Source organism: Hordeum vulgare, chromosome 2H (assembly GCF_904849725.1).
Source record: "Hordeum vulgare subsp. vulgare chromosome 2H, MorexV3_pseudomolecules_assembly, whole genome shotgun sequence".
In the NCBI taxonomy this organism is placed as follows: domain Eukaryota; kingdom Viridiplantae; phylum Streptophyta; class Magnoliopsida; order Poales; family Poaceae; genus Hordeum; species Hordeum vulgare.
In genome coordinates, this window is record NC_058519.1 from 45828137 (window position 1) to 45900225 (window position 72089).

Consider the following 72089-nt stretch of genomic DNA (forward strand, 5'->3'; position numbering starts at 1 on the left):
TGCATCCAACTTGCTTGCTCACGAAGACCTAAGGCAATTTTGAGGAAGCCTATCATTGGAATATACAAGCCAAGTTATAATGAAAATTTCCCACTAGCTATATGGTGGTGACAAAACAAGAGACTCTCAATCATGAAGATCATGGTGCTTAATATGCACAAATGTGGAAAGGTGGTAGCATTATCCCTTCTCTCTTTTTCTCTCTTTTTTTGGTGAGCTCTTTGGCCTCTTTTTTTTGGTGGGCATCTTTGGCCTCTTTTTTTTTCCTCATATGGGACAATGCTCCATCAATGATGATCGTCACACTTACAACTCAAAACTTAGAGCAATGATGACTCTATATGGAATGCCTTCGGTAGTGTACTATGACAATGATCTAGCATGGCATAGACATCTATGGAAACATCATGCTAGCTATCTTATGATCATGCAATGGCAATGTGGAAGTGGTCGCACATGTCATGGTGGTAGTTGCATGGCAATATATCTCGGAATGGCTTTGAAAAAGCCATAGTAGGTAGGTATGGTGGCTGTTTTGAGGGAGGCTAATGGTGGGTTTTGTGCACCGGCGAAAGTTGCACTGCACTAAAGAAGATCGTGATGGTGGGAGGTGAAAGTGCATCTAAACCATGGACTCAACATTAGTCATGAAGAACTCATATACTTGTTTCAAAAGTTTTAGTAGTAATCGAAACAAAGCATTCAACGCATACTCCTAGGGGAAGGATTGGTAGGTATAAACCATCGCGTGATCCCGACCGCCACACAAAGGATGACAATCAATATACTAATCATGCTCAGACTTCATCACATAGCGGTTCACCATACGTGCATGCTACGGAAATCACTAACTTCAACACAAGTATTTCTAGATCCACAACACCTTACTAATATAAGTTCAATATTACCACAACCACAACTCAAAACTAATTGAGATGAATCAAACTTCTCTAACTATTCAATGTACATGAAGGTGGAAGTTTTCATATCCCTTTGGATAACTACCCCTTTTGAGACTACTATCGTAGCATAGATCAACTACCAAGCCACGCGCTTCCGTGCTTTAAAAGATATAAGTGAAGCAAATAGATCAAAAGCAACTAGCTCAAAAGATATAAGTGGAGCACATGTGAGCTAAATTGTCTAACCAAAGGATATAAGTGAAGCTCGACAAAATCAGGGTGACACAACAAAAATAAAAGACTCCTACGATACAAGACGCTCCAAGCAAAACACACAACATGTGGTGAATAAAAATATAGCTCCAAGTAATGTTACCGATGGATTGAAGACGAAAGAGGGGATGCCTTCCCGGGGCATCCCCAAGCTTAGGCTTTTACGGCATCCTTGAATCAGCTTGGGGTGCCTTGGGCATCCCCAAGCTTGAGCTCTTGCCACTCTTTATCTCTTTGTCCATAAGAACTTCACCCAAAACTTGAAAACTTCACAACACGAAACTTAAAAAGAAACTCATGATAACATTAGTATAAGAAAGCAAACCACCACTTCCTTAGGTACTGTAGCAAACTTAAATTCTACTTGTGTTGATGTTGGGTTACTGTTTTTTCAATATTCCATGGCTAATACCCCCCGATAATAACCATAGTTTCATTAAAATAAGCAACCAACTCAACAAAAACAGATTCTGTTAACAGCAGACCAGTCTGTAGCAATCTGTATAATTCGTATACTTCTGATACTTCAAAAATTCTGAAAACTTACGAAAGTCTGAATAATTTGCGTATCAATCATCAGCAAAAAGAATCAACTCAAAAGCTCTTACAGAAAAAAAATAAAAATTCTTTTCGTGAGCAGAAAGTTTCTGTCTTTTCCAGCATGACCAAACGATCATCCCCAAGACTAATCATAACAGTTTTGCTTGGCACAAACGCAAAAAGAAACACAAAAAACATAATCATAACAGAATTATGAAAGTGTGGAAAACACAAAACAGAAAGAAAAATGATAGATTCTTTGGGTTGCCTCCCAACAAGCACTATTGTTTAACACCCTTAGCTAGGCAAAAGGTGATGGAATCACGTATAGTCATCTTTGGTGCTCAAACTATAAGTAGCCCTTATTATAGATTCATAAGGCAATCTTATTTTATTGCTAGGAAAATGTTCCATGCCCTTATTTAGGGGAAATTGAAATCTAATATTCCCTTCCTTCATATCGATGATAACACCGATAGTCCTTAGGAAAGGTCTACCAAGAATAATAGGACATGAAGGATTGCAATCTATGTCAAGTACAATGAAATTCACGGGTACATAGTTCTTATTTGCAACAATAAGAACATCATTGATCCTTCCCATGGGTTTCTTGACAGTAGAATCCGCAAGATGCAAATTAAGAGAACACTCTTCAATCTCATGAAAACCAAGAATATCACATAAAGACTTTGGAATCGCGGAAACAATAGGACCCAAATCACACAAAGCATTGCATTCATAGTTTTTGATTTTGATTTTGATAGTAGGTTCCCACTCATCATGAAGTTTTCTAGGTATAGAGACTTCTAATTCGAGCTTCTCTTCAAGAGATTTCATCATAGCATCTATGATACGTGTGGTAACGAAAACTGTCTAGCGATTTTTTTTCTAGGAATTGACCGCGAGAGGACGTGGGGGTCGTGCGATTAGCGCTAACGAAAACTGTCTAGTTTCTTTAACGAAGTATCCAGGCCATTAATTAAGTTTTTGGAGAATCTAGATATAGAGATGGATCTACCCTCTCGTGCTTTTAGTAGTAGAGATATGTGGCCAGCAACTGCGAATGTAAATGAACATCTTTGAGTCCTTCCATTGCTGCTATCATCTAACAATATAAAATCGACCTGGCCATAACACGCTTCTCCATGTGAGGCTGCTATCATTCTAAATCATATCACATGCGAAGTTCTTGCATCAGTATTTGTGAAATTAGGAAGACAATTGACCACATCTAAAGTTCCAGGATGACATACATATTTACCAACAATATATTAACAAAATTCCACATTCCTCTGACAAGTTACAATTCTTATGTATCAACAACATAAATATGGAAAGCTCATAAGAAGAAATACCATAATATGAAGCAGAATTAACATTACCTGGTCTGACAAGATTGACTGTACTGCAACATCAGCATCTCACACTGTCTGCACTACGGGTGTACATCAACAAAGTTCGGCAACCACCACATATAAACCGAGCCATTTCCACTACTCCATTAGAAAATTTGTAACTTACGTAAGCATTTTTGTTTCAGATTAAATCTAATATGCGGAGCAAATTGAAACAAAGGGAGTACAAGATAACGAATGGAAGATTGCATGAAGTGAAAAGGACCTAGAAAACACAATTTTGTGAATGTATAGAAGGAGGTCCAACTTGGGGTTCCACTGTAGTTTCAGTTCTACAAGCATAGAGTTATCAACAGAGTACTTATAATCCGAACACTGCATAAAACTAACCACTATCCCAGTGCAAATAGTTGCATGCATAGATCCAAGAAAAATACCACAACCACTTTAATTAAGAGCCCGTAGTTAATTAGCACCACCACCACTTTATTAATGAGAAAATACCACCCAGTGGATATGTATGCTCTTGTAATTCTATCTGAGCACATCATCTTACCATGCACTCCAAACACGCACAAATAGACTCTGAATTCAAGTAACATTTGTTAGCGTGAAAAGCGCCATGCCAGAGGAGGGCCGTCTACATCGGCGTTCAAGAGGGGCCCGTTGGTGAGTTGTGCAGCACAGCGGGTGGGAGGTCTGCGCTGCAGAGAAGTTGGACTCAGCAGCCTACAAAGCAAAGGAGGAGGCTAGCATTCAGAGCATGGGACTCTCAGTAGAATGAAATGGATTTGCGCCTGGTTGGTTAGTCTTATGCGATGAAATGATGAACTGGATTGTTAGAAATTATCTTAAAGTGCACACGCCTCAATTCCTATCAAAAATCCCAAGGTTGTTGAAAATGCATAAGACCCAATATTAAACATCAATTTAACATGACAAGAAATAAATACATAGTTGATCACAGGGACATTAGAATAACCACATACAGAATCCAGTTTCAGAATCGCAATATATGACCTGAACATGAATTGTTGGCAATCATTAATAAGTAAAAGCAACTCTTATTAAGTATGACAACATCAAGGCAACTAAAAAGAGCTAACGGCAAAGCATCTCATTTACCTCTTGAGCTAGAGCATAAGGCTTATTGGGCAATCAAAGAGCTCAACTTTGATTTCAAACTTGTTGGTGAGAAGAGGTTATTTGATATTAGCTCACTTGATGAGTGGAGAACTCACGCATATGAGAATGCCAAGTTCTTCAAACAAAAGGTTAAGAGGTGGCATGATAAAAGGATACAGAAACGTGAGTTCAATGTAGGTTATTATGTCTTGCTATATAATTCTCGTTTAAGATTTTTTGCAGGCAAGCTTCTCTCTAAATGGGAAGGTCCTTACATTGTTAAGGAAGTATATCGTTCCGGTGCTATCAAGATCAACAACACGGAAGGTAATATTTGAGAGTGGTAAATGGGCAGAGAATCAAGCATTATATCTCAGGTACTCACATAAATGTTGAAAGCAATATTATCAATACCATAACTCTGAAAGAGTACCTAAGGGATATTTATCAGCCTATTTCAGACTCCGAAAACGAAGAGGTATGTGATTCGGTAAGTAAACAGACTCCAAAACTTTTCCAGTAGGAATTTTTCTCCGTTTTGGAATTTTTGAAAAAATATAAAAATTTGAAGTAGTCTGGAAAGCGCACGAGGAGGCGACAGGCCTGCCAGGCGCGGGCCACCCCCCTGGCCATGCCTGGGGGCCTTGTGGCCACCTCCCGTGCCTCTCGGACTCCGTTTTCTTGTGGAGTACTCCTTCTGGTCGGAAAAAAATCATTATATATTCTCCTGTAAGGAATCTGTGGGGGAGAACGATCTCCCTCGAGTCTATGGAGAAGTAAATGCTGATCTGAAACGAATGGATGTCATGGAGGCCAAGGAAAGGCTACCTAAAGAAACCAAGGGCAAAACTAAGGAGGAGAATCAATCGTGGGACGAAGGCCAATCTGTGTTCAACAAGGAAGAAGTTGAAGAAGTGGATTTCCTTCAACCCTACCTCCACCTATTGTCCCCATCCCTGGTTGAGCTCTTAAGGTTTTGTGAAACAACTCGTGCTCGCAATACTTTTCTCACTCGTGAAGTTGTTTTGCTGGAGAAACATATCACAGAGCTCCAAGGTATAAATCAAAGATTGATGGCCCTCTTGGAATCAAAGGACAAAACAACTCCACCACCATCACCTCCAAAGGAAGACAACTAAGCATGGGTATGGGCAATCCCCTTGGCTTGTGCCAAGCTTGGGGGAGTTGTCCCGGTATCGTTTCACCATCATATCTTTTGCCTTTACCTTTTCTTAGTTCGTTCCTTTTCGGTTTTATTTTTCTCTAGTAGATTAAAGTCCTTAGTGTTTTAGGCTTGAGTTTTGCTTTGTGTCACCCCCGATGTATTCGAGCTCGCGAGCCATATAATAAAGATTGTCTTAGTTAAGGGCCTTGCCTCATGCCATGATCAAGAGAATGAGAAAAGAACAAAAGCATGAAAGATCATGTAATGATCTTATGGAAAGTGATGGCTTCACATATAAAAAGAATGTTGATTGAAACTTGTTGAGGGTAGACAAACGTAGACCTTGGTCATTGTTGCAATTAATAGGAAGTGATAAATAAGGAGAGGTTCACATATAAATATATCATCTTTGACACCATCTATGATTGTGAACACTCACTAAACTATTACATGCTTAGAAGTAGATGTTGGACAAGGAAGACAACATGATGAATTGTGTTTGCTTGGCTCCGAACAATGTTATATGACTAGAGATCCCTTAGCATGTGACGATTGCTTCCACCTCATATTAGTCAAAACTCCCGCACCAAGTAGAGATACTACTTGTGCATCCATAAACCTTCAACCCAGTTGTGCCATGAGAGTCCACCATACCAACATATAGATTGAATAAGATCCCTCAAGTAAGTTGTCATCGGTGCAAGCAATAAAAATTGCTCCCTAAATATGTATGATCTATTAGTGTGTGAAAAATAAGCTTTGTACAAACCTGTGATGAGGAAGACATAAAAGCGACAGACTGCATAATAAAGTTCTTTATCACAGGAGGCAATATAAAGTGACATTCCTTCACACTAAGTGGACACACATCCAAACCTCAAAAGCGCATGACAACCTCTGCTTCCCTCTACGAAGGGCCTATCTTGTACCTTTACTTTTTTCCCTTGAAAGAGTCATGGTGATCTTCACGAATTCCTTATTTCGCCTTTATCTTGGCTAACGTTATATGCTAGGAAAAGATCTATATTCATATGTCAACTTGGAAGTAAGTATTCATGAATTATTATTGTTGACATTACCCTTGAGGTAAATGGTTAGGAGGCGAAATTATAAGCCCCTATCTTTCTCTGTGTCCGACTGCAACTTTGATCTCATGAGTACCACGTGAGTTGTAGCAATTGTAGAAGACAAAAGGATGATTGAGTATGTGGATTTGCTTTACAAGCTCTTGTTTGACTCTTTCCGATGTTATGATAAATTGCAATTGCTTCAATGACTAAAGGCTATCGGTTGTTAATTCTCAGTAAGGTTCTTGATCCATACTTTACTTTGTGAAGGAATTATCACTTTAGCATGAGAGATTACATGATGGTATTGATGTTCTGAATAAGATCATGATGTCTGCATGTCCATATCTTGTTTTGTCGACACCTCTCTCCCTAGACATTTGGGCAAGAAATGAAGTTGCACATCTTAGTGGTATGAGTTAGTTTTGGAGTGGAGGTGTCATTAGTGAAAAATGCACGTCCACGGGTTAGACGAAAAGTTGCACATCGACTACTAGGCAGTTGGCCGAGCAACACATGAAGTTGCACATCGTCTGCTAGGCTGGTGGATGGAACAAGAGATGAAATTGTTCTGCTGGTGAAGTTAGTTCATGTAGAACTAAAATTCCATCCATGCAAAATTATAGTTGGTTGTGGTATCATGAAAGTTGATTTTAAAAAAGTTGCATCCCATGTTATAAAAGTTGCACCATGTAGTACAACCAGTTGGCAATGAAAAAAATCATCGAAACATATATAAATGGGGTGTAGTTTTAAAGATCTCATCGCGAGGGTTCCAATGGTGAAAATGGATCTTAATTTCGACATGTGGTTTGAAAGTTATAGCTTTTTAAATTTTTTGAAATGAGTTAATTACCTTTTTTCTTTACTAAAGGAGAGCACATGGAAAAGAAGTGAGGCTAGCGTGAACGAGAGAAAGGAAGTTGTGTGTGATAGGTGGTGCTTTTTATTTTTGGAAAACACTTTCTATCAGGAGTCTGATAGAAGTTTTCCATCAGAGCGCTCCAATGTCGTTGATATTTCTAAGCAAATCTCCTATCCCGTCAATTAAGTCCACGATTTGCTCCATCCCATGTAAATCTTTCTAAAACTTCATCCCAACCACCACACCACGTCACCTCTCCAGGGCGAGTAAATCTCTCCTGCCCGACTTACCACCGCCATCCCGGCCATGTCGCATCCCATGGACAAGCAAATCTCGGAGATCACTCACGGCGACGGCTACATCCGCCACCACCTTCGACGGCGACGGCTACCTTCGCCACCACCTTCGACGCCCTGGTCCACGGCCAGATGTTGCCCCGTCACCGCCCCTCCCACCATGCCAGTGCGCTTATTCGGCTCGGCCAAGAAGTTGATCGCCATGGTGGCGACGACTCTGACGAAGACGACCCGTGGAGTGCACGTCCTCGACATCCACGGCTTCAGCAGCGTGAGGAAAAACAATGTGACACAGATGGCTTTCTGTACTCGCCGACCTTCACCGTCGGCGGCCTCGACTGGGCCGTCCGCTACAACCCCGACGGCGAGCCGACCTTCACCGTCGGCGGCCTCGACTGGGACGTCCGCTACTGCCCCAACGACGATATATACCCACGATGCTGACGGCAACTCGGAGCGGTCGGACCACGTGGCCGCCTTCGTCAAGCTAGTGACCGAGGGCGTCGCGGCTTGGGCGCACGTCGGGTTCGGGCTGGTCGACTAGACCACCGACGAGACGGTGCCGTTGTTCTGCGAGAAGGACCCGATCCTGTTTGACGCCAGCAGCGAGGACACGTGCACCTGGGGCACCGGCGAGGTCGCGAGGAGGAGCCACCTCCATGCTGGTTCGCGCTACGTCCTCGGCGACCGCCTCAAGATCGAGTGCGCCATCGACGTTTGCGGCGACTTCCTCATCTTCGACGACCCGCCACCGACGCCGTCCTCCGGCCTGTCGCTCTTCTAGCGAGTCGGCTACGGCAAGGGGGAGCCGGACGTGATCACCCAAGTCGAAGGAGGGACGATTGGCGGGTACTACTGCATCCTCGATGCTCATTGTACATAGAAGCAAATTCTGACATCATAAGAAGCAAATACTATTTCCGTTGGAAGCATTGTTTCATTGGATAAGAAATTTATGTTTTTCATGCTCCTTCCATTATATACTCTCATGTTTCCTAACAAAATTAAGCTGGACATGTTTTCCAAGCCATCTGCTAGTTGATGTAATTCTATGCTACCATGCTACTTCACAATTTCTTTTAAAATGCCAGTTTTTTTTTGCTTTGACCATACATATGTTTTCTATATTGTTTCACCAAACATACGTATGCGTCTATGCTACCAACCAAACCTGTTATTGCCTTCATACATAATCTTGTTTATGCTTCAAGCCGATTGCTCGTAATTTGGTTGTTGTTTTGGTGAACTTATGTGTGCAAATTTCTGGTGTAGATGGTGACTTCTTGTTGTATTCCCAGTGGAGCCTATGCATTGGCGGTATGCATCAGTTGAAGCCCAGTTCACGAAGGCGTTTGTGAGATATCCTAGGAATCTACAGTAAAGGGGAGTGAAGGCAGCCAAAAAGAAGTTGGGCAAGATGTTGCTTGAACTCGATAAGGCGCACTCTGAATTGTAATTTCCATTACCTTGGAAACATATGTAATAATCAAATGGAAAAGTAGCATTTTTATGTTTAACCGAAAAAATATATGGGCTATTTGGATTCCAGTAGACTTGAATCAATTTTTGCATCATTGTAAAAAAATTAGCTTGACACTGGATGCAATTTTTTGTTGGATAGAAACAAATATCATTTTGGGTGGAAGCAATTCTGTTATAAGACAAAATTACATTGGAAGCAAATACACCGGATGCATTTTTTTGTTAGATAGTAGAAACAAATCACGTTTTGGGTGGAAGCAAAATTTGTATTTGACCGAAACACATTGGAAGCAAATATATTGGATGCAATTTTTGTTAGACAGAAACAAATCTTATTTTTGGTGGAAGCAAAAAAATTGTTCGGGCAGAAACATATTCGAATCAAATATTATTCTTGACATAAACTCAATAGTAGTACTATGAAAGCATAGTTTATTTTTCAATGGGGAAGCAATGTGTGATGAAAGGACAATTTTATTTTCCAAGATATTAGTTGGAGGAAGCAATAAAATAACATGAGAAGGATGTACATGGATGGAGGACGACGTGTATGGTGGATCACACGTAATTGATGGGAGCAATTATAGGAAGCAACAATTAAGGAGATCCATGCATCATGCATGTAAGGTAACAAGCCAGGCCGATGGATGCCGGAAGAATTATGATGGAGCAATCAATTAACAAAGCGAATTAACTTACCGGGAGTCAACTACTACATCGGACGTTCATCACGCATTTGATCGGACAGCCTACCACTAGTCTGATAAAAGCAAAAAATCTGTAGTCTGATGGCTAGTGGTGCCCTTTTTGTCTCATGTGGGAACCAGATGGGAGACACGGAATGTGGACTTTCCTAATGAGGACATGGGACATTAATTTTCCTAATACGTACGGCTGCCGAGAAGCGCTAGCGAGCACACGGCCGCTCGCTAGACGCGTCCATAAATATAACCATCCATAATAGTACATCTATGTTACTGCCCACTATGATGATACTAATACAGATTAAACTAGTCGTAATGAGAGTATCATAGGTAGTATGATGCATGCTAATTGTTATAGTTAATTAACATGTGTTAATTATGGGGAATCTCCCCTTGTCTAACCGCAACAGTTTCGTGCTTGGCAGCCATCGCGTCGGTAGTCTCCTCCCCGAACAGGCACCTATCAAGCAGTCACGTATGTTCCATCTATATAAATATATTGATCACCCAATGAAAGGATAAGGTTTTGGCTTTAATATTCATTCATCTCTCGTTTCTCTCTTGTTCGACCTCTCAATCTATTGGGTGATCAATATTTATTTATGTCCATTTATGATGTTGTAATAATAAAATAAGTTTTGTTGTCATCATATATTGTATATCATAATATATTGTATCAGCACTTTCATACAAATACATTCGTGTGTATTTTATATATCTAAGTGATTTCCATATTGAGCATCTTCATGTCTATATATAGATTTCTACGGGAGTCAATCCGATAAAAGATGATATGTGCCTTGTGGACATATGCACCACAAACTCTATACACAGGGAAGTCCAATGTTTCCACTCTCGTTGAGAGAAAGGAGATACTTTAAAATCTCTAGACGCGATGAGGTATTTGTTGGCTCAACTCGAGTCATATTTACTATCCCCGTGGGTATTCGAGTAATGTTAGGATGATATATTGCTTCCCGGTTTAACTCGTACCCTGCTAAACTATAGAGTTATCCGTCAAAATAGTTTCCATAGCGAAACTTATGATGACAACAAAGAGAAATAACTTCTCTTTACCATATGCAATGGATATGGCAAACACATTTTCTATGTATCATCTGGATTGTACTACAGATACAACACAACCCATAGCACATGTTGCATACAAGATAGTTTTCCAGAGTGTCTTGTACATGAAAAACTTGGCATTCTCGCCTTGGTCATCGAGACATTGGATTGAAAGCGAAACTATCAGCAATTCCAATAGTTTATGATTATTATGATGCTAAATTCTAACAATATTTGGCTTTTGTTTGCACTACATGTGACACAGGGAGCTAATTTTAAGGCTCACACACCTTAAAGTGTACGCTGAACCACGCAGACTCCTTGAATGCATCAAGTTGAGTTAAGTGGCTCTTCCCATCCATTGACTAGACTATTGAGGTATTCCATGGTTCTAAAATACATATCTGCATGATGGCCTTAAGTGTGTGCTTTATTCACACGGAACCATTGGCTCAATATCCTAACATTGATTTCACGCAAATCGAATGGATAAGTTGCAGAATTCTCCTCGTGTGCCTTCAATTTGGCCCTAGGATTGAATTTTTGCACTTCATCCTATTTGTTTAGACTGAAAGTGGTTTGGTAGAATCCTTTATCCAAAGAGTTAAGCTCATTGCATTATATTTACTTCAGCATTGCAACTTACCAACTTTACGTTGGAGTCATGCAGTTTTACACGCTCATGAACTACATAAAATTATCCCCCTCTATCTTTTATACGTGGAAATCTACCAAGTATTTCCCATCTACGGTACTTCGGTTGCATACCGATATCACCACCCGACATACATCATTAGCCCCTCAACATATAGTTGGGATCTATCCGAGGAAGAACTGTATTTCCATCAATACCTCAAGCCCTCGCATGGGGAGTTATTCAAGACCAATATGTTGATTCAATGAGGAATATTTCCAAGCATTAGGGGGATAAGTACGATGATGGTATATCAGGATTCAGCTTCTCGCAAGCAAGGATATCGGGGCCTCTGAATCAGTAAATGCAAGTCAACATCATGTTGAGAGACACCTAATGGGTAGTATATACCCAGTGGATTGGAAACCTCCACCAACCCAGGTCATAGTGCACATAATAATCGGGACATCGGAATACTCACCTCAATCGCATTGGGAAATTGCGAGCAGTCAGCATGGGTAACGATATTTCCATCAACTATATATATATTGATATATAAATTATGAAGAAACATGTAACCGGAAGTCTAGAATTGTCGACATGCATTTCTCAACTAGATTGCAAAACCTTTCACATGATTCAGGTCCAAGCCCATGGCCATGACATAGTGTGAACAACACTCTCACTAAACTCAAGCAAAAGACATAATCTAGGTAGAAATGATCTTGCTCAGTAATGGAAAGGTATTCATAAGCAATACCTACACCAGTTTTCTTCTCGAAACAGAATTGAGAACAACGAGGTGGTGAAACATAGAGAAAGTATTGTAGCACAAGGGTTCACGTAGATACCCATCTATTCTCGAGAGGTGAAATCTCTTTCTGAGAATCTATATCATTGGCAGTACAAGATCACCTATCTCTGGAGTTGATAGATGTAGTGATCACATATCCATGTGGATCATTGATTCCGACATATATGATTGATTCCCGATGGAATCTCACTTCTAAATTGAAATGCAAAATGCAACATACATTGTGTAAAATCAATAAGTCACCATATGACTTATTATTATCGTCGATACATTTGATACAACTGACGCAGTGAGTTCCTTATACACAAGGATTACTCTACAATGATGATTATGCATGTTTGTGTGTCTTGAATGTCGACACATGTAATCATCTAAATCACGGGGTTTAAAATGAAGGATTTGGGTAAACCAAAATACCGCTCGTTACTACAATATGAGCACCTTCATTCATACATTATGGTATACTATGTTGTCTATATCCAAAATATATTGGAGAAATTTATTGTGGACAAATCTTATCCATCCGTAATTCTCATGGTAGTTCATTCTCTAGACGCAGAGAAAGATCTATTTAGACCAAGAGATGATGGAAATAAGATATTGGGACTCAACGTTCCATAATGCCACTAGATTCACCAAACACAATTGGTTCGGAAGAATATCTATCAATATCTCCAATGGCATCAAACATCTTGTCCTGGTTTTTCAGTATCATAGAAATATGAAGAGCGATATCATTGGATACATCGATCAGATCCTCACTATGTCGGATCGTAGACAAGCTTAGTGTTCCTACTAGGTGTGGTAGCCTTCTTATGAAGAGTCTTCGAAAGAGACCTCATGGCTACATCCACCAACCATTATCTCAACAATAATGTTTCTTGTGTTGCGCTGATGCAAACAGGTTACATAAAAAGAAATATCACTATATTGCATATCTTGCAAGTCAAATCATGCGACTGATTTGTTCATTAGGTATGTACCAACTTCTATGTTCCAGAAATGTGTTCATGGAATTGGTATATGACGACTTTGGAATATGCAAGAATCAAGGGGGTATCTTCCTGAATTGTTTCTGTTAAAAGCATCATATTATACTCATTTTCCCTTTATGAGTTTGTTTTATAGGTTCTCATAAAGGTTTTTAATGAGGTAATATCAACACAAGATCATATGCCATACTTTCTGTTTTCCCCACCGGGGTTTTTAAGAAAGTATATACGACATATTTATTGTCCTCTACACTCTATGGGGTTTCTCGTATTGAGTTAAAAGAGACAATAACCATTATATGTTGCGTCATTTTTTTCTTACTTTTTCCACTGGGTTTGAAGGAGTTTTAGCAGCATATCAAACACTATCTCCTCATATTTTTCCCACAGTGTTTTGAAGGAGCTTTTCAAGATGATGATACTATATGAACAAGTGCAGATTAGGAGGAGTGTTAGAGTTAATCAACATGTGTTAATTATGGGGAATCTCCCCTTGTCTAACCGCACGCAATTGCCTGCTTGGCAACCGTCTCGTCGGTAGTCTCCTCCCCGAACAGACACCTCTTAAGCGGTCACGTCTATTCCATCTGTATAAATATATTGATCATCTAATGAAAGGATAAGGTTTTGGCTTTACTATTCATTCATCTCTCGTCTCTCTCTCTCTCGTTCGAGAAAATTGACTATTTGCCATTTTTAATATGGGGCTTCGCAAAAATGCCACTGTCAAGATTGACTTTGTAAAAATGCCACTTAGCTCACGTACAGTTTGATTAACATGCCATTCAACCCCTTTTATTGATTTACCTTTTTCCTTTTCCATTTATAGGTATTGGAAAAGACTAAACTGCCCTTGATGTTATCTACATGTGCTTGGCATCTGATTTGCTTGCATCTCCATCTTCAGGACATGCTCACGCATCCATCTCCTCCTCCAGCCGGTGCTGCCATCACGCCACCGGAGCTGCTGTTCAGCACCGCCCTCGCGTGTCTTGCTTCTTGGAGTGAGCTGCGCTAACGTGCGAAGGGGAGGGCGAGCACCACAGGCAAGCTGCGGTGGCTCGGCGCAGGCATCCACGAGGCTGCGCCGGCACGTGTAGACTGCACAAGCACCGACGGTGATCTGCAGTGGCTCGCACTGTCGCGTAGGCATCCGTAAAGTCGAGGGTGAGCTGCGTCGGCGTGAGCGGGCGTGGGCGAGTAGCGGCGACGACATGCGGATGCTCACACGGGCGTGCTCAAGGCGAGCTGCGGTGGCGAGCGCAGGTGTGAGCGAGCTGCGGTGGCGAGCGTAGGTGTGGGCGAGCAACGGCGGCAACATGTGGTTGCTCACACGGCCGTTGTCAAGCTAAGGCAACGAGTTGCTGTGGCTCGGACATGCATCAGTGACATGTCGACAAGGACGAGCTAACCGGAGCAATCCCACATCCAACCAGCCCACAAAAGCATCAAATAAGGTTGAAAGATACAAGGGCACTTTGGTCCTTTCAGATGCCAAAAATGGAAAAGAAATAGAAAAATAATGGGAAAAGAGAAATGACATGTTAATCAAACTGCACGTGCACTGAGTGGCATTTTTACGAAGCCAATCTTAACAGTGGCATTTTTGCGAAGCCCCATATTGAAAATAGCAAATAGCCAATTTTCTCCTCTCGTTCGATCTCAACACTAATTAGGTCATTTCCAATGCATTGGTGCTAAGATGAGGTGCTAAGAGGGTGCTTGGATCCAAGAGACTAAAACTAGTCTGACTAAAACTAGTCTCTATAAGAGGCTAAAGTTTCAAGCACCCCTGACTAAAGAGAGGATAAAACTAGTCTTGAGGCTAAAATCTTTTAGTCAGGGGTACCCCTACTAAAATGTGCATTAGTCATCTTTCTCCTCATTTAACTCCTCATGCAAGTTCTGGATTAGAGGGTTTGGAGGATAATAAATACTCATTAACTTGATTTTAGTCTCTTTAGTACTTGAATCCAAACATGGGTGGGGCTAGCAAGTTTTAGTCTCATTATTTTTAGTTATAGAACTAAAATGTATCAAGCACCCTCTAAGCATATTAAATAGTTTAGCAGTACTAGTGGTATACTATTCCCGAGTATTGGTGGTATCTTTTCTTTTCTTTTCCGTGAGGTCCCATGAGCATCCGACAGTGCCAGTAGAGGGCGGCGCTCGATTCGCCGCTGCCTGCCCTCCCCTGCGCTGCCGGCGCCATCCACCATTCCCCTCCGTTGTGTACCCCTCCGCCGGCGCCCTCACTGCTACTCCCACCCACCTCTCCATGGACGGACGTAGGGAGACAGCCCCAGGGACTCCAGTTTGGCCGCCGCCGATGACGCACTTCAGTGTCGCCGCTGCCGCCGCCGGTAGCTCCTGCAACAGCATGCCAACAAATCCCTGGTACCATCGATAGATTTTTGCTTAATTGTAGTAGTTCTAGTTCATTAGTGTAAATAGTCTGAAACTAGCATGCTCCTTCTTAAATAGGACATGTGTTCAGTGCTATGAACTGAAGCCACATTACAGACATCTGTTCACTCTAATTCGTTATAAATGGTCATGACTTACAAATATGTGTATAGTCAGCACAAGGCACATGTACTGGTAGAAGTAAACTGCTTCCTAGTTACTAGTTTAACCATCATTGATAGCTTGTTAGTTTAGTTTCATTCTGCTACGAAGACTGAATTCCAACTGTAATTATCATCTCAATCTTAGTGCAGCAATATCAATGGATATCTAACTAATTTATTGCATATTTCAGGTCAATGTATACCCATCCACCCGATTCTTTGCTAAGTTTCATACAAGTCCACAAACCCCGCCATTCCCACGAATGAATCGTCCATCCAATTTTCTTAATCCCCAACAAGGACAGCCTAGCATGGAAAATTTCCATTTCGTTGGTGTCCCTCCACAATTGGGTTCATTTTCGACACCAGCAGCACCACCACCACCACATACAAAAGGGATTCCACCATCTTCTCGAGCTGGTTCATCCAAAGTGGCTGCATCGTCTAAAGTTTCTTCCAAAAAGAAAAACTCGTCGTCAACCTTGATCAGGATCTCGAGCCTACCCGAACTGCACAATGTTTGACTTGGACAGCACACGAAGAGACCAGATTGGTAATGAGATACTTTGCCTAAATGCTCAAATATGATAATATTCTTTTAAACCCGTTTCCATGTGGGCACAACTAAATCATCTTCTCTGAAATGCAGGCAACGGCTTGGTTGGAGAACTCTTATGAACCAATTGATGGGAATAACAAGAAGAATGAGATACATTGGGACGAAATTGCTGCTCACTACAATAGTAACACACCAAGTCATCCGAAGAGAGATGCCACACAACTCAAGCAACATTTTCACAAGGAAAAGGCGAAGATCAATGCTTTCCATGGAGAATTTGAAGGGAAACCTTGAAGATGTCCAAATGATCTTTCTTAGTAGGAGTGGTCCGAGGGAGTACAAGAACCGACCTCGTGAAGAATCTGATCAGCGGCTGGTCAATGATTATTTCTCCAAGAATCCTCTCTACAACGACAAAGATCTCTGCGAAAGATTCCGGATGAGAAAATCCCTATTTCAACATATCGTCGGTGCACTAGGTGAGTGGAATCCATATTTCACCGCAAGAGTGGATGTTGTTCAGCGCGAAGGACTCTCTCCGCTACAGTAATGTACAACATCTATTCGCCAATTGGCATACGGTAGCCCTGCGGACTTGCTCGATGAATACATTAAGAATGGTCGGAGTACTTCAATTGAGTGCTTGAAGATCTTCGCGGAAGGCGTGATTGCAGTCTTTGGTCCAGAGTATCCGAGAAGGCCCGATACTGAAGATGTCGAGCACCAACTTCATATCAATGAGAGCCGTGGGTTTCCTGGTATGCTAGGGAGTCTTGATTGTATGCATTGGCATTGGGAAAAATGTCCGGTATCTTGGAGAGGTCAATTTGTTCACGGGGATAAGGGTGTGCCTACACTTATTCTTGAGGCGGTTGCGTCGCAAGATCTTCGAATATGGCATGCCTTTTTTGGTATCCCCAGATCGAACAATGATATCAACGTGCTCAATCAGTCATCATTGTTCATTAACCATCTAAAAGGGGAAGCTCCTCAAGTGGACTATTACGTCAATGACAAGCAATACAAGCATGGTTATTATCTTGTCGATGGCATATACCTAGAGTGGGCTGCGTTTATGAAGATGATATCCCTCCCGCAAACTGAACAACACAAATTGTTTGCCCAACACTAGGAAGGAGCAAGGAAGGATGTCGAACGTCCTTTTGGCATTTTACGGGGCTGATTTTCTATCCTAGGTCGTCTGGCCCGTTTGTATAATCGAGGTCATCTCCATGGCTTGCTGTTGGGGAACGTCGCATGGAAAACAAAAAAATTCCTACGCACACGCAATACCTATCATGGTGATGTTCATCTACGAGAGGAGATTTCTGATCTACGTACCCTTGTAGATCGCACAGCGGTAAGCGTTAAGAAACGCGAACGATGTAGTGGAACAGCTTGCGTGATTCAAATCACCGTAGTCGTACACTCCATCTCACGATCTCATCACGATCCGTCCCACGAACTTCATCACGATCCTTCCCGATCTAGTGCCGAACGGATGGCACCTCCGCGTTTAGCACACGTACAGCTCGATGACGATCTCCACCTTCTTGATCCAGCAAGAGGGGGCGGAGAGGTAGAAGAGTTCTCGGGCAGCGTGACGACGCGCCGGTGGTGGTGATGATCTACTCCGGCAGGGCTTCGCCTAAGCTCCGCAAAAATACGATCTAGAGGAAAAACTGCGTGGTATAGGGTCGAGCAGCACGTGGCAAAGTTGTGTCTCAAAAACCCTCAATACCTCTAGTATATATAGGAGGGAGGGAGGGGAGGAGGCAGCCTCAAACCCTCAAGGTTTGGACGGAATTGGAGGTGGAGGAGTCCTACTCTAATCCTACTTGGAGTAGGATTCCACCTTCCCACTTGGAAACTCTTTCCACCTTGTGTTTTTTCCTTCTCAAACCTTATGGGCCTTAGTGGGAACTTATTCCAGCCCACTAGGGGCTGGTTTATCTCTTCCCGTAGACCATGAGACCCCTTGGGGCGTGACACCCCTCCCGATGGTCCCCGACACCCCTCCCGGCACTCCCGATACACTATCGATGAGCTCGAAACTTTTCCGGTGACCAAAACAGGACTTCCTATGTATCAATCTTTACCTCCGGACCATTCCGGAGCTCCTTGTGATGTCCTGGATCTCATCTGGGACTCCGAACAACTTTCGGTTACCAACACCTATAACTCAACTATATCGAAACATCACCGAACCTTAAGTGTGCAGACCCTGCGGGTTCGAGAACTATGTAGACATGACCCGAGACACTCCTCGGTCAATATCCAATAGCGGGACCTGTATGCCCATATTGGATCCTACATATTCTCCGAAGATCTTATTGGTTGAACCTTAGTGTCAAGGATTCATATAATCCCGTATGTCATTCCCTTTGTCCCTCGGTATGTTACTTGCCCGAGATTTGTTCGTCGGTATCCGCATACCTATTTCAATCTCGTTACCGGCAAGTCTATTTACTCGTTTTGTAATACAAGATCCCGTGACATACACTAAGTCACATTGCTTGCAAGGCTTCTGTGTGATTTTGTATTACCGGGTGGGCCCCGAGATACCTCTCCGTCACACGGAGTGACAAATTCCAGTCTTGATCCATACTAACTCAACGGACACCTTCGTAGATACATGTAGAGCATCTTTATAGTCACCCAATTACGTTCTGACGTTTGATACACATAAGGTATTCCTCCGGTGCCAGTGAGTTATATGATCTCATGGTCATAGGAACAAATACTTGACACGCAGAAAACAGTAGCAATAAAATGACACGATCAAGATGCTACATTTATTAGTTTGGGTCTAGTCCATCACATGATTCTCCTAATGATGTGATCCCATTATCAAGTGACAACACTTGCCTATGGTCAGGAAACCTTGACCATCTTTGATCAACGAGCTAGTCAACTAGAGGCTTACTAGGGACAGTGTTTTGTCTATGTATCCACACAAGTATTGTGTTTCCAATCAATACAATTATAGCATGGATAATAAACGATTATCATGAACAAAGAAATATAATAATAACTAATTTATTATTGCCTCTAGGGCATATTTCCAACACTTGCATCATTCTTCACAATATGATAGTCGTCGACAAAAGAGAGGGTGCGGCAAATATTCTCGATTTAAATGAGACCGCAAGCACGTCTACCGTTCTACCTCCGGAATTCAGTCACCGTGTGCTGGAATTCGACGAAGTAATGCGAAGAGATTCTGATATCAGGAATCGCTCAACACATAAATCACTTTAAAATGATTTGGTTGAGCACATTTGGGAAAAGTTTGGGCCAAAATAGTCTATTTCCGTGAAATGATGCATTTAGCCCCAACTATATTTCATATGATGTATCGGTACTTTTGTATGGCCTTCATTAACTTCTAAATAGGTATATTATCTTTGTGTGCGTGTCAAAACGTGAACATGTATGACATCATGCCACAAATAGGCTACACTATGGACATGCACCTGAGATCCATTTAGCTATTAAATGCAATGCCCCTGAGAGACAATCCTTAGACTGGTCATAGTGGGGAGTATCATATAGTAGTATCATGCATATGATACTATTGTATGATACTACCCCTATAATGCATAGTATCATAAAGTAGTATCATAGATGACCTCATTTATTGACATGTAAGACACATAGTAGCATTGCATTTAACATGTTACGGTATCTACTTATGTTACTCTAACCATCTCTCTCTTCTTTAATTGTCTGCCACATCAGCATGTTTGATAGTCCTAAGTACACGATACTCCCTCCTTTTCCGGTTTATAGGGACCATCTCAAAATTTTCAGATTTCCATTATATTAGGCTGGTCATAGTGGAGAGTATCATATAGTAGTATCATGCATATGATACTATTGTATGATACTACCTCCATAGTGCATAATATCATAAAGTAGTATCATATATGGCCACATTTATTGACATGCATGACACATAGTAGCATATCATTTAACATGTTACGGTATCTACCTATGTTACTCTAACCCTTTCTCTCTTCCTTAATTGTCTGTCACATCAGCATGTTTGCTAGTCCCAAGTACATGATACTACCTTAGTTACTCGCACTATGGTCAGCCTTAGAGCAAGTATAATAAGGTACAATCAACAGGCTGTAAGAATTTAAATATTATATTTTTGCCGAGTTGGATGAGAGAGAATAGGAGATAGAAGGGAAACGGGCTCTTCATGAAGAGCCAGCTCTAGCACGTGCTCCTAGCTGCTTTGTGAGAATGAAATGTGGGCCATATATGATAAAAGTAGTACTCTTTTATATCTAACTATTGTACAAGCTAGCTATAAGATGGGCTATAAGACTGTTTATAGCCAGCAGTTGGCTTTGGCTATACTATTAACCATGCTCTTAGGCTCATTTTGAGTCTAAGTGAGTTAAAGTGCTTTGGGTCTCAAGCCATATTTAATTCATAGAGTTTAGAGAAAGGAGATGAATGGCTATGCATGCATCGTTTTCTACATCCATCATGCAAGTCCAATGAAAAGAAGGATGCTACATTTATTGCATTGAAAATTGAATATGTGAGAAATATTTCATTGGCTAGTTTAAACTAGTAATTAACATTCACTCACAATTCACCTTGGTTGATGAGATTTCAGATTTGAGCCCTATAAACCGAAAAGGAGGGAGTACTACCTAAGTTACTCCCACTATGGTTAGCCTTAAGAGATAATGCATTGTACGTACTAGTAGTAGTTGTATCTTAAGATTTTAATGTTCCTATGATAACGTGCTAAGATACAGTGCATTGGCATAGGCCTTAAAACAATTTTGATGAGGTGACATAGAATTAAATGAAGAATGAAAAGATTGAGTATCATACAATAATAGCGTATCATATTAAATATTGTACGACTATATGTCATACATGACAATAAATAAACTATACTATGATACTAACATATGATACTATGCATTGAAGACGTAGTATCATAGTCATACACTATTATCATATATGATCATAGTATATGATACTTTCCATTACAACCAATTTTAGTGTCGTATGCATGATACTCGTCTAAATTACTCCTCACTATGACTAACCTAATGCTTAAATTTGACCTTTTCAATCAAAATAGTAATGCCCAGCACACAATCAGGATTTACTTACGCGCCTTACCAATGCATGCGTATCCATACTCCACAGATGGATTAATTAGGCCCTGTTTCTGTAAAAAGTCCTAAGATTTTTTTGTCCCAACTAAAAACTTTCTAGTCCCTGTTTCTTTTCAAGGACTAAACATGGACTAGAGATCATTAAATGACATGCAAAAAGACCATGTTATCCCTAGTAATATACTAGAAGTTATTAAATGACATGTTAAAAGTAGGGGCATTATTGGGAAAAAGCCAAAAAAGTCCCTTCCATAGGGACTTCTTCCTTTAGTCCTAAATACCCCATTTTAGTCCCTAAAAGTCCCTCCTGTTTCTTTTACATGGGACTAAAAAGAATTTTTTTAGTCCCTACATCAAAAAGTCCCTAGAAAGAAACACCCTCTTAATTAGCCGCCCTTGTATGTCTTCGCTGCACTAAGTAATAAATGCATTTATGCCTGAAGTACACAATTCAGATTCACATCAGATACTCGCCAGTGCAATTAAGCCATGTATATCTTCTTACATTAATTAAAGACTATTTAAGACACGGCCTCCAAACGAAGGAGGCATTCTAAATATGTCTTTCTCCTCCTGCAGGTTGCTCATCGATCATAGCAACCATGTCTATTTTATATGCCTATAAGCTTTGCTTCCTCTTTGCTCTGCTGATTTCGTCCAGCCATGACATCGTCGCCAATGTGGCACCACCGAGGGCCGGATTCAGTCTGCCTATCGTGTCCAACCACGAAACGGTCGGCGGGCAGCTTGGCGCGAACCTCACGAGCATAGGCCCGCACATAGCACCCGTGGGGTGGCCCTTGTACGGCGTCCTCGTCGGCGTGGGCTCCGGCCAAACCCACCATTTCTACAAGCTCGGGCTGGACCTCGTCGGCAATCTGACGTGGATGCAGTGCCAGCCCTGCGTGCCTGAGGTTCGACAGGAGGGCGCCGTCTTCGACTCTGCCGTGTCCCCTCGCTACAAGGACATGAAGGCCACGGACCCCATGTGTACGCCCCCCTACACCCCCTCCGTCGGCAACCGGTGCAGCTTCTACACCACCTCCTGGAACGTCGCCGCGCACGGCTACCTCGGCAGCTACATGTTCGCCTTCGCCGGCAGCTCCGGCACCGGCACCGGCGCAGGAGGACACAGGACGGACGTGGACAAACTCATCTTCGGCTGCGCACACACGACGGACGGGCTCGAGCGCCTCAACCACGGCGTTCTCGCCGGGGCCCTGAGCTTGAGCAGGCACCCGACGTCGTTCCTGAGCCAGCTCACCGCACGCGGGCTGGCCGACTCGCGGTTCTCATACTGCCTCTTCCCCGGGCAGAGCCACCCCAATGCCAGGCACGGGTTCCTCCGCTTCGGCCGCGACATCCCGAGGCACGACCACGCGCAGAGCACGCCGCTGCTCTTCACGGGACCGACCTCCCGCGGCATGTACTACATCCGCGTCTTCGACATCAGCTTGAACGGGAAAAGAATCATGGGGTTACAGCCGACGATGTTCAGGCGGAACCCACGAACCCGACGAGGGGGGTCCGTCGTCGATCCGGGGACTCCGCTGACAAGGCTGGTTCGCCAGGCATACGACATCGTCGAGGCCGAGGTCGTGGCGAACATGCAGAAGCAGGGGGCGCGTCGTGCGCCGGCGCCGGTGCAGGGGCACCGCCTCTGCTTTCTCTCGTGGGGCCACGCGCACATCCCGAGCTTGACGATCGACATGTACGAACACACAGCCAAGCTTTTCATCAAGCCGGAACTGCTGTTCCTGAAGGTGACCCACGAGCACCTGTGCTTCGCCGTCGTGCCGGACGAGGAGATGACGGTGCTCGGTGCGGCGCAGCAGGTGGACACGCGGTTCACGTTTGACCTCCATGCCAATCGTCTCTACTTTGCCCAGGAGCATTGTAATGCTGACACTCGCGCAACTGTCTAGATCCTAGAGCATTGTAATTTTTTTTCTTAGGTGCTCATTTTGTCTGGTTCTTCAATTTAATTATTTTATCCATCGTTTAAATTCACAAGGTTAATGAAATAACTTCGTTACCTAGTTATCACCTAAATAAGAATATTTATTTGTAATTATAGAATTCCTCCTTTCAGAAAAAATACATCATGCATGAAGTTCTTTCTGTCAGTTCTTCGTGGACAATTGGGCATGCAGCTAGTCCACAGTTATGATTATGAATTGCATTCCATCTAGTGGAAAAGATCGTGCACCTTCCACTCTTGCAGTAGTTTTGAAAATTATATGTCGCATCATATCAGTGGGAAAGAAGTAGCACAATAATCTTTCATCAGAAGCAACCTAACTGTAGTCTTATACAATTCAGTGATTCAATCATAGGTGTTCTAGATGAGATCTTTAGAGCTTATATAAAATTTAGAATTTTGTATATGAAATGTCAGCAACAAGCAAGCTAGCAGCTGTTGCGCACATTCTGTTGAAATTTCCCTTGGCATCGGATGCGTGCACATCCATGCATATATGCCTGTAGCCCGCGCGCCAAACTTGGTCTGCTTATTCACGATGCCACCAGCATACTTGGTCTGCTTAAGCACGATCATATCTTAGAATGCACCACCTCAATTTCAAGAAAATTGCGGAGATCTCCAACCTCCTTGACCGCAAAATCTCCATTAAATTGTGATCCAAATTCTATCGTATTGGACTAGACGTAGTACAAACGGTGTGGGCCTTTGCGTTGGTACCGACGCGTACGAGTACAACTCGTTTACTTGTCCTCCAAGGACCCTCATGTATTGCCCCTCATATATACTCCATGTAGTCGCACCTAAAGACGGTCTGCTTGTAATACTCCATCCTCATAGTGATTGCGCCTTCGTGCGTCCGTGGTTTTCTCCCTTAAGGGTTTCCACGTAAAAATCCGTGTCTCTCGTGTCTCGTTGATCTCGTTTTATCTAACAAGTGGTATATAGAACTGAGTTTCTACAGATACTAGATTTGTTTTTCCCCTCAAATTGCTACATCAACCGAAGCTACCAGGTGCTATTTATCCTATTCCGTTTCATCCGCATGTAAATTCTATGAAGAATTTTCTACCGGCTTGTAGTACTTTGTGTACACAGATTTATCTACTCGTGGCATCCATGAAGTACGATCTTTCGTTGTTGGACCGTGACACAAGGTTTACCCTATGGCAAGTCAAGATGCGGGTGTTGTTGGCGCAGGCCGACTATGATGATGCACTGGATAGTTTTGGGAAGAATAGAGTTGAGGATTGTACTGCTGAGGAGAAAAGAAGGGATCGCAAGGCTTTGTCACAAATTCAACTCCATTTGCATAATAATATTTTTCAGGAAGTTTTGAACGAGAAAACAGCTGCCGCTCTATGGTTAAAGCTGGAAGGGATTTGCATGACAAAAGATCTCACCAGCAAGATGCATTTGAAGCAAAAATTATTCATGCACAGGTTACCCGAGGGAGGTAATGAATCATATTTCAGAATTTAAAGAGATCATATCCGATCTAGCTGCAATGGAGGTTATGTATGATGAAGAAGATACTGCTTTAATGTTACTTTGTTCGCTGCCAAGTTCTTATACCAATTTTCGAGACACCATATTATGTAGTCGTGACACTCTCACGCTTAATGAAGTTTATGAAACTTTGAACTCTAAGGAGAAGATGAAATTAATGGTGCCTCATGATGGTTCAAGTTCATCTCAAGCCGAGGGATTATCTGTTCATGGTAGGACAAAGGAAAAGAACTCACATAATGGAAACCATGGCAAAAGTAAGAACGGCCAGAGGGGCCGGTCGCAATCCAGAGACAAGAAGCAGTCTTGTAGGTATTGAAAGAGAGACAGGCATGACATCTCAGAATGTTTCAAGTTGCAGAACAAGGAAAAGAGGAATGATACGTATAAACCGAAAGGTAACAAACAAGGTGAAAATTTTGCTAATGTTGCTCGTGATGAAAGTTCCGATGATGCTCTTGTTGTTATTGCTGGATGTGCTGAGCCCAATGATGAGTGGGTACTTGACACTACGTGTACTTTTCATATATGCCCGCATAGAGATTGGTTTACTACTTATGATTCTACTACTGCTCCTGGTTCCGTTTTGGGTTTTGATAATTCACCACGCAAGATTGAAGGCATAGGTTCCATTAGAATCAAGATGTTTGATGGCACAATCACAACTTTGACAGATGTTTGGTATATTCCGAAGATGAAGAGAAATCTTATCTCTGTGAGTGCCCTTGATGCAATGGGTTACAAGTATTCAGGTGGAGATAGCGTTTTGAAGGTCACCAAAGGTTCTCTCATTGTGATGAAAGGTGACTTAAGTTCGACCAATGGTCTTTATTACCTTCAAGGTTCTACCATTTCAGGTAACGCTACTCCGATTATTTCAAAGAATTCTGATTGTGACGCTTCTAACCTTTGGCATATGCGTCTTGGACATATGAGTGAACTTGGTTTGAGAGAGTTAAATAAGAGAGGTCTTCTTAAAGGATATCAAACTGGTAAATTGAAATTTTGTGAGCATTGTATCTTCTGCAAGCACAAGAGGGTGAAGTTCAACACTTCCACTCATACAACTAAAGGTATTCTTGATTATGTGCATTCTGGTTTATGGGGACCATCTCGCAAAAAGTCACTAGGTGTTGCTAGTTACATGTTGACTATTATTGATGATTATTCGAGAAAGGTTTGACCTTATTTCTTGAAGCATAAATGGAAAGCTTTCTCAGCTTTTAAGGAGTGGAAGATAATGATTGAGAGACAAACTGAAAAGAAGGTAAAAATACTTTGCACTGATAATGGTATGGAATTCTGTTCTAAGCAATTTGGGAATTATTGCAAGTCTGAAGGCATTGTCAGACACTACACCGTTCCTTATACTCCTCAACAAAATGGTGTTGCTGAGCGTATGAACATGACCATTATTTCCAGAGCCCGTTGCATGTTGTCCAATGCAGGTTTGCATAGGCGTTTTTGGGTTGAGGCCGCTTCCACTGCTTGTTATCTCATCAACCGTTCACCATCCATTCCCCTTAATAAGCAAACTCCAATTGAGATATGGTCTGGTTCACCTACTGATTATTCACAGTTGAGAGTTGTGACAGGCTGATGCCGACGTTCCAGAAAATTCCCCTTTCCTTTCCGTTTCCGTCGTGTGGGTATTTTTATTTGTTGCATCATCATCGCATCATGCGCATCATCAGCATTGCATTGGCATCTCCGTTGCCGCCAGTTTTCAAAACTTGCATCCATTGTCAGTTGCCTGTTCTCGTCGTTGTTCGTTCTGAGCCCGTTCACACACGCACGCGCCTGCGGCATCGTTCGAACCCTGTTTTAAAAGTGTGCGTAAAACTTTCTCTGTTCGGGGTGAAACTTGGCATGCGGTCGTAATTAGTGATAGCTAGGACGCCTGTCGAATTTCGTCGCGATCGGAGTCCGTCTGGTACCCGAACGGTCGACCGTAGCGGCACCGTATTCGGTCTATCGTCGGATGGTTGTCGGTGTTTTAAAAATCATTGCTGTGCCGACCGTTTCCCTCTCGTCTCTGGTAAACCACTCTACACGGCCACTTACCTGTTCCCGCATGCGGAATCGTCCTAATCCGACCGCACGGTTGGATCCGGAACAAAATTCCGGTTAACCTAGCCCCCCCATTTGTCTATATATAGACCCCTCCTATTTTTTAGGCAGCCAACCCCCTCTTTGCTCGAAATTCGTGCAAACCCTAGCCTCCCGCCTGCTCTCTCTCTCCCCCACCGGCCGCCGGGCTCGCCCTAGCCCGGGTCAGGCCCGCCCGAAACCTATCTGGGCCCGAGCGCCGCCGCGCCTCCCTGCCTCCCGGAGCGTACGCCACCGCGCAGGCTCCCTCGCCGCGCTGCATCCCGCGCCGCCAGGGCTCGCCGGCCACCTGGCCGTCCTGCCTTGGCCAGGACCCACCTCGCCGTCGCGCCTAGCTCCCGGGTCGGAGCTTTGCTTCCCATGGCACAGACTCCTCGGCCTCGCCTCCAACAGTGGCCGGACCTCGCGAGTACCCTCGCCGCCGCCTCAAGGCCCCATCGACCAGATCTGGTCTGGGCCCCTCCTCCCCTCGCCTCCGCCGTGCGCCCTAGGACGGCCGTCGCCCCTGCTCCGCCGCCCAGGCCCTGCCAGCAGCACCGCCGCCGGTCCCTCTACGGCCTCCTGTCGTGAGGAGGAAGAGGCATCGGTGGGCTGCCCCCAACCGTCGCGCGGCCCACCAGCTCCTCGCCTCGGGCCGGCCCAGCTCGGCAGCGCCGCACCGCCTCCAGATCCGGCCCATGGCCATGGGTGAGCCTTCCCCGAGCCTAACCCTCGCCGCGTGCATTTTTAATTAAGTAGCGCCCATGCCACTGTAGGCCCAATTAGGTAGGTTCGGCCCAAAGTAATTTTAGGCTTTAGTCCGAATTAAGTTCTCTTTCAGGAATTAGACGCATATATAAACCCCCGTAACTTTTATTCCGTTAGTCGGATCGCGACATGTAGCATATGGTTTTGGCGTAGATTTTCGCGTAGAATTCGTTTTTGCAATACGCATAATTGTTTGACATCGTTTAACATGCCTAACGCATAGGTTTACGTGCTGTCTAAATGGGATAGTGCCCGTATTTATTTTTCGTGCAAGTCCGGATTGATCGGATGCTGTAGTATAAATGCCCATGGTTTAGGAACCACTTTTAGATGTATTATAGAGTAGGCGTTGGTATTTTTGCGCGTAGGGATTTGCCGCTAGATTATTTTCCGTGCTTAGGACATTATCTCGCATATACGTGTGGTAATATTTTTGTTGTGCAACCCCACATATTTTATATGTTTTCGGGGTAGCAAAATCCATGGGATTTTTCTGTGCAATTAGTTTTAGCTTTTGAGCAAGTTAGTTCGGGCGATATTTTGCCATGTTGCCCTCTTGTCTTTTTCGTAGGATTTATTCCGTGCTTCGTTTGATTAAGTTGTCAACTAGTGAGTTGATCTTTGATGTTTAGTCTAGCCCATGGTATTTTTAGTTGCAATAGGAATGCATGTTTAGCTGTGGTTTGCTTGCTCTCAAGGTTCTAGAAATAGTGCTGATTTGGAGGTGCTGAAATATTTCTAAGTCTGTGATCTGTTATATTTTGTTGTTGTCTTGTCTTGGTTGTATCTTTTGATCTGTAGCTGTTTTGAGGTTGGTCCAATGGAGTTAGTTGTAGCCCTTGTGTTTCTCTAGCATGCTGTGAATTTGCATGCCATTTGGAGTCCTGTAGCTATAGGTTTTTCTGCTGTTAATATGACTTCAGATCGAAAACTGCACTTTCATGAGGTGTAATTTTCTCTAAGTCTGAAATAGTGTGTGGGATGCCATTTTGTGTCTTCTTTCCCTAGTGATCCATGATGCCATGCTAGTTGTTGTTAGTTGTTTGTAGTAGTGCCTCTTTCCCTCTTTCGTGTCATGCCTTGCTTGAGTTTACCGGAGTTGTGTAGCCCGTAGTTGTGGGGCGCAGAAAATGCTATGTGGCTGATTTTGGTAGATTGTAGTGACTTCTTGTTTTGCTCGTAGTTGTTGAACCGTAGCTCCGATTTGATCGTGTCCTATATGAAACTTGCTTATAATCTCGTGTAGTTTCTTATTCTCTTGCTGGTTGTATGTTTTAAAGTGCTCGTGACCGCTGTTGCACACATATTGCATTCATGCCATCATATCTTGCGGTGCTTGTATCTTTTGATCCGTAGCTCCGTTGGAGATGATCTCTATGTGTAAATTGCTTGTAACGACACGTAGAATCACGTGAACCTATTTGTTTTGCTGTTTAACAACCAATTAAATGTGTTAGTTCAGATCTGGACAGAATTGTAAATTAACATGTGAGGTCGTTTCGGAGATGCTATATGTCATTTCCGACCTCATTTAAAAATGCCTAGATAGGTAGTTTAATTGCGCTTCACCTCTTGCCATGTTTAACCACATTTAATATTGTCGTGTATCTATACGGGTTAGAACTAACTAAATAAACGTGGAGTTTCGTCAATATGCAACTCGTTGCATATTGAACTTCACTTAATGTGTAGTGTTGTATGTGTGAATTGTCATGCCGTGGCTTGCATGTATTCAGTTGCTCATGCATCATTTGTGTTGTGCATCGTGTGGTGAATATCCTGTGTGGATGCTTGTTTCCGGTTTCCCCCGTCTCGATAGATCTCCGCAAGCGTGTCGGATGTGAGGACCCGTTCGACTACGTCGGTTCGTCTGCTTCACGGAGTCATTCTTCTTCCAAGTGGGATCTCAGGCAAGATGACCATTTACCCAGATACCATTACTATCATTGCCATGCTAGTTATATCGCTTCTATCGATTAAGTCTCGTTGCCTACCACATGTTAAATATCAGCCTCTCAACAATGCCATGTTAACCTTCAACCTGTTCGACCTAGCAAACCATTGATTGGCTATGTTACTGCTTGCTTAACCTTGTGTTAGCGTTGCTAGTTGCAGGTGTAGTTGCTTCCATGTGAAAGCATGGGTTCCTTGTCATATCACCATATCAAATGCTATATAATTTAATGCACCTATATACTTGGTAAAAGGTGGAAGGCTCGGCCTTTCTAGCCTGGTGTTTTGTTCCACCTTTGCCGCCTTAGTTTCGGCTACCGGTGTTATGTTCCATAAATGAGCGCTCCTAACACGATCGGGGTTGTTATGGGGACCCCCTTAATAATTCGTTTTAGATTAAAGCTGGTCTGGCAAGGCCCAACATTGCTACTACATTTGCCTAATCACCTAATAAAATTGCATAGGAACTTTCCGGACCCCGAGGATAATTTAATCAACCCCCGGGCCAGTGCTCCTCATGAGTGTTGGTCCAAAACAGAGCAGCTTATTAACGCTACCCGGGGCAACTCGGCATTTGGCGTGGTAACCATCGCTCATCCGCCGTATCTTGAGAACGAGATACGCAGCTTCTATCGGGACCGTCGACACGTCGGGCGGCCTTGCTGGATTAGTTTTACCTTTGACGAGATATCTTGTGCATCGGGATTCCGATGATGCTTTGGGTAATCTCAGAGTTGAGGTTTACCACTAGGGAATCCGACGAGATCGCGAGCTTCGTCATTGAGGATTTCTATGCGGCTTGTGGTAATTTGTGATAGACTAGTTAGAGCACCCCTGCAGGGTTAAATCTTTTCAAAAAGCCGTGCCCGCGGTTATGTGGCAACGTCGAAACTTTGTTTAACACTGGTTCTAGATAACTTGAAGTTAACTTAATTAAAATATGCTAACTGTGTGCGTAATTGTGACTGTCTCTTTCGTGAGTTCCTTCTCCGATCGAAGACACGGTGGGGTTATGTCTGACGTAGGTAGGTGTTCAGGATCATTCATTTGATCATCAGTAGTTCACGTCCGCTATGCATAGATCTTCCCCCTCTTATTTCTTGTAGTCGTAAGTTTAGCCGCCAAATATATGCTTAGCCGCTACTGCAACCTCACCACTTAACCATACCTCACCCATTAAGCTTTGCTAGTCTTGATACCTTTCGAAATGAGATTGCTGAGTCCCATGTGGCTCACAGATTACTACAACACCAGTTGCAGGTACACGTAAAGGTTACTTGATGCGAGCGCGTTGATTGTTCATTTGGAGTTGTTCCTTCTAGTTCTTCTTCGTGAAGTATCTGGCGCAAACTGCCTCGTTTATGTCGAGCATGTCCATGGCTCAAGGTCCGGGGTGTAGTTAGGCACCTTTCTTGGTCCCTTAAAATCTTTGGGCATTCGTTCGTTGTGAAGGGCGGGGGCCAAGCACGGCACCCCCACTCGTCCACCGCCCCCGACGAGAGGGGACGGGGCGACTTGGATGTTCGGGAGATCCCGGCCCGGCGGGTTGTCCTGGGGGATGAGTCGCGGCCCGCTGTTTACGGCGGGCTGGTCCTCTGGCCGACTCCTGGTGTGACTCGCCTAGGGAGTGGAATGCAGCCTATCTAGGCTATGTGAGAACTAGGCGTTTTGAACCACCGTCGTCTTCAACATCTCAATGGCGTTCCTTGCTTCTATCTCGGCAGGAGTGTTGACGTGAATCGGAAGAGATTCCAAATGGCAAGTTGCAGCAAGGACGTTGTCCACTGGGTTGGAAAAGTGACCTTGAGGTGTCCGGAATCGGGGAATGCGATCCTCAATTGGCTGAACCGGCGGGTTAGGTGGTTGACCCGGTCCTCCCCCTGGGGCGGCTCCCGCCCCAGGAGTTCGTGGAGTATCGAACAGGCGGGTCAGGTTGAGATCAGGGGGCAGGCGACCCTGGTGTCTCCGCTGATGGACGGCGTCGGATGCGCGCTGGTGTCTTTCGAGCCGCTAGTTGTCAGGATTTAAGTGAGTTCTTTCGGCGGTAATTTGAGCTTGTCGGGTCTCGATCCTGGCGGACTCCACATCGGCATCCCGATGAGCCTTTGCCACTGCTTCTCTGAGTTTCGCCAACTCCGTGTTTACTGCCTCCTGGTTTTCCGGTGTGAGGGGAGTCGCCATCAGCCTTGTGATTTCCGCCGCTAATTCCACCAAGACAGCGGCCGGGCTTCTAGACGTCTCGCCAGTTCCGTCGCCTCCTGTTGGGTTTTGCGAGGCTTGTCTCGCCCCAGCCATATAAATGGCGATCTGGCGGCGGGTTCGGTCAAGGACTTTGGGGTCCATGGCCAGCGACAAGCCCCCAAGACAATCCCCATGTAGAGACCGGATTGAATCTGAATCGCCCATGGATGATTCGTCATCAGTGTTGACTGGTGTAGTTTCCTGGGACGCTGAGTGTTCTGGTTCCTCCGATCCCAGCGTGAACCCAACAAAGACCGGGTGAGTCAGATTTGGCGTCACTACTGGGTGGACGTACCTGGCCGGCTCGACGATGTCGGTGGAGATGTCCGGCTCAGGCACGGATGATCCGATCATGCTGATGAAGACGTTGATCTTGCCGAAGGGGACCGTGTAGCCAGATTCGATCGAATCCGCCTCGGGTCCCCATTGCAGGTTGGCGACGTAGATCTTTCCACGGCGGCTTCGGGTCATGAGCCCCATCGCGTAGCTACCAAACCCTGGTAGGGCTCCCTTTGAGAACTCAACTCCACCATGCGCAGGCCCCACGGTGGGCGCCAACTGTCGTGGTTTTGTCACGGCAGATGTCCTCCTGAAAGGACTTAGTACTAGAGCCATCGCACTTTGGTGGCGACTCAAAGGGGTTGAACGGGAGAGAGACGACGATTTACCCAGGTTCGGCCCCTCGTGAGGAGGTAAAGGCCTACGTCCTGCTTTGAGTTGTATTGATGGAGTTCCGATTACAAGGAGGGCGTAACTCGCCAGACCTAGCACTCGATGATTTCTAACCTGCCCTCTTCTTCCCTGGGACTCGCCTTTATATACAGGTCGAGTCCCTAGGGTTTACAAGGGTACTTTCCTTTCTACAAACCGTGACTTTTACGATCTCTAAGTCGCCATCTTCCAAACCTTGGAGACCTTCCGGAAGTTGTAAACCGCCATACAACCTTCAGTCTTGCCAGGCCAAGGCCCGAACCACGCTTAGATGAATCGCCTGATTTGGTGACCCGGCCCAACTAGGGCGGGTTATCAACAGGTAATATCCCCAACATTAGGCCCCAGATTGACTTGAATTCTCTTCACGCCAATATTCTTGCTCAGTTAAGGGCGATTCATTTTTGATCCTCCTCCATATGCCATGAAATTAACCCGCCATCTGTCGCGGAAAAACTTAAATCACAAAACCATTTCTCGTTGGTATCTTCTTATCCCTTGAATTCCGGAAAAGACAATGACGTAATCCGAACGGATCCTTTGGTATCGCTATACCCATTATCACAACGAAAACCCTTATTGCCTTCCGAGAGCTCCGCCACCGACCGCAGTTCTTGTCGTCGCCCGAAAGCTTTGGTGCCGCCCAAGGATCTTGTCGCCGTCAAGCACTTCATCGCGGCCGAGATGCTCGCCGTCATCGACCATCTCATCGTTGTCGACCACCTCGCTGCTGCCAAGCACTTCGTCGCCGCCGAAGATTTCCGTGCCCGATCGAGGTTTTCGCGCCCCTCCAGAAACCTTCGTCGCCGTCGACCATCTCCGGCCGAACCCACCAGGTTAGGTCGCCGTTTACTCAAGAGCAGATCCCCATTCTTTTTCGAAGTTCATCACTGCCATGTTCTTGATGCTTTCCCGAATAGTTGTTACTTGTCCTTGATTAGTTGATATCGATGACGACGAGAAAACCAATGTCTCTAATACCTTTATTTGTCCGCCCTCGATTTGCACGCTTAGAGTAATACTAGTTAATTGCCCGTGCGTTGCCACGGTACATATATGTTCTTATGATTCAACATCAATTCTGACTAACAAAATGTGTAGAATCCTTGTGTATATGAGTTTTTTTGTATTTCTTGTTATTCCTTCACACATTTCTTCTACTTGTCCAATCCAAGGTTGTGACCCTCGTGCAAACTATGTGAAAGAAAAGAAGCGCACTCGGTATGTAGCACAACATGAAAACAACAGATGAAGTACTATATAAGCATAATTATCAATGTCTTTGAGGGAAACTTCAAATGAAAAGGTTTATACCCTTCAAATGTGACTCCACAGTGATCTTAAACAAACTTGAACCTGCAAGTGCTCCATTAGCTGACATATGAATTTTATGTGATCTTAAATAAACTTGAACCTGCAAGTGCTCCATTAGCTGACATATGAATTTTATCAGCACAAGAGCTTCATGTGTATAAACATGATTGAAATGAATCATAATTAATGGTTATAGTCAATAAAATGGTAGAATGGGTTATATTAACAAACATATAAGTACCTAATCGTGTTACGTCTATTGGACAGTGCATTCAGAATCATGTGATAGTTTTCTAACTTTCTCTAATCCAATAGACTTGAATACTACAACACAAAGACTGATATTTTAGGTTCTTCTTACTCCTTTAAGAAGATTTAAGATTTATTTTATTGCAGAAAGTGCATTGTTTAGATGCCGGACGGATCTCATACATTTCATCTGCGTGATTATGCACACTAATCTTGTTGGGACATTTGTTAACGTCACTAAGCATCCAAATGAGTGTCAGTTGTTACAAAAAATACATGTAACTGAACTGCAACAACAGAGTATTCACTGATAGAGCAGAACATGGAGACCCGAAAGTGCCTTTCTGCTCCCGAGCTCATTTGAGCTCGGGTGAACAGTAAAATCGAAAAATGTTCTAAAACTTTTGAAATATTTTTAAGACCAACTTTGACAAAAGTTCTAAATGCATGCAAAAATTTGGCATGAACTAACATTTCTACAAGGCGTGGAAAAATAAACAAAATAGACACTCTGAAAATGCGCATTTTCAGAGCATCCATTTTGTTTATCTAGTAACAGTGCACGTGCAACGCACGTATACTCGAATACTGTGGGATGAAAACAATGGACTATAAAGCTTGCCAAGACTTTACTTGTAAGCCTAACGTTGTAATTTGCGTTACACACATATGTATTGTATCGTCAGTTTCTGTCCTATCTTATGTCAAAACTTCAGTTCAGTCAGCTTGGCTAGCATGTTGTATATCGTTCTTCTTTCCGGTCAGATGAGTTGCTGTTTAGTTGTGTTCTCCCTCGGTTGTTGTTTGTTGTCTCGGCAAGATAAGCTAGCCCAGAGTTTACCTGTAGTCAAGCCTAATGTATGTTGTAATGCATGTGGAAATGGAACCGACGACAGACATGTGCACGTGCGTTGCCACGAAATAGAAAGAATATTCATAGATAAAACGCTTGTGTACGAATAAATGACATGGCCCACACACTCGTAACCCTCGCAATGCATATTCGCTCCTCTACTTCAGCCACTATGAGGTTCTTCACCCCCCCCACACACACCCACCCACCCACCCTGGTGTCCATCGCCATTTCTTCCGTGTGTCTCCTCCCAATCTCATCATGCCATCATTTTCGTATACCCGGTTTCTCTCTTTAGTTTTGATGACTTCTATTAGATGTCTTCAAACCCTGCCCTAACTCTTTAGTCCGAAAGTATATCTGAAAGAAAATATAGTCTCCAAGAATAAGTAACATCTTTGCACACTATCCATTTCCAATAGGCTAACAAAACGTCCCCTCACCCCAAACCGTCCCTCCCCTTTCTGCTATCGCGATCATATATTTCTGCTATCATGATCATATATAGATCTTAACAATCATATGTACCAAAATTCAAGCCAACCAAGTGGACACAAAAATTGTATGATTTGAACACCAATCTAAAAGTTACTGAAACCTAGAAATTAAGAGAATCATTGTGGAACTTCATTGTATACATACCCCGAAAGTCCACGTGCATGAGAATAGAGACAATCTACTTTAAAACAATGGGTACTTAACCTGTATTGGTCCTTGCGCAGACGGATAACTAATCCTCTAATGGATATATTAACAATTCAAACTTGAGAAAGAATAGATACATAGGGAGGGTAATAACTGAATAAATATTTTTGTATAGTAGACTATCAAAAGTACCTATCCCTATGCGGCTATGCAGAATCAACTCGGTTCAATCAATGACGGAAGGGAAAAGAGTCCATCGATACAGCAGAAGCAATGCAATTGAAGCTGGAGCAAAAACACCACTAGATAATCACATCAAACAATTAGCTTGTGGAGAACTGTTAATACTTCCACGTCAGTTATTAAAGATGTCTGACACAAACAAATCTTCTTGGTTCAGAAGCTGACTGAGTGTTCTTGGTTGTAGATTTTCTGAAATAAGGAGTAACAATTAATCAATGATGATGAAGCTACCAACAGTATCATCTTTATTACCTTACACTGACCCATACTAAGTAAACTCACCAGGAATTGAAAGAGCGTATTTGGGCTCTATGAATCAACATACTTAAATAGAAAACAAATATAAGTTTGAGTGAGAAATGAATACTTCTCTACATTTAGTTTTGTACAAAGTTGAAAAAGGAAACATACAGGTATGTGGCATATTAGTCTCTTTGGGTGGTCACTGAATGTGTGAAACATGTTCTCTGATATTCCATCTTGCAAATCAGTCTAAATTTTTGACTCTAATGCAACATCTAAAATCCTGGTTGATGGAACTCCTTCATATATGCATCTAATACTCCTAACATCAACTGTATTGAAAGTAACATTCCCATGTTATATGCAAAACAAATTGCAGAGTGCAGATCCATCATGTAAGTTGTTTTCTCTCTGTATGTTTCTCTTAAAACTAAGCAAGATACAAAAAGAAGGAAATAAATTCTTGTGATTAAGAAAATGACGCACCAGGGGGAGTATATAGACACAAAAGATCAAACGATGCAAAATAACTGGAGGAACACAATATGAATCCCGAGATCAGTTGCATTGTTACGAGGATGATTTTCAAAATGAAATAAACCAGTATAGATCACATTGATCAGCACAACAACATTATCATGTTATTCATCAAAACTTATTAGCAAGATATGAAATGGCTAAATATACATTCATTGAAACCAACAAAGTAAAAGCTGCTCTATGCTTTTGCACGCAAGTACTCAACTTATGTTCAACTCAAGTAAATGGATAACCAGAAGTTTAATTAACAAATATACACAGTTAAACAGTTTGATTACTGCTTATGAGAGAAATAACTAATGTAACATGACATGGTTACCACTATAAGCATTATGCAAGCATGTCGTGCAACACTTTTCCGATATATAAAAATACAAGATAACAAGAACAATTTAAAAGGCAAACAAATGGGATGAATAATTATGAAAGAACTTCTATGCATATTACACAAAGAAGGACATTCGGACCAGAGGCAAACTTTGCTATAATAACTTGCTTGAATTCTTACATGACTTCCACTTAGTGATCAATGTTTTGAGAGACCATAGTTAACTATTCATTATTCTATCGCAAGTATGAAATACGGACTACTTTCTCTTCCATTAGCCATGTCCAATTGTAGAATTAAAGCTGGACATGCGTCACGGTATCATGTAATGCAACTAATTATCTATCTCTCAATAAAGTGGAAGAAAATAAAATAGACATGTGGAGGAAAAGCCCATCTCTAAGGAACTATGGACTCTCAGCATATAAACTAAAATAGCAGCTATACTTATTCATGGACATTCGTATTGGAACATATTTAGAAGAAAATAAAATACAACTCGCCAACGTGTGTGAGCAGCATATTGAAGAACCAGTCGTTTCAATTCAGAATTAATGATTTTATAACAAATCCCTTAAACACTGCAAGCTGCAGAAAATGGAACATGTAGTTTGTATGTTTAGCTTAAACAATAAAAAAAACTATTTGTTGTAGTCCACATAATATATGTGTGTATATTCATTAGAATTTGTATCTATTTGGAAACCAAAAGATTAAAACTATTTCTTAGAGAGTAGGCTGACGAATATAATAACAAAATTACCTAAAGAAGCATAAATCACTCTCAAGCTTCTGCTATGTCCGTGCACTCCATCCCCTCAATTCTTGTCGCATTGCTTGATGCTGCTACTGGTGGAGCAGACCTACCATGTAATTCACATAGGTAGGCGTCCGGACAACATGTAGTCCACAATTGCAAGTCCATACACGGATATACTACATATACCTGCTCATAAGCGGCCTCCTCCACCTGACCGAGCACGGCAACAGTGGCAGCCCCATAGAGGGGTCCTCCCTCCTCCCACTGCGCTGCCCCAAAGTGCGGCGCCCCAGTGCGGGAGGCGGCGCTCGCGTCATTGCGTTGCCCGTGCACACGGGCCGGTTCTTGCTTGCCGGCCAGCGCCGCCGCTACCCGCTCTCTCTTATCTCTTTCTCTCTAACAATACAATGTTGCACTAGTTGTATTTGTTCCATTAGCTCCGTTCAAGATTTTCTAGACGCACATCTGATTTATCTTACCGAGACAAGACAAATTTTGCTCTTCCTCCTCTTTTACCGGTTGTATCTGTTCCACTGGTTGTCAACTTTAGATGTTCTAAATCATAGGAATATTGCCATTAGTTGTCCCAACTAACAGCAGCACTCCACACTGTATAAGTACTCCACACATACAAAAATACTCTAAGCACTTTTTTCTTTGAAATCAATACTCACACTTTCAGAGACAAAAATGGAAGTTACAGTGAGCCGAGCATAAGTAGAATAAAGGACCACTCTGCTTCCATTGAACATGTATGAGTAGTTAAAATGGTCATGTCCAGTTTTCATTTAGTACTTATTCTAATTGCTATAGGGTCATGTATGAGTAGTTAAAACGATCATGTATGAGTAGTTAAAAAGATCATGTAAGGAGTATATGGATGTACCTTACTGTACACAAATTCTGCCATCCTGGATTCTCCTTATTGTGAATAAATTCAGTCATCCAAAATGTTCAGTCTTATCTAACATTTGCAGTCTAAGCAAGCAATAAATAAATGTGTAGTTGTTCAAGTTTCTAGTTTCATATATTTTAACTAAATTGCAGTAGTAGATGAATGTCACGGTATGAGCAGCAATCTTCCCAACAAAGAAGAAGTCATACAGCAAGTGGAGTTTGCTCCGAAATGACAGTTTCTGCACTTCCATCAGGCATGCAGATCCTCACCTTGACCCTCCTGAGCAGATCATATCCTGTCATGTTGTAGTAGTGATGATCAAATTCACGCCCACCTCATAACGCTCCAGCATGCCAAAGGCCCCACCGGCGGGGGCCGAGCGAGCGGGGGCGAGCGGAGGGCGACGGCACCGGAAATGGATGAAAAGCATCGTCACAAGAAAATTCAGAATTTCAGCCATAAAGTGCCAAACAAAGAAATTCAAAAAATAAATACGACGTTACCTGAATAGTAGGCATTTTCTAAAGGTAGATGCAGAGAGCCAGATGGCAGCAATGACAGATTTAAAATAAGCTATCAGATGGTATCAGAGTCGTCGTGAACTAATCAGTACGGTACTCAAAAATTTCAACCGAGATAAAACCTGCCGACTTACACTTATGTTGCCTCTTTTCACCACGGCCCGTGGAACTTTATTGACATCCACAAAGTAAAACCTGACTCTGCGAAGAAACGAGATGTGTTGTCTAGTCAGAGAATCAACAAAATTACTCCTGCGCATTCCAGGACGATTGATTGATGTGGATCCCAAACATCAGTAGTAACCCCAATATGAAGAATCGTGAAATTTCATCAGTTCGGTAATGAAATGGTTTCAAGGAATTCAAACCAACTCTGGGAATTCTCCTGCTATCTTCTCCAGCTTGGGCTTGAGGTAGATGCATTTCTGGCACCAGCTGGCCATCCTGGGAAGAACACGTTAAAGCCTTAGCATCTGATCCGAGGACCAGAGCAACAACAGTACATGCGGGTTGAAAAACAGAGCGGCGACGCGAAATTGTTGCGTCTCAACTCTGAAGCCGCGCTGCGGTCTGCAGCTGCATTGGCAGGCTATAGGGTGCCATACTAGTCGATGATGATGGGCTGGTTGTGGTCGACGGAGGAGGCGAGCGTGGCGTCGAGGGCCTCCATGTTGTGGATCTCGCCCATCTCCACCGGCACCGACGCGTCCGAGAAGTAGGCCGCCTCCGCCCTCACCCCTCTTCCTCGACGCCGGCATATCCCTCCTCCTCCATCCCGTTCTCCGCCGCGTCCCCGAACTCCACGGCGGTCGGCGCGACCGCTTTCTTCTCCGCCGCTTCTTCCATCGGTGGAAGGCACTGGCGTGGCATGGGGGCGGAGGGATAAATTGAAATTCACACTGATAGATGTTATGCTTTCTTCTCATCAAATAGATGTGCATGCCACTCTGCACTACTTCATTTTTTTGCTAACATCCATATCTTCAGATTGATGGCCAACACTCACTGAGGTCACAACGTACGTAGTACATCTGGCACACAAGAGAAAATGAAACACTTACGTCATGACATGGTCGGTGAGCAAGTGGTTTGCAAAGTCGATGAACAAACAATCGATGTGTGTGTGTGTTCGTTATCTTGCTCAAAGGGGAAGTTGCACATCAAGTGACAAAGAATCGTATGTTCGAGATACTCGTTCAAGCTAACAACAATCAAAGCTGCAACTTTCTTTTCTGCGTTGGCAGTGTGCCGCTTCTGATTGTATGCCACTTTCTTCTCATCTAACATTTGGGCATACCAATTTTGACCACTCGGGGGATTTGCTTTACCCCTAAACAATAGAGAATCTATGGAAGCAATAGAAGCATATGGTTGTTGCTCTTGATGTTCACTCTGCCAAGCCTAAGCATGTTCAAACAAGTTGCATCATGCTTCAAGTTTTGGTTCCCAAAATACCGTCTTCTCATCCTATCCGTCTCATCCATCAACCCATAACTTATGCATCACTCGTACTTTTCCTTTTCCCAGACCGGACAACCAAGGCCGGTATGAGGAGAAGCGTATATCACACAGCTACACAAATTAACTTCCTTTTCTTGTTGCCAATATACAATGTAGAATTGAGACAGAAGAAAAAAAATGCTTGAAGATGACATACACAAAACTAGACTATGTTCTTCTGTGAACTTCAGCTAACTGAACATACATACAGAAGCATACACACAAGCGTGAGTAAATCCTCTAAGCAGATCGAGCGGCCAGGGTTCATACCAGGGAAAGAAATCACCGAAGGTTGAGCTGGTGTCCGCCCTGATCATCGGCTTGTCGTCAGTGTCCTGGTTTTCTCCTTCGCGCTGTAGTTCGACGAAAAATCAGAGAAAGAGGAATCAGTTCCTGTCATCATTTCAATGAAAAAAATACAGAGTTCATTACTCAAAAGAAGTCGCTTGCAAAAGCGCTAACTTGCTTGGCAATCCTTTACAGAATACTTCAACAGCTGTTGGAAAAAAGAAATCACTCTACAACCCGCAGAAGTTCACTTTTCAACCTTAAACTCGAAAACCAGAAAACGAGTTGTTGTCAACCTTGAACTGTTGAATCTGTTTATTACTTTACTGGTTTACCCAAGCAGTTTAAGCTGACTCAAACAACACGTGGCAGACACATGGCATCACATATGTGCATTACCACCTTGTCATGTTAAAAGATCTAAGTAGAAACATAAAGAAACAGAGAAGGATAATATGTTTTGAAAAAATCTTATAACAAATTTAGAAAAATCAGAAAATCAGAAAACAGGGTAAAAGATCTGGCAAAACACACATAATCTGAAAGATTAAACATAGATGTTCATAGTTGTTCTGTCAAATCTTTAGCAAGTCAAGTCTCAGGTTCGGTCCACTGGGAGGATATTTTCCGTGAACATTCCCAATGCATACTGCTAACGCATCAATACCAGTTTCATCAATAAACTGATCAGCCTGAAAATATGTAACATATAAGTTAAGCATTATCACGTGATTGTAATGATAGAATGCCATAGAGTTGAAATTTGTTGGTAAGATAAAATAACCTGAGCATATTAGGAAATCTTGCTTCATATTCTTCAATTGTCAGGCCATCTTCGGTGCCTGATAGTCTCCCAAGTTCAGCTTCCACAAGCATGCCTTTCGCATGAGCCAGGGAAGATATGTTCTTTATGTATAAGATGTTCTCCCCTAAAGGTAGATGGGAACCATCCACCATGACTGAATCGAACCCCTGAAAATAAAAGGTCATAGTACATGGTCCAGAGAATTAAGATTCAGATGTAGTCATTCATCATTCATGATTAGGAAATATTTATTCAGATGTAGTCATTCATCATTCATGATTAGGAAAACATTTTGGTACCGCAAATTTAACATTTTGAAAGTATAACCAACTGCTACGGCAGCTGCCGGCTGACTAAGAACATCTGGAACAGTCCAGAGCGGGAGAAGACTGAACCCTGTGAGAAGAGCAGAGCAGCAACCGGTCAGCGGCGAGACGGGAAGATGGCGGCTGGCACTCTTGAACCAACCAAGAAACAAAGAGGGTTTCTTCTGGAGAGAAAAAAAGACTCAATCTTGGTTCCAGGCAGAGGGAGCGAGATTACATATGAAGTACCCGGGGGTGGGGACGCCACACCTCACCTGTGTGGCCTCGTCGGCCCCCAATCACCGCGGCCGGGGTGGAGGCGGAGTCTGTAGCGGGCTCGCCGACGCGTGCCAGGAGGCGGCACACGACGACCACCGCATCTCCCGGGTAGACGAGGGAGGGGTGCGAGCGCAGTGGCTGTGCGGAGCAGCGATGCCACGGGACGGCGGCCGGCTCACCGCGGCCGGGGTGGAGGCGGAACCTGTAGCGGGCTCGCCGGCGCGTGCCAGGAGGCGGCACACGACGACCGCCGCATCTCCCGGGCAAACGAGGGAGGGGGCGCGAGCGCGGAGACTGTGCGGAGCAGCGATGCCACGGTACGGCGGCCGGCTCACGCGCAGCCGCCGGCTCGGATCCGGGCCTCCCATTCTGGGCGGAGACCGGCAACTCCTCGTGGATGCCGTCGTCGGCCGGTGGGGAGGGAGAGGGCGCGGCGGCGAGGAGGGCCGGTGGGAAGGGAGAGGGCGTGGTGGCGGCGCGGGGGTGGCGGCGGCACCGAGCGGCGCAGGGGCGTGTGCGGCGACGAGCGGATGCGCGAGAGGAGCGGTTCACCCTCCCTTCGGTGGTGGGGAGCGGGACAGTTCGCACGAGTGCGGGGATGGGGTCGGGGAGTGCGGGGATGGGGGATGCCGTCGTGGGTTTTCGTTTGCACGGAGCGTATGAGTACGAGGAGGAGGTATCGAGAGGTCGAACCATCCTGTTGGTTGAACCATCACGACGGCACATCCTGCTTTAATAGTAGAGATTTCACCAAATCAACAACATTATCCCATCTTGGTTGTAGGTTGCCGTATCCGGTCATTTTCCGCATTTATTTTCAGCTGTCCAGTAGATCCATAATCTACCGCTCGTTATGTGAAAGTTGTTTGTAGTCTTCATACTTCACCATTTTTGGATAAATGCCTCTGACGCCTTAAGACAACTCTTGTAAGTAGCCAAACTTCATAAGTCGCCATAGCAACCTAGGTCGGGCCTTTATTTGGCGGGTCAAGATTTCTCTTCAGCCCACGGACAAATTACTTGGCGAGTCAAATGAAATTGTTTCACCTCTTACAGTAGATGTTCAGGCATGTCAATTCACCCGTACTTTATTCCTTTGTAGCATGCGCACCGTCTTCAAAAGTGACTGGCTCCCTACCAAGGTCAATGATGCCATACTAGAGGATTATGTGAAAACGGGAAATTTGGACCCTCAGGATGTTATTGGTTGGCGTACCGGGTTGGGAGAGGAAATCCCCAATCCCAAAGAAGGGGAGATAGTTGTTTTCGTCGAATACATGGAGCGGGGTTTTAAGCCGCCTGGATCGAAGTTCCTTAGAGATGCCATGGCTTTCATGAACGTCTGCCTCCAGGATCTAGGACCCAATTCGATAAGCAACCTATGCCAGTTCCAAGTGTTTTGTGAGGCTTACCTGCGGATGGAACCCTCAGTTCCCTTATTCTGGTATTTCTTCCACTTAAATCGCCAAAAGGAATTTCACAACGGCCCCAGCCTGGAGCTCGGCGGTGTAAATGTTCAGCGCCGCAGGGATAGCCCATTTCCGTCACTCGCCATGCCAAGCCACCCCAAAGGCTGGGGCGAGTCTTGGTTCTATTGTCAAGAGACCTCGCCTGTAGGTGAAAACAAGCTTCTGGGTTATAGGGAAGATCGCCTTCCAACGAATTTCAAGCTCCCGGACAAGCTCACCGAAGAGGAGGAATCTGATTGTATCCCAGTATTGTCCGAGTTAAGATCTTTGACAAACAACGGCCTTACTGGGGTTGACTTGATCCGCTGCTGGGTCAAATGGCGCATCCTCCCTTTAAGTCGCCGGGACGGGTTAATGTGCGAATTTGACGGCACCCTAGATCATCCTCAATGTTACTTCCGCACGGCTTTAACGGAAAATTATATTGTCACCATCATCAAGAAGCTGACCGGCGAGCCTGCGGGAAAATGCGGCCAAATAAGCCTTAAACCCTTCTGCAAGATTAATCCGGCGCCCAAGGTAAGCAACTTTAACCCGCCTTTTGTCTTTAATCCTTATGTTTCATTTGAATTATGGCCTTTTATAACATATGCCATTTCAGAAAGGTGATAAATTTTGGTCCAAGAAGCCCAAAAAGCCAGCCATGAAGCAAGCTAGGCCGCCCCAAAGAAGAAAACCAATGGCAAGGGCAAAGCTGCTGTGGCCGAACCATCCGAGGCCGATGAATCTCAAGTCGGCGACGCACCTTCGGAGGTAAAACCTATCTTCCCTTAACTCGCCATCCATTACTGCTAACTTTGTATTTATATCTCTGCATCTCTTGAATAGAATGAAGACAACGAAAGCGAGGAGGATTCCGTAGAGGTAATTTCTGTTTCCTCCGATTCATCTCCTTCTCCACCTAAGCCGGCCAGGCGAATTTGTGGGAACGTTCCCCTCTCACATCCAAATGCTTGTTTGGACCCAAATTTTCTTCTGAAGAAAGCACAATACACTTCAAATCGGAAGACCCGAAGTCATTCCGGCGATCTGGTGTCCGGCTTACCAACAAAGAACAAGAAAAGGCCAAATGAGGTACCCATGAACAACACTTCTTCATGTTTATTTGGATCACATTTGTAACCCGCTTATATCTTCGACGTACAACTCTTGCAGAATTCTCCTCCTACATCTGGCGACTCAGTAATGTCGACACTTCAGCCAATGATCTGTGTCCCTGGGTAAGTCCTTTGATAATTTTACTTTGAATCTGATGGTGATAAATTTTCAGTCCTTAAACGCGCCTCTTCCTCTTTCAGGGCACATGCGAAGAAGAGGAAAACCAGCGGGTCAACTCCTATCATAATCTCAGAGCCCATCAAAGATCCGGCGCCGATCCAAGATAAACCGGACCAAGACAAACCTGAGGATCAAGTGGATCTCCGTAGCTCTCCCAAGGAAACAATGGATGCCCCCAAGCCGCCAAGTTCATTGACAACAGCAGAAGACCCGGACGCTGTAATTATCACTGGTACCAGCTTCTCTAAACCGGCCACAACGGTTTTATCAAAGCATGTGCCATCGTCATCTCAAACCGTTCCTGAGTCTGGACTCTCCAAGGCTAAGCTCTCTGAATATGAACATTTGGAATTCAAAGAACTTTGCTCTGGTTTTGCAAGTCGCCTGGAGGCGAGTTATGAGATGGAGAAAAGCCTGCTTCGGATGCTAAAAAATAAACATGAGGTAAGTTTTGTTGTATACTATATTATCCCCATTAACCCCCAAGGGCCGGGTCATCAGTAAAAAGATGAGCCAGGTCTTGATGACTTTAAAAAACTTTCGACCAGTAACCCCCAAGGGCCGGGTCATTAGTAAAAAGATGAGCCGGGTCTTGATGACTTTTAAAAAAAAACTTTCGACCAGTAACCCCCAAGGGCCGGGTCATCAGTAAAAAGATGAGCCGGGTCTTGATGACTAGAAAAAACTTTCGACCAGTAACCCCCAAGGGCCGGGTCATCAGTAAAAAGATGAGCCAGGTCTTGATGCTATATAATTTTGTCTGGAAAAAAATTTTATACATTAGCCCCCAAGTGTCAGGGATATTGCTTGCAATAGTTCTGAGACTTGCCCCTTATCATGTGCTTCAACAGGAATCTCTTATCCACACTGAATTAGCTCTTGGCGACTTGAAGAAAAGCTTATCTGATCAGCAGGATGCCCGAGCCAAATCGGAGGAGAAGTATCAACTGGTCTTAGCTGAGATGGAAAAACTAAAAGCCGATTTAAAAAGGGCTCAAGCTGACCAAGATGCTTCAACAAAGCGAGCAGAGAAAGCTGAAGTCAAGCTGGCTACTGTGCAACAAGAGCTGTCCGGTTTGAAACGTCATATCTCAAACATGGCGCAAGCCGTCTTTGGTAAAGTACTAACCCTTGACCTTTTTAAACAAATAAATCTTATCTTGAGTCGCTGATTATCATTACCCCTTGTACAGGTCCGAGAGCCGCCAACCTTCAGGATGATTGCGTGCTGACGCTGAAGGCGATTTACACGCTGATAGAGCAGCTATATACCGGCAGTGTACTGCATGTGAAAGCAGTGATGGGTGCCAAGGAGCCTATAACCTCCATAAAGAAGATGCTTGGCTGCCTATCCACGCTTCCTCCCCAAATTGGCGAGTTGACTCGGTCAGCCGCCCGGAAGGGAGTGCTGACTACATTAAGTCGCTGCTTAGCATATGCTCCAGAGATCAACCCAAAAGAAGTAGCAGCGGGCTTTCCTCAACTCAAGGATGACGGGTCAGAATTCGCCGAAGAGGACTACCAGTGTGTCGTCAAGGACTCCCGTCTGGCGGCGACTCCACTTTCTGCAAGTCTGGACTTATCAAAGTACCAGGCTGCTTATGATAGTAAGAACAAGAAGGTCAACCCGCCAACCTTTGTGACGACGAGCTTAACTCCACGGCGACCCAAGAACCCTTTTGACTTGGACGCACATCTTTCATCAATCCTGACCAATGAAGATGACTTTGCCGCTCTGGCCAAGTGTAACTGGGTACTAGGCGACATGCAGATTGAGGTTGGCCAAAGCTCGCAGCAAACTGATCCAAAGGCGTCAGCAGAATAAACTTCGTTGAATTGGCCATAACAGCCATGTAATAGGTCTCCTTTAGGAATCGGTACTGCTTTTGTGATACCTTCAAAAAGAATCCTTATGTCGCCCTTAAGGCGATTTGAAATACTTGATCCGCCGTTTGAAGCTTCTTTATGATGCTTAATCCGCCATGGATAAAGTGATTTTGATCATCAACCTGTTCTAAGCTTGAAAAACATATGTGAAATCATCGTAATGAATAATAAGTGATAACAAATTGCAGCCGTCCCAACATATTTCGAGATGAATCAGAAAAAAGTCTGGAAAACCTTGTGGCAGTGCCAGGAAGGTAAAAAAATAGCAATTTCGTCGGCTCATAAGGTCGCGACAGGATGGGGCGAGTCAAAAAGCTCAAGCGCCACCCAAGATAATGATTTCGTCGGCTCATAAGGTCGCGACAGGATGGGGCGAGTCAGAAAGCTCAAGCGCCACCCAAGATAATGATTTCGTCGGCTCATAAGGTCGCGACAGGATGGGCGAGTCAGAAAGCTCAAGCGCCACCCTAGATAATGATTTCGTCGGCTCATAAGGTCGCGACAGGATGGGGCGAGTCAGAAAGCTCAAGCGCCACCCAAGATAATGATTTCGTCGGCTCATAAGGTCGCGACAGGATGGGGCGAGTCAGAAAGCTCAAGCGCCACCCTAGATAATGATTTCGTCGGCTCATAAGGTCGCGACAGGATGGGGCGAGTCAGAAAGCTCAAGCGCCTCCCAAGATAATGATTTCGCCGGCTCATAAGGTCGCGACAGGATGGGGTGAGTCAGAAAGCTCAAGCGCCACCCAAGATATTGATTTTGTCGGCTCATAAGGTCGCGACAGGATGGGGCGAGTCAGAAAGCTCAAGTGCCACCCAAGATATTGATTTTGTCGGCTCATAAGGTCGCGACAGGATGGGGCGAGTCAGAAAGCTCAAGCGCCACCCAAGATATTGATTTTGTCGGCTCATAAGGATAACAAAATTGATCTCAACGAGGAAGCCCCCAAGTCGGGAAGCGTTTTAATTTTATTGCTTCATAATAAGAACCGAAAGACTTACAAAATGCAGAGCTTAAAAGCTCAAGTGTAATAAGGCCACAAGTGGGCAATATTCCAGGGGCGAGTTGACTCAGCCTCCGTGGTTGGCCGGTTAGGCCGGAGATCCACCAGATAGTAAGAGCCGTTGCGAAGATTTTTGCTGACGACGAACGGTCCTTCCCATGGCGGTGACAACTTATGCATGCTAGCACGATCCTGTATCAACCGAGGCACTAAGTCGCCTTCCTGAAAGGTTCGGCTCTTAACCCGGCGGTTGTGATAACGCCGTAGATCCTGCTGATAGATGGCCGAAGGGGCCGCAGCCAAGTCACGTGCCTCCTCTAAGGCGTCCAAGGAGTCTTGACGCGCCAGTTCGTTGTCTTGCTCCACATATGCGGCGACTCTAGGCGAGTAATGCCTTATGTCAGTAGGAAGAACAACTTCTGCTCCGTAGACCAGAAAGAAAGGGGTAAAACCCGTGGACCGGTTCGGGGTGGTCCAGATGCTCCATAGCACTGAATTCAATTCTTCGACCCAACATCCCGGGGTTTTCTCCAAGGGAACCATGAGTCGGGGCTTGATTCCCCGTAAAACGTCCTGATTCGCCCGTTCCGCCTACCCATTAGATTGTGGGTGAGCAACCGCAGAAACATCAAGCCGGATATGCTCTCGACGGCAAAACTCCTGCATCGCCCCTTAGGACAGGTTAGTGCCATTATCAGTAATGATACTGCGTGGATATCCAAACCGGAAGATCAGCTTCTTCAAGAACTTGACCGATGTCTCCGCATCGCAAGTTCCAATAGGTTCTGCCTCAACCCACTTTGTGAACTTATCAACCGCCACCAGCAAATGGGTTTTCTTGTTGGATGACATTTTAAAGGGGCCGACCATGTCTAACCCCCAGACCGCGAAAGGCCAAGTGATGGGAATCATTCTTAGTTCTTGAGCCGGCACATGAGCCTGTCATCCATAACGCTGGCATCCCTCGCACCGACGAACTATCTCTTCTGCATCTGCATGAGCCGTCAACCAAAAGAAACCATGACGGAATGCCTTTGACACCAAAGAGCGTGACCCGGCGTGATGCCCACAGTCCCCGGAATGAATGTCATTTAGGATTATGCATCCTTCTTCGGAGGAAACGCATCGTTGAAAAACTCCAGAGGCGCTCCGCTTATATAATTCGCCATTGATGATCACCATGGATTTGCTCCGTCAAACGATTTGACGGGCCGAAACTTCGTCTGTTGGTAACTCGCCCCGGGCGAGATAAGCCAGATAGGGAAGAACCCAATCCGGCGTGACGTGGAGAGCCGCCACAAACTGAGACTCAGGATCCTGTATTGCCAACTCCTCCTCCGATGGTAAACTCACGGATGGATTATGCAAAATATCCACCAAAACATTGGGGGGAACCGGCTTTCGTTGGGAACCAAGATGTGAAAGGGCGTCAGCTGCCTCGTTGAGGCGCTGATCAATGTGGTCAACTTGATAGCCATGAAAATGACCCGCCACGTCAAACACAACTCTTCTGTAAGCTGCCATCATGGGGTCTCGAGAATCCCAGGTACCTGAAACTTGCTGCGCCACCAGATCAGAGTCGCCAAAACATCTGACTCGCGTCAGGTTCATCTCCTTGGCGAGTCGCAAGCCGTGAAGCAAAGCTTCATATTCCGCAGCATTGTTAGTGCACGGAAACATGAGTCGGAGGACATAACAGAATTTATCTCCTTGAGGGGATACCAGTACCACACCAGCCCCCGAGCCTTCCAGCTGTCTGGATCCATCAGAATAAATAGTCAAGTATGTAAGATCAGGCCTGTCCTCTGGGGCCTGCAACTCCGTCCAGTCATTGACAAAATCAACTATGGCTTGAGACTTGATGGCTGTGCAAGGGGTGTATCGTACGTGATGCGGCCCAAGTTCAATCGCCCACTTGGCAATCCGCCCTGTTGCCTCCCGATTCTGGATGATGTCCCCGAGGGGGGCGGAACTAACCACCGTGATAGGATGTTCTTGGAAATAATGCTTAAGTTTCCGACTCGCCATAAACACCCCATACACTAACTTCTGCCAATGTGGGTACCGTTGCTTGGAAAGGGTTAGAACTTTGCTGATAAAATACACCGGGAGTTGCACTGGGTACTCCTTCCCTTCCTCCTTTCTTTCAACGACCACCGCCACACTTACTGCTTTGGAGTGTGCCGCAATATACAGAAGCATGGGTTCTTTCTCAGTCGGGGCGGCCAAGAACGGCGGGTTGACCAGTTGCCGTTTCAAGGCTTCGAACGCTTCGTCTGCTTCATTTGTCCAAACAAAATGGTCAGATTTCTTTAGTAATTGATAAAAGGGGAATCGTCTTTTCTCCTAGGCGGCTTACGAAGCGACTTAGAGCCGCAATGCGACCCGCCATTCGTTGAACTTGATTAACATTTGCCGGTTTTCCAAGGGATGTAACTCCTTCGATTTTGTCCGGGTTAGCTTCAATGCCATGCTCAGACACCAGGAAGCCCAACAATTTCCCTGCAGGAACACCAAAAACACACTTGGTGGGATTCAGCTTCATCTGATACACCCGCAGATTATCGAAAGTTTCCTTGAGATCCTCCACTAGCGTCTCCCCCTGGCGGGTTTTGATCACAATATCGTCGACATAGGCATGGACGTTGCGCCCGATTTGGCTGCGGAGGCAATTCTGGATGCAGCGCTGATAAGTCGCCCCCGCACTCTTGAGCCCAAACGGCATGGACACATAGCAAAAAGCCCCAAAGGGGGTTATAAAAGCTGTTTTCTCTTGATCCTCCACAACCATCTTGATCTGGTGATATCCAGATTAGGCATACAAAAAGCACAAACGTTCGCATCCCGCCACCGAGTCAATGATCTGGTCGATGCGGGGAAGAGCGAAAGGGTCTTTCGAACAAGCTCTGTTGAGGTCCGTGTAATCAATGCACATACGGAAGGTACCATTCTTCTTGAGTACCAAAACGGGTTAGCCAGCCATTTGGGGTGGAAAACTTCCATGATGAATCCGGCGGCTAAGAGACGGGCAACCTCTTCCCCGATTGCCTTGCGTTGCTCCTCGTTAAACCTGCGAAGATACTGCTGGATAGGTTTTGCCTTTGGGTCAACATTAAGATGGTGCTCAGCGAATTCTCTCGGCACACCAGGCATGTCAGAAGGTTTCCATGCGAAGATGTCCCAATTCTCACAGATGAATTCGATGAGCGCGCTTTCCTATTTGGGATCCAGACCCGTTCCAATGGTGAACTGCTTGGATGAATCGCCGGGAACGAAATCGACTGTTTTAGTGTCATCCGTTGGTTTGAACTTGAGGGGCGACTCAGCATCTGTTGTTGGCTTCTTTAGGGGTGACATGTCCGCCGGGTCAACATTGGCCCGATGATGTTTGAGCTCCTCTGCAGCGCAGGCGACTTCCGCATAAGCCGCGTCCCCTTCTTCACATTCCTTTGCAATCCTTATATCACCATCAACTGTGATGGGTCCCTTAGGACCAGGCATCTTGAGCTTAAGGTAAACATAGCATGGGCGAGCCATGAACCGGGCATAAGCCGGCCGCCCAAATAGCGCATGATAGGGGCTTTTCAATTTGACCACCTCAAACATCAGCGACTCGGACCTGTAGTTATGTGCCGTTCCAAATGCAACTGTGAGTCTGACTCGGCCTATGGGGTACGCCGACTTGCCCGGGACGATTCTGTGGAAAACAGTGGTTGAAGGCATCAAATCCTTTTCCAATAGGTTCATCCTTTGGAAAGTGTCAAAATACAAGATGTTAATGCTGCTGCCACCATCCATTAGCACTTTGGACAGGGTGTACCCCCCAACTTGGGGAGCTACGACCAACGCTAAGTCGCCAGGATTGTCAACTCTTGGCGGGTGATCCTCCCTACTCCATGATATGGTCTGTTCAGACCAGTGGAGGTACCTGGGAAGCGCCGTCTCAGACACACTGTACGCCGGGTGACTCACCTTCTTATCACGTCTGCAAGCATTGGTGGTGAAAAACGTGATACTGCCCATTGCTTAACTGTTTGGGGTTGTTGCGAAAGCCCCGTTGTCATCCTGACCCTGCGAAGCCCCCTGTGGGGGCGGCTGCTGAAAGGCTCCTGGCGGGTTATACCGCCGCTGGTGATGCATCGGATACTGGCCGCTGCTCGGCTGCGAGCCTCCCTGAGCCCCCGGTTCTGGAAAACCGCCAAAGGGGTTCTGTCGTTGGTTGGGTGCAGCAAACTGCTCCTGCCATTGGTCCGGGTCATCATTTTGGCTTTTCTTGATCGCCTCCGCCCGAAACTCCCGCATCACGAAACAGTTCTCCCATGAGTGAGTCGCCGGTCCGTCTGCCATGGCATGATGCGGGCAAGGGCCCTTGAGTAACTCTTCATAGTTACGCGGCTTCTTACCACTATATCCCCTGTTTTTCTTCTGGCGTTGGTTGCCACTGTTGGTGTTGGTATTGGCGACTAAATCCAAAGGTTCCTCTTGCTGCCTTCTCTTGCCATTGGCTCCTTGATTGTGGCGGTTACGTCCCTGGAATCGGGTATGATTTTTGGATGACTCGCCCTTCTTGGGCGAATTAGCTTTATTGTCCTCACCGGGATCTTCGGTGTCATCCGCTTCAGCGTACCTAGTGAGGGTATCCATCAGCTCCCCCATGTCTTGGACCTTTTGCTTGAGTCGCCCCAATTTTTGCACCAGGGGTTCGTAATGGCAATTCTGCTCGAGGATCAACATAGCCTGAGCCGCCGTAATACCGTCTGATGAATGGATAATTTCCGCAACCCGCCGTGACCAATGGTGGGCCAACTCATCGGGGCGCTGGACGCAGTGCTGCAGATCGACGATCGTCATTGGACGTTTGCAGGTTCCTCAAAAGTTTTTGATGAAGCGCTCTTTCAATTCAGCCCAGGTCTGGATGGAGTTGGGGGGTAAGTTTTTTAACCAAGTACGTGCTGACCCCTCGAGCATCATCGTGAAGTATCTGGCGCAAACTGCCTCGTTTACGTCGAGCATGTCCATGGCGATTTCATAACTCTCGACCCACGATGCCGGCTCAAGGTCCGGGGTGTAGTTAGGTACCTTTCTTGGTCCCTTAAAATCCTTGGGCATTCGTTCGTTGCGAAGGGCGGGGGCCAAGCACGGCACCACCACTCGTCCACCGCTCCAGACGAGAGGGGCCGGGGCGACTTGGATGTTCGAGAGATCCCGGCCCGGCGGGTTCTGATGATCAGACGGGTTGTCCCGGGGGATGAGTCGCGGCCCGCTGTTTACGGCGGGCTGGTCCTCTGGCCGACTCCTGGTGTGACTCGCCTGGGGAGTGGAATGGAGCCTATCTAGGCTATGTGAGAATTGGGCGTTTTGAACCACCGTCGTCTTCAACATCTCAATGGCGTTCCTTGCTTCTATCTCGACAGGAGTGTTGACGTGAATCGGAAGAGATTCGAAATGGCGAGTTGCAGCAAGGACGTTGTCCACTGGGTTGGAAAAGTGACCTTGAGGTGTCCGGAATCGGGGAATGCGATCCTCAATTGGCTGAACCGGCGGGTTAGGTGGTTGACCCGGTCCTCCCCGTGGGGCGGCTCCCGCCCCAGGAGTTCGTGGAGTATCGAACAGGCGGGTCGGGTTGAGATCAGGGGGCAGGCGACCCTGGTGTCTCCGCTGATGGACGGCGTCGGATGCGCGCTGGTTTCTTTCGAGCCGCCAGTTGTCAGTGTTTAAGCGAGTTCTTTCGGCGGTAATTTGAGCTTGTCGGGTCTCGATCCTGGCGGACTCCACCTCGGCATCCCGATGAGCCTTTGCCACTGCTTCTCTGAGTTTCGCCAACTCCGCGTTTACTGCCTCGTGGTTTTCCGGTGTGAGGAGAGTCGCCATCAGCCTTGTGATTTCCGCCGCTAATTCCACCAAGACAGCGGCCGGGCTTCTAGACGTCTCGCCAGTTCCGTCGCCTCCTGTTGGGTTTTGCGAGGGTTGTCTCGCCCCAGCCATATAAATGGCGATCTGGCGGCGGGCTCGGTCAAGGACTTCGGGGTCCATGGCCAGGGACAATCCCCATGTGGAGACCGGATTGAATCTGAATCGCCCATGGATGATTCGTCATCAGTGTTGACTGGTGTAGTTTCCTGGGACAATGAGTGTTCTGGTTCCTCCGATCCCTGCGTGAACCCAACAAAGACCGGGCGAGTCAAATTTGGCGTCACTACTGGGCGGACGTACCTGGCCGGCTCAACGATGTCGGTGGAGATGTCCGTCTCAGGCACGGATGATCCGATCATGCCGATGAAGACGTTGATCTTGCCGAAGGGGACCCTATAGCTAGATTCGATCGAATCCGCCTCGGGTCCCCATTGTGGGTTGTCGATGTAGATCTTCCCACGGTGGCTCCGGGTCATGAGCCCCGTCGCGTAGCTCCCAAACCCTGGTAGGGCTCCCTTTGAGAACTCAACTCCACCGTGCGCAGGCCCCACGGTGGGCGCCAACTTTCATGGTTTTGTCACGGCAGATGTCCTCGTGAAAGGACTTAGTACTGGAGCCACCGCACTTTGGTGGTGACTCAAAGGGGTTGAACGGGAGAGAGACGGCGATTTACCCAGGTTCGGCCCCTCGTGAGGAGGTAAAGGCCTACATCCTGCTTTGAGTTGTATTGATGGAGTTTCGATTACAAGGAGGGTGTAACTCGCCAAACCTAGCACTCGATGATTTCTAACCTGCCCTCTTCTTCCCTGGGACTCGCCTTTATATACAGGTCGAGTCCCTAGGGTTTACAAGGGTACTTTCCTTTCTACAAACCGTGACTTTTACGATCTCTAAGTCAGCATCTTCCAAAGCTTGGAGACCTTCCGGAAGTTGTAAACCGCCATACAACCTTCGGTCTTGCCAGGCCAAGGCCCGAACCACGCTTAGATGAATCGCCTGATTTGGTGACCCGGCCCAACTAGGGCGGGTTATCAACAGGTAATATCCCCAACAAGTACCGACCTTGGAGCCCCCTTGATTGATCGAACTTGGCCGAGTCGAGTCTAGTGAAAAACTGCTTTGAGTCTAGTTATATATCGGAGAGTAGGATTCTTTTTTCTCCTCTTCTATGCTCTGGTGAGGAATCTTGACGTAATAATTTAATTCTACTCCTCTTTTCACTCAAAAATTTTTTAGGATCACGCGGATATTTTTGGAATCTATATGATGCCAATGTGACGGAGTTCTGTCTTGGTGCCTCCTATCTTCTTTGAGTTTTAGGGGAGTTGAGCTCCAGGGGATTCTTGAGCACATCGTTATCATTCAGATTTCTTAGTATCTCAGAACGAAGGATGTTCGTAATTTCTTCAATACTAGTAGTGGCGAGATAACCCCGATGTCCCCAGTACTGGTGCAGATTGTTCGGGAGTACTGCCATACTTTGTATCGTTGTGATCACGAGGGTCTGTTGTAGATGAAGGTCCGAGATTCTGGTTGTGTGTTGACGGATGTGATACAGGTGACGGGTTAGTATAGGAGTTGCGTGATTATTACTCCTTGTATCCATGTACCAGATTGCATGACCAGATATTTCGGGAATTCTTAGGTGGGAATTCAAGTAGTTACTTATAGGACGATCTTCCAACAAATTTGTGTTGCTTCGATGTCAAGTGGTGATTTCAGATCTTTTCTAAGCAGTGTTCTCATATTCACATGAGAGTGCTAATCCTTTTGCTTAATCAATTGTCTTATCAATTCTTGTCAACCGGAGTTGTTTTGTGTCAATTCTTTTCAACCGGTGTGTCTCTCTTCAAGTAATTCAATCCTTTCCAATTTTGCAAGATCATTCTCTCAATTATTTCCGGAGTTCGTCTCATCTGTCTCAATTTGTCTTTTTTTCCCGCCCTCCCACCCTTTTTCTCAGTGATTCAATTTTCATCCTGGAGTTTTCTTTTCATTTTGCTTCCGCTATCTGTTCTTTTCTCTCTTACCCGGTGATTCATTGTGAAGATTCTCAGGAGATCCGTGTCATATTTGTTCATTCTTGTCATCCTTACCGGTGAATTTAATTCAATATCCGTGTCATCATGTCCTTTTCATCCTTGATAATTCTTTCCTATATTGGAAATTCTTATGAGCCTATCTTGTTACTAATTCCTCTCTCTTTCTATCCGGAGTGTTAAAGATATTTCAAGTGTTCTGGTTTTCAATCCTCCAGTTATTTCAAGGTGCTAACCTCATTTAGTTTTCTTTTTACCGGTGCAATATCTCTCTTTCTAGCAATTTTTCTAACGGTGGTTTCTTTGAGTTGGCCCATAACCCACAGGTTTTTCCCAGGATCTGTTATAGCTCTTGTAATCTTCCACAGATCTTTAATTCTTTTCAACTATGACGTAAGTATGAATTTCATCAGTCATATTCTCTCTTCAAGATCTATTCGAATTAATTCTCAGATTTGGCTCAACCTTGCATTCTTATTTATTCCGGAGTGTCTCATTATTCTTAGTGGTGTTCTTCTCGTCATTTTCAACTTTGAAGACCGAAGGAGTGTTTCTTTCAAATCTTGGTTCATTATCTAGTAGATTCATCATTTCAGCTTTGTGCCATCATCTTATTTGTTGCCAATCATGAGTATCCCTTTCTTGCAATCCGGTGCATTTCTGAGTTGTTTTTATTTCTCGTTCCTCCAAAGGCCATCATTTGAGAAGACTTCTTCGTTCTCAGCTTTCAGCTTTCATCCTCAATTCTTCTCCATTGTTGTCTCTTCGTTCGTCTCTCAATTATCCGGTGCCTTGTTCAAGTTTTCTCTCAGGTGGCTCATGAACTCTTCATTCTCATGTATCTCCATTGATTCGTGGTGTTCCCATTCAATTGTGAATTCTTACCGGTGCTTCCTTCAATTTTGCTTCAAGTGGTGTTTTTCTCTCTGTTTCTCCAAGATTCATTTCTAGAGGAATAAGTTGTATGCTTAATCCGTTGTTTTTTCATCAATTTAACTTGATGAAGGATTAGCATAACATAATTCTTATTCTTGTTTCATCAAATGATTTCAATTCTTCTTCCGGAGTGGCTCTTGATATCAATTCCTTTTTATCAAGTGTTCTTATCTTTTCTTTTCTGGAGTTCCAAGTTCTTTTAACTATCTCTTTGGGAGGCTTCATCTAAATCTTGGCAAGGTCATAATCTTATTCTTGTCTACCTTCATATCGTTGCATCATTCATTTGTATACGGAGGTCCTTCATGGTGGTTCATCAAGGTTTCAATCCATTCTCAAGTGTTCTTCAAGATTCTTGTTGGAGAACCTCAAGTATCCTTTCTCTTGCATTTATATGTGCAATTGTTCTTCCTTTATCCTTTGAGGTGGTATTATAGCATTCTTGTTAGTGTAGGAGCCTCGAAGAGTTTTCCTTTCAAGAATGAGATATTTAAACCACCAATTCTATGATCATGAGATGTTTCAACCCATGATTTCTTCATTGAGCTATCTTGGTTTGGATTTCACCTAAAGCTTTTCCTATGGATTGTTCCTATCATGGTGCTTTTCGTTAATCCAAGTCCTCAATGTATCCTCTTGGTGTAAGAAATTGTTCATATCTTGTTCTCCCAAACAATACTTGTTTCTGTTAGTGGCTGGTTGTCACTTCATTAGTTTGAAAAGGTTTCCATAAGCCCACTATTGTCTTGTTCTTTTCGTTGTTGTTTTTTTCCAACAACTCCGTTCAATTCTCCTCGTAAGGATGCTTGCATAGTTCATTGGAGTTAGTAGTTGTCATTCTCTCTTCATTCTCTTCTTCCGTATGAGCTAGTTCATATTCTATTGTTTTGGAGGCATTGTGATGTTGCTCTTTTGGGTCTATTATGTTGTTCTACCAACATCATGGTGTTCCCTTGCTCTACTTAGTTGTTTGTTATGAATATTGTCTAATTCTCCTATCTGATCGAATTTTTTGTCCCATTTTCCTACCGAAGTGCTGCCGAAATGTTCCGTGAATTTTTGCTTCTTTCTCTTACCATCCCTCATCGCTTTGCAACCTTCAAGGATCATTGTTTTCACTCGTTTGTCAAAGAAGCGACTAAATTCTTACCTCTTGTTCTTTCTCATTCTCTCCCCCCTTTAATTCTTGGATCTCGGGGCGAGATCCTCTTGTAGTGTAGGAGAATTGTGACACCCCGATGCCGACGTTCGAGAAGATTCCCCTTTCCTTTCTGTTTCCGTCGTGTGGGTATTTTTATTTGTTGCATCATCATCGCATCATGCGCATCATCAGCATTGTCTCCCAACATATTCGTTGTTTGTACACAAATATCCATTTTTAATAAATATTCAGCATTGGCATCTCTGTTGCCGCCAGTTTTCAAAACTTGCATCCGTTGTTAGTTGCCGGTTCTCGTCGTTGTTCGTTCTGAGCCCGTTCACACACGCACGCGCCCGCGACATCGTTCGGACCCTGTTTTAAAAGTGTGCGTAAAACTTTCTCTGTTCGGGGTGAAACTTGGCATGCGGTCGTAATTATTGATAGCTAGGCCGCCTGTCGAATTTCGTCGCGATCGGAGTCCGTCTCGTACCAAAACGGTCGATTGTAGCGGCACCATATTTGGTCTATCGTCGGACGGTTGTCGGTGTTTTAAAAATCATTGCCGCGCCGCCCGTTTCCTTCTCGTCTTCTGTAAACCACTCTACACGGCCACTTACCCGTTCCCGCGTTCGGAATCATCCGAATCCAACCGCACGGTTGGATCCGAAACGGAATTCCGGTTAACCTAGCCCCCCCCCCCCATTTGTCTATATATAGACCCCTCCTATTTTTTAGGCAGCCAACCCCCACTCACCTTGAAATCCGTGCAAACCCTAGCCTCCCACCTGCTCTCTCTCTACCCCACCGGCCGCCGGGCCCGCCCGAGCCTGGGTCAGGCCCGCCCGAAACCCATCTGGGACCGAGCGCCGCCGCGCCTCCCTACCTCCCGGAGCGTACGCCACCGTGCAGGCTCCCTCGCCGCGCTGCATCCCGGGCCGCCAGGGCTCGCCGGCCACCGGGTCGTCCTGCCTTGGCCAGGACCCACCTCGCCGTCGCGCCTAGCTCCCGGGTCGGAGCTCTGCTTCCCATGGCTGAGACTCCTCGGCCTCGCGTCCAATAGTGGCTGGACCTCGCCGGTACCCTCGCCGTCGCCTCAAGGCCCCATCAACCAGATCTGGTCCGGGCCCCTCCTCCCCTTGCCTCCGCCGTGCGCCCTAGGCCGGCCGTCGCCCCTGCTCTGCCGCCCAGGCCCCGCCAGTAGCACCGCCGCCGGTCCCTCTACGGCCTCGTGTCGTGAGGAGGAAGAGTCATCGGTGGGCTGCCCCCAACCATCGCGCGGCCCACCAGCTCCTCGGCTCGGACCGGCCCAGCTCGGCAGCGCCGCACCGCCTCCAGATCCGGCCCATGGCCGTGGGTGAGCCTTCCCCGAGCCTAACCCTTGTCACGTGCATTTTTAATTAAGTAGCACCCATGCCACTGTAGGCCCAATTAGGTAGGTTCGGCCCAAAGTAATTTTAGGATTTAGTCCGAATTAAGTTCTCTTTCACGAATTAGACGCATATATAAACCCCCGTAACTTTTATTCCGTTAGTCGGATCGCGACATGTAGCATATGGTTTTGGCGTAGATTTTCGCGTAGAATTCGTTTTTGCAACACGCATAATTGTTTCACGTTGTTTAGCGTGCCTAACGCATAGGTTTACGTGCTGTCTAGATGGGATAGTGCCCGTATTTATTTTTCGTGCAAGTTCGGATTGATCCGATGCCGTAGTATAAAGCCCATGTTTTAGGAACCACTTTTCCATGTATTTTAGAGTAGGCGTTGGTATTTTTGCACGTAGGGATTTGCCGCTAGATTATTTTCCGTGCTTAGGACATTATCTCGCATATATGTGTGGTAATATTTTTGTTGTGCAACCCCACATATTTTATATGTTTTCGGGGTAGAAAAATCCATGGGATTTTTCTGTGCACTTAGTTTTAGCTTTTGAGCAAGTTAGTTCGCGCAATATTTTGCCATGTTGCCCTCTTGTCTTTTTCGTAGGATTTATTCTGTGCTTTGTTTGATTAAGTTGTCAACTAGAGAGTTGATCTTTGATGTTTAGTCTAGCCCCTGGTATTTTTAGTTGCAATAGAAATGCATGTTTAGGTGTGGTTTGTTTGCTCTCAAGTTGCTAGAAATAGTGCTGATTTGGAGGTGCTGAAATATTTCTAAGTCTGGGATCTGTTATATTTTGTTGATGTCTTGTCTTGCTTGTATCTTTTGATCTGTAGCTCTTTTGAGGTTGGTCCAATGGAATTAGTTGTAGCCCTTGTGTTTCTCTAGCATGCTGTGAATTTTCATGCCATTTGGAGTCCTGTAGCTATAGGTTTTGCTGCTGTCAATATGGCTTTAGATCGAAAACTGCACTTTCATGAGGTGTAATTTTCACTAAGTTTGAAATAGTGTGTGGGATGCCATTTTGTGTCTTCTTTCCCTAGTGATCCATGATGACATGCTAGTTGTTTGTAGTGGTGCTTCTTGCCCTCTTTCGTGTCATGCCTTGCTTGAGTTTACCGGAGTTGTGTAGCCCGTAGTTGTGGGGCGTAGAAAATGCTATGTGGCTGATTTTGGCAGATTGTAGTGATTTCTTGTTTTGCTCGTAGTTGTTGATTCGTAGCTCCGATTTGATCGTGTCCTATATGAAACTTGCTTAGGATATCGTTTAGTTTCTTATTCTCTTGCTGGTTGTATGTTTTGAAGTGCTCGTGACCGACGTTGCACACATATTGCATTCATGCCATCATATCTTGCAGTGCTTGTATCTTTTGATCCGTAGCTCCGTTGGAGATGATCTCTATGTGTAAATTGCTTGTAACGACGCGTAGAATCACGTGAACCTATTTGTTTTGCTGTTTAACAACCAATTAAATGTGTTAGTTCAGATCTGGACACAATTGTATATTAACATGTGAGGTCGTTTCGGAGATGCTATATGTCATTTCCGACCTTATTTAAAAATGCCTAGATAGGTAGTTTAATTGCGCTTCACCTCTTGCCATGTTTAACCACATTTAATATTGCCGTGTATCTATACGGGATAGAAATAACTAAATAAACGTGGAGTTTCGTCAATATGCAACTCGTTGCATATTGAACTTCACTTAATGTGTAGTGTTGTATGTGTGAATTGTCATGCCGTGCCTTGCATGTATTCAGCTGCTCATGCATCATTTGTGTTGTGCATCGTGTGGTGAATATCGTGTGTTGATGCTTGTTTACGGTTGCCCCGTCTCGATAGAGCTCCGCAAGCGTGTCAGATGTGAGGATCCGTTCGACTACATCGGTTCGTCTGCTTCACGGAGTCATTCTTCTTCCAAGCGGGATCTTAGGCAAGATGACCATTTCCCCAGATACCATTACTATCATTGCCATGCTAGTTTTATCGCTTCTATCGATTAAGTCTCGTTGCCTACCACATGTTAAATACCAGCCTCTCAACATTGCCATGTTAACCTTCAACCTATTCGACCTAGCAAACCACTGATTGGCTATGTTACTGCTTGCTTAACCTTGTGTTAGCGTTGCTAGTTGCAGGTGCAGTTGCTTCCTTGTGAAAGCATGGGTTCCTTGTCATATCACCATATCAAATGCTATTTAATTTAATGCACCTATATACTTGGTAAAAGGTGGAAGGCTCGGCCTTTCCAGCCTGGTGTTTTGTTCCACCTTTGCCCCCTTAGTTTCGGCTACCGGTGTTATGTTCCATAAATGAGCGCTCCTAACACGATTGGGGTTGTTATGGGGACCCCCTTGATAATTCGTTTTAGATTGAAGCTTGTCTGGCAAGCCCCAACATTGGTACTACATTTGCCTAATCACCTAATAAAATTGCATAGGGACTTTCCGGACCCCGAGGATAATTTAATCAACCCCCGGGCCAGTGCTCCTCTTGAGTGTTGGTCCAAAACAGAGCAGCTTATTAGCGCTACCTGTGGCAACTCGGCGTTTCGCGTGGTAACCATCGCTCATCCGTCGTGTCGTGAGAACGAGATACGCGGCTCCTATCGAGATCGTCGACACGTCGGGCGGCCTTGCTGGATTAGTTTTACCTTTGACGAGATATCTTGTGCATCGGGATTCCGGTGATGCTTTGGGTAATCTCAGAGTTGAGGTTTTCCACTAGGGAAACCGACGAGATCGCAAGCTTCGTGGTTGAGGATTTCTATGCAGCTTGTGGTAATTTGTGATGGACTAGTTGGAGCACCCCTGCAGGGTTAAATATTTTCGCAAAGCCGTGCCCGCGGTTATGTGGCAACGTGGAAACTTTGTTTAACACTGGTTCTAGACAACTTGAAGTTAACTTAATTAAAATATGCCAACTGTGTGCGTAACCGTGACTGTCTCTTTCGTGAGTTCCTTCTCCGATCGAGGACACGGTGGGGTTATGTCTGACGTAGGTAGGTGTTCAGGATCATTCATTTGATCATCAGTAGTTCACGTCCGCTATGCGTAGATCTTCCCCCTCTTATTTCTTGTACTCGTAAGTTTAGCCACCAAATATATGCTTAGCAGCTGCTGCAACCTCACCACTTAACCATACCTCACCCATTAAGCTTTGCTAGTCTTGATACCTTTGGAAATGAGATTGTTGAGTCCCATGTGGCTCACAGATTACTACAACACCAGTTGCAGGTACATGTAAAGGTTACTTGACGCGAGCGCGTTGATTGTTCATTTGGAGTTGTTCCTTCTTCTTCTTCTTCATCGATCTAGGATGGGTTCTAGGCCGGCAGCCTGGGATAGCAAGGATGGATGTCGTTCTTCTTTTCTCGTTTGTTTTCGTCCGTAGTGGGACCCTGCTCTTACTCTTGATGAATATGTACTGTACTGTTGTGACTCTGATGTAGCTTGTGGCGAGTGTAAGCCAATTCTATATATATATATATCTTCTTTTCAGTACATGTACTTGTAACGATATCCATTCTTGCGACACGACGAGATGCGCTTCTATCCCTGACGAGGCCTTCGTGCCAAATTGAGGATAGGGTCGCATCTTGAGCGTGACAAGAGTCTTTGGTTGCACTGCTTATGCTGATGTTGATAATGGAAAGTTGGAGCCTAGGGCTGTTAAGTGCATCTTTCTTGGTTATAAATCTGGTGTTAAAGGTTTTAAATTGTGGAATCCTGAAACACAAAAGATTGTTATTAGCAGGAACGTTATCTTCAATGAATCTGCTATGTTACATGATGTTGCATCTACTAATGTTCCAATTGAGAGTGAACAAGAACCTACTGTTCAGCAGCCTACTGTTCAGGTGGAGCATGCTATCGATTCAGGTGATACTTATGATAAGGAAAATGTTGATGCACATGATGAATCCATCTTTGATTGTGAACATTTCACTCCAAATCAGCCTATTGTTCCACCCGGTTGGAATCTCGCATGTGACAGAGTTAGGCGGGGTATTAATGCACCTGAAAGGTTAATTGAGGAGTGCAATATTGTTTCTTTTGCTTTATCTGTTGCAGAAGAAATTGAAGGTAATGCTGAGCCTTCTTCATATTCCGAGGCTATTATTTCTGGTGATAGTAATAATTGGATGACTGCTATGCATGATGAGATGGAATCACTTGAAAAGAATGGCACTTGGGATTTGGTAAGATTACCTAGAGAGAAGAAACCTATTCGTTGCAAGTGGGTTTTCAAAATAAAGGAAGGTGTTTCTCCTAATGATGAGACAAGATATAAAGCAAGGTTGGTTGCTAAAGGTTATAGCCAAATTCCAGGTATTGACTATAACGAAGTCTTTTCTCCTGTTGTGAAGCATAGCTCTATTCGCACTTTACTTAGTATTGTTGCCATGAATGATTTTGAGCTTGAACAATTGGATGTTAAAATTGCATTCTTACATGGAGAATTAGAAGAGGGTATTTATATGGAACAACCTGAAGCTTTTGTTATTCCTGGAAAATAAAAGCTTGTCTGTAAGTTAAAGAAATCTCTTTATGGATAGAAGGAATCCCCTCGACAGTGGTATAAGAGATTTGACACCTTTATGCTCTCTCAAGGTTTCAATCGGTCTAATTATGATAGCTGTGTTTATTTGAAAACTATCAATGGTTGAGCTATTTATTTGCTCCTTTATGTTGATGATATGTTAATTGCTGCAAAGAGTATGTTAGAGATTGACGAACTAAAGAAGCAATTGTGTAATGAATTTGAGATGAAGGATTTGGGTGCAGCAAAGAAAATACTTGGCATGGAAATATCCAGAGATAGACCAGCTGGAAAATTATATCTCAGTCAGAAGGGATATATTGATAAAGTTCTTTGTTGTTTTAATATGCATAATGCCAAGCCAGTAAGTACTGCGTTAGTTGCATAGTTCAAATTATAATCAGCCTTATGTCCTTAGTGAGATGCAAATATTGAGTACATGTCTAGAGTTCCCTTTTCGAGTGCAGTTGGTTCACTTATGTATGCCATGGTTTGTTCTCGTCCGGATTTATCTTATGCACTGAGTGTTGTTAGTAGATACATGGCTAATCCTGGAAAAGAGCATTGGATTGAAGTTCAGTGGATTTTCAGATACCTGCGAGGTACTTCTAATGCTTATTTACAGTATGAGAATACAGGAGATGGACTTGTTGGTTTTGTTGATTCTGATTTTGTTGGTGATTTGGATAAGAGAAGATCACTCGCGGGTTATGTTTTCACCATTGGTGGTTGTGCTGTGAGTTGGAGAGCAACTTTGAAGTCTATTGTGGCTTGTTCCACTACTAATGCCGAGTATATGGCTATTTCTGAGGCATACAAAGAAGCTATCTGGTTGAGAGGTTTGTACACTCAGCTTTGTGGAGATTCATCTTGCCCTACCATATTTTCTGACAGTCAAAGTGCTATATATCTTACAAAGAATCTAATGTATCACGAGAGAACAAAACACATTGATGTTAGATTTCACTATGTTCGAGATGTTGTTGCTAAAGGTGATTTGAAGGTATGCAAGATAAGTACTCATGATAATCCAGCTGATATGATGACAAAGCCAGTTCCTACCAATAAGTTTGAGCTCTGCTCAGGCTTAGTTGGTATTTCTCACTAGTCTTATGGACTTTGACGCACGAGGTGTTTATACTGATTTGGATGGAGTTATTCACTTTCTTCGACTACTCGAGGGAATTTGGCTCAAGGTGGAGATTGTTAAATTGTGATCCAAATTCTACCGTATTGGACTAGACGTAGTACAAACGGTGTGGGCCTTTGCGTTGCTACCGACGCGTACGGGTACAACTCGTTTACTTCTCCTCCAAGGACTCTCATGTATTGCCCCTCATATATACTCCATGTAGTCGCACCTAAAGATGGTCTGTCGTCTCGTGCATGTAATACTCCATCCTCATAGTGATTGCGCCTTCGTGCGTCCGTGGTTTTCTCTCGCAAGGGTTTCCACGTAAAAATTCGTGTCTCTTGTGTCTCGTTGATCTCGTTTTATCTAACAATCTCCTCGAAGCTCAGCAATAATATCTTGAGCAGCACTCGTCGAAAAACTGGACAAGATGATATCATCGACATAAATGAGCATACATAGTTACTCCCCCTTGCTCATGTACGAAGAGAGAAGTATCTGCCCGAAACGGACGAAAACCAAGGGCCAACAGTTTGGAGCTGAGACGAGAGAACCATGCTCGAGGGGATTGTTTGAGACCGAAGAGGGATTTATCCAACTTGCAGACATGTCGAGGAAGCGCTGGATCAACATAGCCCGGCGGTTGGCGCATATAGATGTCCTCTTTAAGAACGGCGTGAAGAAAGGCATTTTGTATGTCAAGCTGCCGAAGACACCACCCTTTGAAGATTGCTAGGGAAAGGACCAGGCGAATTATCGCGTGCTTGATGACAGGACTGAATGTCTCCCCATCATCAATACCAAGTTGTTGTTTAAATTCTTTGGCGACGAGACGTGCCTTGTACTGATCAACGCTGCCATCTGCGCGATATTTCAGCTTGAAGACCCACTTACAGTCAATCAGATTGCAATTTGTTGGTGGTTGCACGATGTGCCAAGTCTTGTTGGACATGAGGGCCTTGTATTCCTCGTTCATGGTGTTACGCCAACGTGGATCAGCGGCAGCTTCAACAAGATTGCGAGGCTCGGCAACCGCCAGGGAGGCACGACGTTGTCGACGCGCGACGCCGTAGGGAACCGTTCCATCGGTAGCAACCTTGGCACGCCATGTGTTGTCCTGTAGGCGGGTGGTGTACCGTGGTGGCGCCGCTGCTGGCGGAGACGAAGCCGCGTCCGGTGATGAAGTAGCTGTCATGGGAATAAACCTGACAGTAGAGGTGTAGGGTACGAATGGAGAGGACAGAGTCCTACCTACGGCAAGGGTGTATGCAAGATGTATGAGTTCAGGCCTCTCAGGAGGAGATAACAACCCTATGTCTCAGTACTCGGGAGCTCTTGCAGTGTGGAATATGTGTTACAAAGGATGTGAACCCTTGTGCCAGAGGGGAGGGGCGGCTTATATAGAGTGCGCTACCCCTCATAAGTGCCCGGCATGCAAGGGTACGGTCAGTGGTGTTTAAAGGTATGCGTTACTAGTAACGTATGTAATAAATGATACTAAACGTGGGAGACTGAACGTGTGCTCGTTGAAGTCTCTTTAATGGCTTCGGGCTTCGGTGTCGACTGTCTTCCGGTATCGTCGAGTGGATCGAATACCCACCGAGTGGTTTCATGTCGAGTGGATTGGAGGGTGCCACAATCAACTCGGAATCTTCCTTATGGTCCTTAAACTAATGGTAAGGGGCCCTTGGGTAGGACATAAGGGTCAGGCCTATGACCCTACCCTAGGGCTATGACCCCATCATTAGCCCCTGAATGAATCAGGGTCCAAGTGGTGAAGGATTCAATATGAATCTTGTAGCGGAGGATCAAATTTGAACGTGCTTCAAGGATTTGCAGAACTATGTGTCGATTGAAGTCTTCGTCATTCGCCTTGATCGAATCTGCAGAGTGATACGTCCGAGTGCTTTGCGTGCTTGAAGTTGCGCTGAGTGTCTGACGGCATCTTTGGATGTGATTGATCGCTTCGGTAGGCCCGGATTCCATGGGATATGAAGTTTTCGGTTTCCGTGCGCTGTGCGGGGATGACGCCATCGATAAGGCAAGTGGAGGCAACGACGCCTCGATTCTTGCGCTGCCATCATCGCCACGCCTTACGTCTCCTCTGTTCCCGGGATAAGTTGAGATTTGCGGGGCCCAGCAGTCAGCGACTCAGTCGGTCGTTTATAAATAGGACTATCCTTAGGGTTTGGGTCGGCTCCATGCTGGAGCAATCTCTCTGTTCTTCTTCCTCCTCTGCTTCTCCACCGTTCTAGCGCTCCAGATCGAATCTTCTCATCGCGGGGATGGCGAAGGGCTAGACCAGCAAGTTGGAGCGGGCGAAGAAGGCCGCCGACAAGCAGAAAAGGTCGGGCGGTCGTACGCAGCTGCCTCCTGGGTGGATCCAGGGGGATTTCCTTCCCTCCACCATCAGCAAAGATGACCTCCTCGAGCTCATAGAGCATGGTATGCTGGCGGAGAACTCGTGGAGACTGCCCGGGAGCGAGGTCGAGCCGGAGCCATGGGACGGCGAGCGGGTCCTCCTCCTGACCCATATTGAAAGAGGTTTTTCTCTCCCTCCTCATCCTTTCTTCCTAGGGTTTCTCAAATTTTTTGGGGCGTAGTTGCACCATCTTCCACCCAACGCTATAGCGTATCTTTCCGCTTTCGTAACCTTGTGCAGATGTTTCTTGGGCTGTCCTCCACATTGGGGGCTGTTCAAATATCTCTTTAGTGTTAGATCTCACTCGGTGAAGAAAATCAGGACGACGGATGATAAGACTCATGTCATCCAAATGTGTGGTGGCCTGGGCTTCACAAGAGGACCAACAGTGCCTATCCTCAAATGATTCTCCCCGAATCAGTATGTAATTGGCAGTCGACATGGTTCTACTTCAATGATGTAGCCTTTCATGGAGCGTCGACTCGACTTCCCCCTTTCACTCCCGAGCGCCTGAGTCCTCCTAGGATCTTGTCCATGTCGGGTGAGGAGAAGGCTGAGGTAGAGCCCCTGGTAGGAAGGTTAGTTTCCTTGATCCATGGGGGTGTGACGGGGATGGACTTGTTGGAGACCTTCCTTGCTCGGCACATACAACCACTCCAGTCTCGGGATCATGCCATGTGGAACTATTTGGGCCCAAGGGATTCCACTCAGTCTCACCATGAGGAGGTTAGCGAGGACACATTGGCCAAATGGATTCGTGGAATTACTGGACCATGCCACAATCCATGTGGCTCTAGAAGGATCCTGCCTTACTCCGCCGACAACCAACCGGAAAATATTGTAAGTCTTGCTCTTTCATTGTGCATTCTTGTATGAGGGTCGTGTGATTTAGACCCCGTTGACTGACTATTTCATTTCTCTCTGCAAGCATGGACGAATCTGCACTCGCCGGTGCCGAATGGAGGTGTGCTTGATGTCGCTGAGGGGAGCACGGAGGACAGCGCCGAAGATGATTACGTGGACGATAGCAAGGAAACCGAAGATGACTCGGAGGAAAGTGAAGAGGAGGAGGTCTCCTCTCCTTCCTACACCGAACCCCGGGCCAAGCTACACCACGAACCGACTCCTGCTGGCAAGGCCGCGACATCGAGTAGCCATATCATCAAAAGGGCCAGAGGCTCATCTGGTGAACCTGTGGAGAGGGTCGCTAAGCAGCCGAAGCGGAAGGCCTTGCCTCGGATGAGGTTGCCTGTTCCAGTCACTTCAGCGTGAGTGCAAGCTTTTTCCTTTCAATTCAAGTAGACTCTCTTCACTCTTGTTTTACCGACTGAAAACTTGCGAGAGTTGCGACTTCCATGACGTCATTTCCCGAAGGAGGAGATCACATGGACGTGGACACGACGGACGTGGTCATCTCTCAACCCTGTATGATCCATTGCCTTTTTGTTCTGAACTTTTACGTCCTTACTCCTCCGAGTGAAGTCTTGACATGGTTGTTTATCTCCAGCGAACGTCATCGAGTTGGATGATGATGAGTAGTGCTTGCCAGGAGCTGAGGTGGTTCAGACTGCGTTGGAGGGGCCCGTGCTTAGCGCCGCGATGCCCATGGCGAGTGCTCCTCCTACGAGCTCGGTAGTCGTCACTACGACGACGACTGGACCGCAGTTGGCGGTTCCAGCCGTGTCTGCTGCTGCCCCGAGTGCTTCTGCTCCGAGTGGATCCGCGTTTGCATACTTGATGCACTCAATCCCGGAGGACTAGACCGGTGTCGCTAAGGAAGCCATGATCCAAGTGGACCTCATGATGGTGCAGGACAAAGGAGCGTATGAGGCTGTCAAGGTGGTATATGACAACATTGCTGACCTCCGAGCCAACATCCTCGTAAGTGCGACTTGAAGTTCAATATTTTATTTGAGTCTTGACTTTTTGCACCCACTAGGGGTTTGGTAATGATATGAAGTAGCGTAGTTCCACTCTGTTGAGCTTCAACTTGCACAATGGCCTTCTTCACAAGGGTCTGAGTCCTTGCAAACTTGTTGCTTTATGCATTGTAGACCAACCCACTGGGTGTTGCAGATCCATCCACTGGGTTTCACTCTGAGTGAACCCAATGGGTGTAGTCCCCGAGACCGCTGTCAAGTGCTTGCCTCGCCGGGGGTCTGTTGAAAGGAGTTACTTTTCTCTCATTGTTTGTTTCGCTCAGCTGGGACGGATCCGACCAAGCGTTGTTGGAATCAGTGGGGTCACTCTTTGTGAACCCACTGGGTGTAGTCCGTGAGACCGCTGTCGAGTGCTTGCCTCGGCAGGGGTCTGATCAGTAGACTTTTTTTTGATTCGGTCATAACATGTATGGTCAAATGTACTTGAATCCAGTGGGGTCACTCTTAGTGAACCCACCGGGTGCAGTCCCCGGGATCGTTGTCGAGTGTTTGCCTCGGCAGCGATCTTAATCAGGAAATACGTTCTCTGTTTTCCACTCGGAAGTGAAAATACATTTTGTGTTGACTATTGTTTTGTATTGGCCATTGCAGAAGACATGTCAGATGGAAACCGAGTACCTCAAGGTGGAGTCGGAAAGGAATCAGCTTCGGTTGGATTATGACACCTTGAAGAGGGTGTTTGAGGATCAGGGTTGGGCCTTTGCGGCGCTCAAAGAGAAGTCTGAAGCTGATGAGGAGAAGCTTGCGGACATACAGAAGTTGTTGGATGAAAATGCCAGTCTTAAGAAGGAATGAGTGGAGCGGGAGGCAAAACTCAGCGACATATCCAAGAGGGGGAGTGTCATGGAGAAGTTCGTGAATGACTTCCTGACGAAAATGTTTGCCAAACTCATTGGTACGTCTTTCTCACCGAGTGAATCTTCGTATTTTTGACCGAATGGACGGTTACTTATTCTTCCCTTGTCCTCCTCGAACTGAATTCTGCCCAGATCTTGAGAAGGAGACTTTTGGGGTGGAGCCATATCTGGATCCCGTCAGGGTACCTATCCCTGATGCCTTGGCTATGGACATTCTTCGCCTCAACTCGCGCGTCTTGAAGGTCGAAGGGTGTTGGAATTATGCCCTAGAGGCAATAATAAATATAGTTATTATTATAATTCCTGTATCAAGATAATCCTTTATTATCCATGCTATAATTGTATTGAATGAAGACTCATTTACATGTGTGGATACATAGACAAAACACCGTCCCTAGCAAGCCTCTAGTTGGCTAGCCAATTGATCAAAGATAGTCAGTGTCTTCTGATTATGAACAAGGTGTTGTTGCTTGATAACCGGATCACGTCATTAGGAGAATCACGTGATGGACTAGACCCAAACTAATAGACGTAGCATGTTGATCGTGTCATTTTGTTGCTACTGTTTTCTGCGTGTCAAGTATTTATTCCTATGACCATGAGATCATATAACTCACTGACACCGGAGGAATGCTTTGTGTGTATCAAACGTCGCAACGTAACTGGGTAACTATAAAGATGCTCTACAGGTATCTCCGAAGGTGTTAGTTGAGTTAGTATGGATCAATACTGGGATTTGTCACTCCGTGTGAACGGAGAGGTATCTCGGGGCCCACTCGGTAATACAACATCACACACAAGCCTTGCAAGCAATGTAACTTAGTGTAAGTTGCGGGATCTTGTATTACGGAACGAGTAAAGAGACTTGCCGGTAAACGAGATTGAAATAGGTATACGGATACTGACGATCGAATCTCGGGCAAGTAACATACCGAAGGACAAAGGGAATGACATACGGGATTATATGAATCCTTGGCACTGAGGTTCAAACGATAAAATCTTCGTAGAATATGTAGGATCCAATATGGGCATCCAGGTCCCGCTATTGGATATTGACCGAGGAGTCTCTCGGGTCATGTCTACATAGTTCTCGAACCCGCAGGGTCTGCACACTGAAGGTTCGACGTTGTTTTATGCGTATTAGAGTTATATGGTTGGTTACCGAATGTTGTTCGGAGTCCCGGATGAGATCACGGACGTCACAGAGGGTTTCCAGAATGGTCCGGAAACAAAGATTGATATATAGGATGACCTCATTTGATTACCGGAAGGTTTTCGGAGTTACCGGGAATGTACCGGGAATGACGAATGGGTTCCGGGAGTTCACCGGGGGGGCAACCCACCCCGGGGAAGCCCACAGGCCTTGAGGGTGGCACACCAGCCCTTAGTGGGCTGGTGGGACAACCCAAAAGGGCTCTATGCGCCAAGAAGAGAAAATCAAGAGAAAAGAAAAAAAAGAGGAGTAGGTGGGAAGGAAGGGGGACTCCCTCCCACCAAACCAAGTCCAACTCGGTTTGGGGGGGAGTCCTCCCCCCTTGGACTCGGCCGACCCCCTTGGGGCTCC

The 72089-nt window shown here is 45.2% G+C and overlaps 2 protein-coding genes, 3 long non-coding RNA genes and 1 pseudogene across 5 annotated transcripts; 4 read left to right on the forward strand and 2 right to left on the reverse strand.

The window, feature by feature from the left end:
* The first annotated feature begins 7790 nt into the window (after window positions 1-7790).
* LOC123425333 lies at window positions 7791-8471 on the forward strand (annotated as a pseudogene).
* Window positions 8472-15424: 6953 nt separating this feature from the next.
* Window positions 15425-17376, forward strand: LOC123429485. The gene is made up of 3 exons (XR_006622690.1): window positions 15425-15679; window positions 16044-16405; window positions 16502-17376. It is a non-coding gene; the product is annotated as an uncharacterized LOC123429485 (long non-coding RNA).
* Window positions 17377-22108: 4732 nt separating this feature from the next.
* LOC123429486 (aspartyl protease family protein 2-like) lies at window positions 22109-23570 on the forward strand. The gene has a single exon (XM_045113512.1). The coding sequence runs from the start codon at window positions 22167-22169 to the stop codon at window positions 23487-23489; it is 1323 nt and encodes a 440-aa protein (XP_044969447.1). The 5' UTR covers window positions 22109-22166; the 3' UTR covers window positions 23490-23570.
* Window positions 23571-35836: 12266 nt separating this feature from the next.
* Window positions 35837-39314, reverse strand: LOC123424784. The gene is made up of 2 exons (XR_006621736.1): window positions 39158-39314; window positions 35837-36308 (listed from the first exon to the last, which is right to left on the reverse strand). It is a non-coding gene; the product is annotated as an uncharacterized LOC123424784 (long non-coding RNA).
* A 232-nt stretch (window positions 39315-39546) lies between these two features.
* On the forward strand, window positions 39547-40458 carry LOC123425334 (the record flags this gene model as incomplete). The annotated part of the gene is made up of 4 exons (XM_045109016.1): window positions 39547-39627; window positions 39745-39853; window positions 40015-40027; window positions 40058-40458. Coding segments are annotated over 4 exons (441 nt in total), but the record flags the coding sequence as incomplete, so codon positions are not given.
* A 1774-nt stretch (window positions 40459-42232) lies between these two features.
* LOC123429487 lies at window positions 42233-42668 on the reverse strand. Its single transcript, XR_006622691.1, has 2 exons — window positions 42583-42668; window positions 42233-42398 (listed from the first exon to the last, which is right to left on the reverse strand). It is a non-coding gene; the product is annotated as an uncharacterized LOC123429487 (long non-coding RNA).
* Between the last annotated feature and the right edge of the window lie 29421 nt (window positions 42669-72089).

What these genes read in the sequence shown, in the direction of transcription:
- LOC123429486 (XM_045113512.1), top strand. Translation starts at nt 22,167, where the DNA reads ATGTCTATTTTATATGCCTATAAGCTTTGCTTCCTCTTTGCTCTGCTG.